The 65,130-nt window shown below is 50.0% G+C and overlaps 1 protein-coding gene across 1 annotated transcript; it reads right to left on the bottom strand.

Moving 5' to 3' along the window:
* Positions 1 to 21,723: 21,723 nt before the first annotated feature.
* MAP2K3 (mitogen-activated protein kinase kinase 3) lies at positions 21,724 to 58,678 on the bottom strand. Its single transcript, XM_010600218.3, has 12 exons — positions 58,552 to 58,678; positions 44,380 to 44,446; positions 43,932 to 43,980; positions 38,692 to 38,805; positions 38,277 to 38,396; positions 37,239 to 37,355; positions 36,175 to 36,226; positions 35,422 to 35,549; positions 34,967 to 35,044; positions 24,763 to 24,902; positions 23,353 to 23,398; positions 21,724 to 22,778 (listed from the first exon to the last, which is right to left on the bottom strand). Exons 1-12 carry the CDS (start codon positions 58,598 to 58,600, stop codon positions 22,695 to 22,697), a joined length of 1,044 nt encoding a protein of 347 aa, XP_010598520.1. The 5' UTR covers positions 58,601 to 58,678; the 3' UTR covers positions 21,724 to 22,694.
* Positions 58,679 to 65,130: the final 6,452 nt, after the last annotated feature.

A 65,130-nucleotide genomic window follows, 5' to 3' on the forward strand; every position in this document is an offset into this window, starting at 1 on the left:
TCCACTTCTTGTTGTTAGGTTCCATCGATTCAGTTCACTAATAGTGACCCTATGTAAAACAGAACAAAACACTGCCTGGACCTACAGCATCCTCACAATCGTTGTTATGTTTGAGCCCATTGTTGCAGCCACTGTGTCAATCCATCTCGTTGAAGGTTCTCCTCTTTTGTGCTGATCCTCAACCTTACAAAGCATGATGTCTTTCTCCAGGGACTTGTCCCTCCTAATAACATGTCCAAAGTACGTGAGATGAAGTCTCACCATCCTTGCTTCCAAGGAACACTCTGGCTGTACCTCTTCCAAGACAGATTTGTTTGTTCTTCTGGCAGTCCATGGTATATTCAATCTTTTTCACCAACACCATAATTCAAAGGCATCAATTCTTCTTTGGGCTTCCTTAGTCATCGTTTAGCTTTTGTATGCCTATGAGGTGATTGAAAATACCATGGCTTTAGTCAGGTGCACCTTAGTCCTCAAAGTGACATCTTTGCTTTTCAACACTTTAAAGAGGTCTTTTGTGGCAGATAATGCCCAATGCAATGCGCCATTTGACGTTTTGACTGCTGCTTCCATGGGCATTGGTTGTGGATCGAAGTAAAATGAAATCCTAGACAACTTCAATATTTTCTCCGTTCATCATGATGTTGCTTATTTGCCCAGTTGTGAGGATTTTTGTTTTCTTTATGTTGAAGTGTAATCCATGCTTAAGGCAGTGGTTTTTGATCTTCATCAGTAAGTGCTTCAAGTCCTCTTCACTTTCAACAAGCAAGGTTGTGTCATCTGCCTAACACAGGTTGTTAATGAATCTTCCTCCAACCCTGATGCCCAGTTCTTCTTCATATAGTCCCACTTCTCAGATTATTTGCTCAACATGCAGAATGAACAAGTACAGTGAAAAGATACAACCCTGTCGCACACCTTTCCTGATTTTAAAACATGCAGTATCCCCTTGTTTTGTTTGAATGACTGCCTCTTGGTCTATGTACGGGTTCCTCATGAGCACGATTAAGTGCTCTGGAATTCCCATTCTTCACAATTTTATACATAATTTGTTACGATCCACATAGTAGAGTGCTTTTACATAGTCAATAAAACACAGGTGAACATTTTTCTGTATTCTCTGCTTTCAGCCAGAATCCATCTGACATCAACAATGATATCCCTGGTTCCACATCCTCTTCTGAATCCAGCTTGAATTTCTGGCAGTTCCCTGCTGATGTAATACTGCAACCATTTTTTAATTATCTTCAGCAAAATTTTACCAGTGCCATTTATAGCCACTAATAACAAAATAATAACAAATGAATTAATTCAGGCACCAGCAGCTGCTAACACCACAAAAAGAGAGACAACAGGACACTAGGCCTCCTGATAGAAGAACATAGAACTCACTACCAAGTGTTCTTGCAAAAAAAAAAAAAAAAACCTAATCCACTCAAGTCTGTAGATACAGCTACCAATGTACAGTAAAGACAAAGACTATGAGAAATTCTACAGGTCAGACAGCCCAGTTTCTTCAACAAATATAGAGGGGCAACCGGTTAATTAAAGAAACTTAAAAGACATACCAGCCAGTCGTGATGTAGGGACCCTATTTTGATCCTGATTCAAACAATTTTTTGTTGAAGTTGACCTTTATGAAACAGTTGGAAATTTTAACAGAGACTGAGTATTTGATGATAGTAGGGATTATTTTTACGTGTGTGAGTGTTAAATAATGATATTGTTGTTGAATTTTTTAAGTGTCAATCTTTCAGGAATACACTGTAAAATATATGTGAATTCAATTATAGGATGTCTGGGTGCAGTGTGAAAGATTGCTTTTGTGTAGCCTTTCTGGCCATGATCTTGTAACTTCCACCCACTTGACTGGGTGGTACTGTGCAAATAAACTAATCGTGGCTCACCAAGGGGATTGGTCAATTCTGGCATCCTACTAGGCTTAAAATTAGCCATCCTAGAGGTTGGAGGATAAGATCTCCCTACCACCAAGGAACAAGAGCTAAGAGTGGAGCATATCCTTTGGACCTGGGATCCCTGCACTGAGAAGCTCCTGGAACCAGGAGACAGATAGAGACAGAGATGAGAGAGAGCTGTAACACTGAAGACGACAAGAAGTGGTGGTAGAGAAATGGTGGCAGGAGAGACCAACGCAAGATGGCACAATAGGTTTCCTGGCCCACAGAGTACCTTCAGGCAGAAGGCTTGTTGATGGAGTAGGGTGCTTCTGGGCATTTGATGGAGCTAGGTTTTCTGACCCACGGAGCTAGAGCTGAGCATCTTCGGGCCAAGGTTTGCTGGCGGAGTGGGGTGCCTCTGGGTACTTACTGACAGAACTAAGAGAGCTTTGTCACACTTGCCTGAGCAGGGAAGAGGCTGAGGGGCCAGAGAGAGGTGTGCCTGTGAGCACAGCTGTGAAGAGTCTGTCCTGTTGGAAGAACTGTATCCTGACTGTTCCTGAATCTGAATTGTAACCTGTTACTTCTCTAAAGAAACTCTATAATCATGAGTATTGTCTGTGAGTTCTCTGAGGCCATTGCCATGAATTATTGAACCCAGCAGAGAAGTAGAGAGTGCCATGGGAGGGACAGTTGGTGTCAGAACTAGTAAAGATGGTGGAGAGAGGAGGCTCGTCTGACCTCTGCCTTATAGGAATAACCCTTGCGCTGTTGGTCTTGATTCTTCCCCCTTGTGAAGTTAGAGGAGATCAGGCACCTTCCCCATGCCATTTTTACACTGGGATTTTCTTCTAAATACTTTGGGAGGGGAAAATAGGCTACAATACAGAGGAAATAAGACTGGCTATGAGCTGATGATTATTAAAGCAGGTGATAGGGCATGAAGGTTCATTATACTCCTCTCTCCACTTTTGTCCAAAGTTTTCATAATAAAAGATTTTGTGTGTAAATTTTCTCATAATAAATAATTTACATATAATTACATGCATAGAAAAAAGTATGGAATGATATAAATTGAAATGCTAGCCATAAAATAATTCCAGCAGATGGGATTATAGGTAAGTTTTCTTTTAAAAATATTTAATATCTTCTAAAGTTCCTACAATGGACATACAGTACTTTAAAAATCAGGGGAAGGAAGATTAAACCAAACTGGCCTACCCTTCCTGCAGGGAAAAGTTCCTCTTGGGCTCGGCAGGTAGACAGGTAAATTGGCACAACCAGGCCAGGAAGCCATTTGACTGTACAAACCGGGGCTTTTGCAATGTGCTGCCCTTTGCCCCACTTCTCTTCTGGGAATCTTGTCCAAGAAAATGACCTAAAATCTAAAACGCCAACAAAACTGACTTCACAAGAATGTGCACCTTGGGATCGTTTACTGGAGTGAAAAGCTGGGAGTCAGATGCCTCATCCAACAACAGGGATTTGTCCATGTGAAGTATGACACATTATTACGATGGACTACTAAGCAGCTAACAAAAGTGGTAATTATAAGGAAGAAGACTGTCTGTCTATCTGCATCACACACACAGACAGACTGCCTCCAACTTCTAAGAAGCAATAAAACTGCTAGGAATGAGGAATTCAACCACTCCATGGGTGCTATGTTCATTCGGTATGATTGAGCTGAACACATGAGACACATACACAGTGTTGGCAAAGTGAAACCACTTTTTTATTATTTATAGAAAGCAAATGGTAAATAATAGAAACAGACACTTATAGTGAACTGGTCCCGCCCCCCTACACATAGCTCACTTTGTAGGAGAGGAACCTGCTTACGTCTCAAAGAGGGAACCCCAGTTTACCTTTCCCCCAAATTACCCATGTCCACACCCACGTCACTCAGCAGGTGTGCCATGTTTCAGGTCAGATGCTGTGTTCATGTCACTGCTGCCTCTGGCTCCCACTGCACTGCAGGGGGCAGGGGGATACCCCTGCACAGGTATCCTCAAGGCCTCTGGCCTGCTTGGGCAAGTGTTAGAGCTCTCGGTAGCTGTGCCATGTGCTCTGTTGCAGTAAGCCACCTGCATGGGCCCAGGCTTTGGTTGCTTCCCCCTTTTCAGGGTGTCCAACTCCATTGATGACCTCCTGCCTGAGAGCACCCAGCTTTGTCTCCATGGGCCAACAAACCTGCCCTCTTTCTATCTCCATGGGCCAAAAAGACCACCGTCTCTCCATTCTCAGTGTTATAGCACTCGACCTAGTGAGAGCTCTTTTTTTCTGGGTCTAGGAGTTTCTCCTAAAAAGCAAAGATGTCACTTTGATGACTGAGGTGTGCCTGATCTAAGCCATGGTATTTTCAATCACCTCGTGTGCATGCAAAAATTGGACAATGAAAAAGGAAGACAGAAGAATAATTGACGCATTTGAATTATGGTGTTGGTGAAGAACATCGAATGTATCATGGACTTCCAGAAGAATGAACAAATCTATCTTGGAGGAAGTACAGTCAGAATGTTCCTTAGATGTAAAGATGGTGAGACTCACTTACTTTGGGCATGTAATCAGGAGGGGCCAATCCCTGGAGACAGATATCATGCTTGGTAAAACAGAGGGTCGGTAAAAAAGAGGAAGGCTCTCAACTAGATGGACTGACACAATGGCTGCAACAATGGGCCCAAACATAGCAACAATCATGCCAATGGCACAGGACTGGGCAGCATTTCTTCCGTTGTACATAGGATCGCTAGGAGTCAGATTGACTTGACCGCACCTAACAACAATAAGGTGATCCCGCCAAATATGGAATTTATCAAACAATATCATTAATATCATATGCAAGTAAAATTTTGCTGAAGATCATTCAAGAGTGGCTGCAGCAGTATATTGACAGGGGACTGCCAGAATTTACACCAGATTCAGAAGAGGACGTGGAACCAGGGATCTCGTTGCTGATGTCAGATGGATCCTGGCTGAAAGCAGAGAATACCAGAAAGATGTTTACCTATGTCTTATTGACTATGCTATGGCATTCGATTGTGTGCACCATAACAAAATGTGGATAACATTATGAAGAACGGGAATTCCAGAACACTTAATTGTGCTCATGAGGAACCTTTACATAGATCAAGCAGCAGTCAGTCGTTCAAACAGAACAAGGGGATACTGCATGGTTTAAAGTCAGGAAAGATGTGCGTCAGGGTTGTACCCTTTCACCATACTTATTCAGTCTGTATGCTGAGCAAATAATCTGAGAAACTGGACTATAAGAAGAAAAACAGGGCATCAGGATTGGAGGAAGACTCATTAAGAACCTGTGTTATGCAGATGACACAACCTTGCTTGCTGAAAGTGAAGAGGACTTGAATCACTTACTGATGAAGATCAAAGACCGCAGCCTTCAGTATGGATTACACCTCAACAGAAAGAAAACAAAAATCCTCACAACTGGACCAATAAGCAACATCATGGTAAATGGAGAAAAGATTGAAGTTGTCAAGGATTTCATTTTCCTTGGATCCACAATCAACACCCATGGAAGCAGCAGTCAAAAAATCAAATGACACACTGCATTGGCAAACCTGCTGCAAAAGATCTCTTTAAAGTGTTGAAAAGCAAAGATACCACCTTGAAGACTAAGGTGCACCTAACCGAGGCCATGGTGTTTTCAGTAGCCTCCTATGCATATGAAAGCTGGATGATGAAAAAGAAGACTGAAGAAAAATTGACACCTTTGGACTGTGATGTTGGAGAAGAATATTGAATAAGCCATGGACTGCCAAAAGAACGAACAAATCTGTCTTAGAAGAAGTACAACCAGATTGCTCCTTTGAAGCAAGGATGCCAAGACTATGTCTTACACACTGTGGACATGTAGTCAGAAAGGTTCATTTCCTTGAAAAGGACATCATGCTTGGTAAAGTAGAGGGTCATCAAAAAAGAGGAAGACCCTCAATGAGATGGATTGACACAGTGGCTGCCACAATGGGCTTAAGCATAACAATGATTGTGAGGATGGCACAGGACCAGGCACTGTTTCCTTCTATTGTACACAGGGTCGCTGTGAGTCAGAACTGACTCGATGACACCTAACAACAACAGCAATAACAACAAGGAGGTTCTTAGCACAGGGACCTTGGGTCCAAAGGACATCCTCCTCTCCAGACTCTTGACAGTCATGAGGTTCCTCGAAGTCTCTTCAAAATTGCCACTTCTGTAGGCAATCTCAAGGTGTAGACCTCCCAGCAGGACCACAAACTGACCAGTCACCTAAGTGGGCCAAAGCCACTCAATCCAATTAGGTGGATTATAAGCCCCTTTTGCTGCTAGTAAGTCAAACAAACCCTGCAAGCCACTTATACTGATATTATATAAACCAATGACTTGAAAGATTGTGGCCTAAGCAATAATTTTGGAAGAATTACAAACCCTGGAAAGGCCATATGTAAGAGAAACCCATTGTACCGCAAACACACATGACATGCTGTTGTGTGAGCCAAGGGTGCACATTTGTACATCTGAAATGGCTCCAGTTTTGCAAATCTATGTGGCAAATGAATGGAGCCCAGTCATCCACCTCGTGAGACACTCCGTTGATATTTAAAATTAAAACGACCATAAACCCTTAATGGGGGAGACTTGGCTTCCACTGGGAATTCTCGGGGGCTCACGTATCACTTGAACCCCACTTACCCCAATGTCATATTGTGTGTGTTGACACATTGAATTATGGTGTTGGCAAAGAATATTGAACATACAGTGGACCACCAGAAGAATGAACAAATTTGTCTTGAAGGAAGTATAGCCAGAATATTCCTTAGATACAAGGATGGCAAGACTTCCTCACTTGCTCCAATATTCTACGCCCCAATTCTGCTTTGCGTTTTGCAACTCTTCCCTTCTGCCTGCATGGTGACACACTCACAGACACCAGCTCCTTTATCTTGATCTCCACCAAATCCCTCCTCCCAGGCTGCTGAGTGTATGAGACTTTCACTGAAAGTTGGGGAGGTGGGTTTCATAGCGAGAGCTGGTGGGAAGCTCCTGTCTGGTTACTTCTTGTCCCATCTTCCCTCAACTCCTTGCTCCAGGTGTCCTAGACCACCAGGCACCCCAGAACAGTTCACAGGTTCTGGTTTCTCCCCTGTGCCATCCAGGCCTCCCTGAGAAAAGCCCCCTTCACACACCCGCACAAGGCTCTCAGGGTATTTTATTAACGAGGACAGTTTTCTTTAAAAGGAGAATTCTGTTCTAGCTTTAAAGTAAATTTTGCCTTTCCTGTTTGTGGAGGGAATTGATAGATCTCTCCCATTTCTATTCCCCATCATCCTGTAGTCATAGCAACCAAACCAAAACCGACTCATAGTGACAGAGTAGAACTGCTCCATGGAGTTTCCAAGGCTGTGAATTTTTACAGAAGCAGATTGCCACATCTTTCTTCCTCAGAGTAGCTGGTGGGTTTGAACCACCAACCTTTGGGTTAGCTGCTGAATGCTTAACAACTGGCTCCTATAGCCAAAGAACTGTTGGTTTTTAGGTGGGTGCCTGGCTGCCTGTATAAAGACTACATTTCCCAGCCTCCCTTGCAGCTATGGATGACCATGTGACTGAAATTTGACAAATGGGAGGTGAACAGAGTGATGTGACTCTTTTCCCATCCTGCTGCCCAGAATGTGGGCTTGATGGCAGGGAGTCATCTTGGATCACATGGGTGAAGGCATCAAACACCCTGGGAATGGCAGCGCAACAAGAAGTAGGGCACCTAGGCCATGATGCCATGAAGCCACATTGCAGCTATGGACCACTGGCCTCAGACTGATACAAAAGGGAGAAATAAATGTCCATCTTGCTGAAACCCTCATTAAGTTAGATTTTTATTTCAGGGAGCCAAACTAGATCCTAACCAGTAACTAGATCCTAACCACACATGGTACCCAGGGCCAGCAGACCATCGCCTGTCAGAAGCAAACCCTGAGACGAAGGTTCCTGTGCAAGTGCCTTATAGATAAAGTGCTCCCAGCAGAAAGCAGTGACGGAGCGAAGGGTACAGGAAAGAAAAGGGAAAGAAGCCAAGCAGAGGTTCAGTGTCAGTCCCATCCAGCCTGACCTGGAGGAGCTCTGGGGTGTAAATTACGCCTGTGAGTTGATCCTGCCTTTCACCGACAGTGTCCTGAGGGAACACTGAAGGAACCCAAACTCCTCCCAACAGCCTTGTTGGCCTCACTAACCTGAACTCAGCCTGCCCTCCCCATGCCCTCGCTCCAAACAAGGTGAAAGACTGACAGCTTAGACACACCCCAGGGGCCCCTCATACCTGCATCAGCCTTCATCTCTGCTGCCCATAGATTGCTGGAAGACATCATGGGATCTGAGGTTCAGTTGCCCAGTGTTGTGAATTGAATTGTGTCCCCCAAAAATATGTTTTGTAAGTCCTAACCTCTATCCCAGGTCCTTCTTCCTAGCCTATCTTAGTCTGGAAGCTCAGCTGAAACCTGTTCACCATGGGTGACCCTGCTGGTATCTGAATACCAGTGGCAAAGCTTCCAGCATCACAGCAACACGCTATGAAAACCGTATGAATAGCAGAGGAACCTTGCCTGATATAGTGCTGGAAGATGAGCCCTCTGGTTGGAAGGCACTCAATAAACGACTAGTGAAGAGCTGCCTCCTCAAAGTAGAGTGGACCTTAATGATGTGGATGGACTCGAGCATTTGGAACCTTCATTTGCTGACGTGGCATGACTCAAAACGAGAGGAAACAGCTGCAAACATCCATTAATAATCAGAACATGCAATGTACGCAGTATGCATCTAGGAAAATTGGAAATCATCAAAAATGAAATGGAACACATAAACATCAATATCCTAGGCATTAGTGAGCTGAAATGGACTGGTATTGGCCATTTTGAATTGGACAATCATATGGTCTACCATGCCGGCAATGGCAACTTGAAGAGGAATGGCATTGCATTCATCATCAAAAAGAACATTTCAAAATCTGTCTTGAAGTACAACACTGTCCGTGATAGCATATTATCCATATGCCTACAAGAAAGATCAGGAAATTATTCAAATTTACCTACCAACCACTAAGCCCAAAGATGAAGAAATTGAAGATTTTTACCAGCTTCTGCAGTCTGAAATTGATCAAACATGCAATCAGGATGCACTGATAATTACCGGAGGTTGGAATGCAAAAGTTGGGAACAAAGACGAAGGACGAGTAGTTGGAAAATATGGCCTTTCTGATAGAAATGATGCCAGAGATCACATGATAAAATTTTGCAAGACCAATGACTTCTTCGTTACAAATACCTTTTTTCACCAACATAAACTGTGACTATACACATGGACCTCACCAGATGGAATACACAGGAATCAAATCGACTACATCCTTGGAAAGAGACAATGGAAAAGCTCAATATCATCAGTCAGAACAAGGCCAGGGGCTGACTGTGGAACAGACCATCAGTTGCTCATTTGCAAGTTCAAGCTGAAACTGAAGAAAATCAGAACAAATACACAAGAGCCAAAGTATGACCTTGAGTATGTCCCACATGAATTTAGAGGCCATCTGAAGAACAGATTTGACGAGCTGAACACTTATGACCAAAGACCACACAAGTTGTGGAATGACATCAAGGATATCATACATGAAGAAAGCAAGAGGTGATTAAAAAGACGGGAAAGAAAGAAAAGACCAAGATGGATGTCAGAGGAGACTCTGAAACTTGCTCTTGAAAGTCGAGCAGCTAAAGCAAAAGGAAGAATTGATGAAGTAAAAGAACTGAACAGAAGATTTCAAAGGGCCTCTCGAGAAGACAAAGTAAAGTATTATAATGACATGTGCAAAGAGCTGGAGATGGAAAACCAAAAGGGAAGAACACGCTCGGCATTTCTCAAGCTGAAAGAACAGAAGAAAAAATTCAAGCCTCGAGTTACAACAGTAAAGGATTCTATAGGGAAAATATTAAGCGACGCAGGAAGCATTAAAAGAAGATGCAAGGAATACACAGTCACTATACCAAAAAGAATTGATCGATGTTCAACCATTTCAAGAGGTAGCATCTGACCAGGAACCGACGGTACTGAAGGATGAAGCCCAAGCTGCACTGAAGAAGCAAGGATCTAGGAATTGACAGAATATCAATTGAGGTGTTTTATCACACAACGCAGCACTGGAAGTGCACCCTCATCTATGCCAAGAGATTTGGAAGACAGTACCTGGCCAACTGACTAGAAGAGATCCATATTTATGCCTATTCCCAAGACAAGTGATCCAACCAAATGTGGAAATTATCAAACAATATCATTAATATCATATGCAAGCAAAATTTTGCTGACAATCATTCAGTATATCGACAGGGAACTGCCAGAAATTCAAGACAGATTCAGAAGAGGACGTGGAACCATGGATAACATTGCTGATGTCAGATAGATCCTGGCTGAAAGCAGAGAATACCAGAAGGATGTTTACCTGTGTTTTATTGACTATGCAAAGGCATTTGACTACACGGGTCATAACAAATTATGGATAACATTGCAAAGAATGGGAATTCCAGAACACTTAATTGTGCTCATGAGGAACCTGTTCATAGTTCAAGAGGCAGTTATTTGGACAGAACAAGGGGGTACTGTGTCGTTTAAAGTCAGGAAAGGTGTGCATCAGGGTTGTATCCTTTCACCATACTTACTCAATCTGTATACTGAGCCAATAATCCGAGAAGCTGGACTATATGAAGAGGAACACAGCATCAGGTTTGGAGGAAGGCTCATTAACAACCTGCATTATACGGATGACACAACTTTGCTTGCTAAAAGTGAAGAGGACTTGAAGTACTTACTGATGAAAATCAAAGACCACAGCCTTCAGTATGGATTGCACCTCAACATAAAGAAAACAAAAATCCTCACAACTGGACCAACAAGCAACATCACAATAAACAGAGAAAAGATTGAAGTTGTCAAGGATTTCATTTTATTTGGATCCACAATCAACGCCCATGGAAGCAGTAGTCAAGAAATCAAAAGACACATTGCACTGGGCAAATCTGCTGCAGAGATCTTCTTTAAAGTGTTGAAAAGCAAAGGTGTCACCTTGAACCCTAATGTGCACCTGACCGAAGCCATGGTATTTTCAATCGCATCACATACACGCAAAAGCTGGACAGTGAATAAGGAAGACGGAAGAAGAATTGACACCTTTGAATTGTGGTGTTGGAGAAGAATACCGTGGATTGCCAAAAGAAGCAACAAATCTGTCTGGGAAGAAGTACGAATCAAATACTCCTTAGAAGCAAGGATGGCAACACTGCATCTTGCATACTTTGGACATGTTATCAGGAGGGATCAGTCCCTGGAGAAGGACATCATGCTTGGTAAAGCAGAAAAAGGCCAGTGAAAAAGAGGAAGGCCCTGAACAAGACGGATTGACACGATGGCTGCAACAATGGGCTCAAGCGTAACAAGGATTGTGAACGTGGTGCAGGACTGGGCGGTGTTTCATTCTGTGGTAAATAGGGTCGCTATGAGTCGGAACTGACTCGATGGCAGCTAACAACAACAGCAACAACTTCTATGCCTGTGGTTATAATCCCATTTGGAAATGAGTTGTCCTTGTTATGCTAAAGAGACAGGATTAGTGTAGGGTGTGTCTTAAATCATATCTTTTGAGATACAAAAGAGATTAAACAAGCAAGCGAGAGAAGCAAAGATGGGAGAAGAGAGATGCTAAGCCACAAGAAGATCGCCTAAGAGCTGAAGCTCAAAGAGATGAAGACTTTCCTGCAGAGCAGACAGAGACAGGGAGCCTTTCGCTAGAGCTGGCACCCTGAATTCAGACTACTACCTTCCTAAACAGTGAGAAAATGAATTTCTGTTTGTTAAAGCTACTCACTTGTAGTAGTTCTGTTATAGCAGCACTAGATAATTAAGACACTCAGTAAGCCACACTGGTGTCGGCCCAGAGAAGGCAGCAAGCCCCACACATGGGCCTGGGAATTTGGAGGATCAGAGACGTACAGCAACACGCCCAAAGCCACACAGCTAATGTAGAGGCGGGTGGGAGGGGGAGGAGCAATGTTACAGAAAAGCCTAATGTCATGAGTGGACCTGGGACGTGAAAGAAGTAGGGCCCAGACTGCAAGGGGAGCCAGGAGAGCGTGGTCCCGTGGGCAGGGACATCAGATGTCACTGACTGGGCATTAATATTCACAAAAAAACAATTAGTAGCTCTTGCATTCCCCGTCATAATTCTTGGAGGTACTGCTTTGTTTTGTTTTGTTTTTTACTGCTTTGTTAGATTCTCCCAGGAGTAGACCCTGAGACAAGGATTTAGGTGCAAATGGTTTATTTTGGGGGATAATCCCAGAAAACACAAATGACTAAGCGGAGTAGTGAGGCAGAGAGCGAAGGAGGCAATACGGATGGGTCACCGCCATAGTTACCGTTGTGGGCAACTGGAGTCCAGTCCCGCTGGGGAGCCTCGGGAGGTGGCATGGAACACAGCCCTCAACATCTTGTTGAATTCCCCAGCATTTCTGGCCTATTTCTCACTCATGTAAATGGCTTTGGCCCCAGAACAAGCTCTTGGGAGGAGTGGGGATGTGAAGCCACCACGCCCTGACGAGGTGGTGGCAGAGAGGGCAGGGGCAGGGGACCATCATCCGCTGCAGGCAGGTGCTTTCATTCTCTCTTCAAATGAAGGAACGGAGGCTCCTGGAGGAGAGGGACTTGCCCCGGGCCACGTGGTCACAAGCTCTTTCCGCTGCCTGAGCTTCTCCCTCTGAGTTTCGAGGACAGCAATCTGCACAATTGAGACTGGTATGGTTTCTTCCTTTTAACAATCTAGAGATTTGAATGATGCAGAGCTTTTCAGTTAGACGGTGGTATCCTGTTTACTCGGCTCGCGGAACCCATTCTGCGGGGAGGAGGGTCACTGTCTTCAAATGCCTGAAAGGGCAACAGGGGCTAAGCAGCCAGTCCCCACCCTGAAGGGGAACGCCCTGGGTGCTTGTGAGAGTCTGTAAACTGGGGGGTTGGAGAGGCCATGGGCTGGACACCTTCCACTCACCATCAGCCCCTAGAGCCAGGCTGCCTGTGTTTGCATCCAAGATCTGCCCTTTACCAGCTGTGTGATCTTGGACAAATTGCCTAACTTCTCTGTACCTCGGTTTCATCATCTGTAAATTGGGAAAGGCAATAGAGCCCACTTCCTAGAGCTGTTGTGAAAATTCAGTGTGGTAATCCATGTGGTGGGCTTGAGCAGGGCCTGGCACAGATGCTGGGCCACCTCTGCCCTGCAGGGGGCAGAGCCATGCAGGAGGCCAGCCTGGGCACAGGCAATGGCCACCCAGTGAGACTGGAGTGAGGGGACTGTAGGCACCCTGAAGAGGAGGCAGGGAAGACCTCACAAAGGCAGAGCCAGTGAAAGTGAGTTTTGTTTTTTTTATTGTGGTGAAACTCACATAACATAAAATTGACCATTTTAAAGAGGACAATCCAGTGGCACTTAGTGCATTCACAATGCCGTGCGACCATGCTCTATCTATTTCCAGAACATTTTTATCACCTCAGACTGAAAACCCATATTCATTAAGCACTCACTTCCCATCACCACTCCCCTCTTCCCCTGGCAACTACCAATCTGCTTTTTGTCCCTATGGATTTGCCTATTCTATTCTGAACATTTCTTATAAATGGAATCATACTATATGTTGACCTTTTGTGTCTGTCTTCTTTTATCGGCATAATGTTTCTGAGGTTCATCCATGTCGCTGCTCATAGCACTGGTTCATTTCTTTTTACGGCTGAATAACATCCCATTGTAAGAGTGGACCACAATTTGTTTATCCATCTGTCATGCATTGAATTATGTCCCCCCAAAAATATGTGTATCAGTTTGGCTAGGCCATGATTCCTGGTACTGTGTGATTTTCCTATATGTTGTAAATCCTCCCTCTATGATGTTAATGAGAGAGGATGGGCGGCAGTTGTGTTAGTGAGGGAGGACTCAGTCTACAGGATTGGATTGTGTTTTGAGGCACTCCCTTGATACATAAAAGAAAGAATCGAGCAGAGAGATGGGGGGCCTCATGCCACGAAGAAAGCAGTGCCAGGAGCAGAGCACATCCTTTGGACCTGAGGTTCCTGCGTGGAGAAGCTGCTAGTCCAGGGGAAGATTGATGGGAAGGCCAACAGGCAGAGAAAGCCTTCCCCTGGAGCTGACGCCCTGAACTTGGACTTTTAGCTTACTTTACTGAAAGAAGTAAATTTCTCTTTGTTAAAGCCACCTACTTGTGGTATTTCTATGACATCAGCACTAGATGACCAAGACACCATCCATCTGATGGACATTTGGCTTGTTTCAAAAGTGAGTTTTGAGGGATGAGTATTTCACTGGCAGAAAAGGAGGAGTATAGTGATTATGTGTATTGGGGTGAAGTGGCTGCCCTGCATCCAGATTCCTTCTTACTAGGGAGGGAGCTCACAGGGTACAGTGCTGGGCAATCAGCACCCCACCTCCTACCACAGAAGCTGAAACAGACTTTGGTTTGGCCAACAGGATGTTCCTGTCTGGGACTCTGGAGCCCAATATTTGGGGTCAGGGCTGTAGCGGGATCCTGGCCAAATTATGCTTGATGTCCAGACCCTACAGCTGCTTTGGATCTGGGAAGTTCTCTCATCTACTCTGTAAACCCTGAGATTGAGCCCCCAAAATCCTCCCTTTACTTATGGTGAAGAGAGTTACTCTCTGTTGCTTGCAACCAAGAATCCTGAGGAGAATTCCTGGCAGAAGGACCAGAACGAGCAAGTGATAGGAAGGAGTGATTGCCTGAGAGGCCCTAGTCCTCACCCCTCCTGGGAGGCCCTGCGCCCAATGTCCTCTCCCCGCTTTCCTTGCCTTTTTTTAGACAGCTACTCACTGAGGCACCCAGAGGAGGTGAGCTGGGCTGGGGCTTCTCTACCCCATTTCACAACCAACAAAACTGAGCCCTGTGTGATTGCTGGAGGTCACTTATGGACAGAGGGACAAAGTGGAATCAGATGGAGTGTCTGGGCATCTGGCCAGGCTCTACCCTTGCTCCAGTCAGGGGCCCAGAGACCCCAAGAAGGGCAGGTCTATCCCTGTCTGCCACAGCAGTCCCTGGAATTTTTTTGTTTTTTTTCAGGACAGCTTCTCCAGTCATTAAGACCAAGGTTTCAAAGGCAAGCCTATTTCGGCTGTGGACACGTGCCCTCAGGGGACCTACAGGAGTATGGGTTTGGTTTAAAGGCAACTGTGGGAAGAAGAATGGAATTGAGGCACAGAAAACATTGTGCCTGAGGCTCACCATTCACTCTCTGGGACAAGCTCAATAATTGAGCACCTGTGGTGTGTCAGGTCTTTGAGGGGTCTTTGCACTCTCCAGGGTTTCATTGAATTCACCCAAAACCCTGTGATCAGTGTTGTTACCCCAATTTGCAGTGAGGAAGCTCAGTCTCAGAGAGGTACTGTGATATCTTCAAGTTCATAGAACCTGGGAGTGACTGTGTCAGAATCAGGGTTTTCTGACCCAAGAGCCAGGGCTGGGGCTGGGTAGAGAATATAGCTTCATATGGTAAGAGTGTGGGGGACTGTCTTAGGCTGGGTTCTCTAGAGAAGCAAAACCTGTGAAGCGTCTAGAGAGAGAGATTTATATCAAGGAAATGGCTCACACAGTTGCAGGGGCTAGAAAGTCCCAAGTCCGTGGGTCAGGCTGGAGGCTTCTCCCAACTCATGTAGCGGCAGGAGCTGGTCAACCCAAGATCCAGATCACAGAGGCTGATGAATCCCTAGATCAATAGGCAAACTGCTAGCTCAAGTCCCAAGAACCGGAGGTCAGATGAATATGAGCCAGCTGCAGGATCCGGTGTCAGCAAAAGCCAGCGAGCCTTGCCAGAAAGTCCACCTATATTGGATACAGGCCACACCCCCAAGGAAACCCCCTTTCCACTGATTGGCTACTCACAGCAGATCCCATCATGGAGGTTATCACATTATATCAGATCTCATCACAGAGGCGATCGTATCATTATATAGCTGCCAAACTACACTATAACTGCCAAACCACTGACAAGCATGTCCCAGCCAAGTTGACACACAACCTTAACAATCACAGGGACTTTGAAGCAGGGCTTTGACTGCCATTTGCCCTGAAGATAAAGCCTAGACTCTCTACAGTGGCCTTCAGGGCCCTGTGGGGCCTGCCCTCCAAACCGTGATTCTCTCTACCTGCCCCAAGGCCCCTCCCACCTCAGAGCTTTTGCACAGACCATCCTGCCACCTCCTCACCTACTTGCTCCTGCTCTTCCTTCTGCCCCACGCCTGCCCCACATGGAGACTTCGGCGACTGCCACTGTCTCCCCCATCACCACCCACCCTGGCCACCAGCCACCATGGGCTCCCATCACGTGTCCCCCTCTTCACAGCACTGAGCAGAGTTATAATTCTCTAAGCTCTGCGTTCTCAAGGGGGCAGAATTGTTTCTTGGGGAGAAAAAATTCTTAGACATTACAGTTGTCTGTGGCTCTCCAGAGCTCAACCCTACCTCACAAAATCTTACTCCTTAGTATTAATATGTCTCATTAGAGGGAAATTAAATTTAATTTAAATAATTCAATTACTTAATTTAAATTAATTACTTGATTTTATTTAAATGTAATTAATTTGAATAATGTAATTAATTAACTATATTTTCATCTAGCTTTTTTTCTTAAGGACTGATCAAGAGGAAAGGCTGGGAAGCCTGCTTTAAGCACTTGTGAATTTGCACATGCTGAGCACTGTGCGTGCTGAGACCAGGTGGGCCTGAGTCCGGGTCTCTCTCCAGTTCCAGAAGGCTGCCTCGTGCACAGAAGGTGCTCAGGCAACCAGTGCCCAGACATGGCCCTGCTGTAGAGTGTTCACACCAGGCCTCCTTTCCCCTGGGTCTATGGGTAGTAGGGAGCCATGGAGAATTAGGAGCTGGGGGAAGGGGAGAATTTCCTGGGCCTGTGCACAGATCAACTCCCCCATTCTCAAGCAGAGATTCTGGCTGCCTCCCCAGGCCTTCCCCCTCCCTCTGAGCCCAAGGACCGCCTAGGGCAGGAGTAAAGCCTCCTGTGGCTTTTCCAAGGCCCCCTGAGGGGTGGGCGCTGCTAAACCGGTCTTGGTAGGTAGCTTCTGAGGGTGGGGCAGAGCCTCAGCCTGGGGGTGGGGGTAGGGGCAGGACACCTGGGTCTCTGTGCCTATCACTGTCTGGAAACCCTGGTGGCACAGCAGTTAAGAGCTATAGCTGCTAACCAGCCACTCCTTAGAAACCCTATGGGGCAGTTCTACTCTGTCCTACAGGGTCACTATGAGTTGGAATCGACTTGACACCAGCAGGGTTTTAAGGCTGCCCCCTATGGGTGTGGCAGGGGAGGGGTCTGTGCTTCAGGAAGAGGACTGATGCTTGTGAGTCCCAGTGAGTCCCTGCTGGCTCCAAGAACCTGGGTGAGGAGATAATATGGGGCTGCCTGCTCAGCTGGGGGAATAACCTGAGGCAAAGCTGGAGGTAAGGTCACTTGTCTGGTCTCCATCTCCCACCCTGGGCCCGAGTGACCCAGACAGGTTTATAAACTGGGATGGGGTAGAGGGACCTCAATGACAGTTGCTGGGACTGCTGTCCTAAAATAAACAGCTGCCAGCTCAGCAGCCCAGGCCTTTCCTGGAGTCCTGCCCCGAATTTGCCAACAGAATGGCAAGCTAGGCCACCATCAGTGCAATGAGGGTTTGGCTTGCTCCTGGAGAGCCCTTCCAGAACCAACACCCCAGAATAAGTAGGGTGCAGCTGCCCAAGCCCTGGCACAGCCACCAGAGGGCCTGATTCTTGGAGCCTGCTCCCTGGTTTCTGCACTCAGCAGTGGGCTGGAGGATAACTTTCCCACACCTGCTGTCCCCTGTGTGACTCTGAGCAAGACAGAACCATCACCCAGAGGGCTCACAATCAGGTGGGGGAGGCAGGCATGGATGAGGACTTCAACAGCAGGCTAGGTGACCACGAGCTCAATGTAGAAAAGGGTGGTCAGGGCCCTCTTTGAGGAGGTAGCATCTAAGCAGAGGAAGGCAGCCAGGATGTGGGGCCACGTGCTTGAGGCACAGCATGGCTGAAGTTAAGGGAGTGTGTGTGTGTGTGTGTGTGTGTGTGTGTGTGAAGCTGAGGCTAGGTGGTATAGATTAAGAGGCTAAGGGAGTATGCGTGTGTGTGTGTGCGTGTGTGTGTGTGTGCGTAGTTTAGAGCTGTGAAGGCCAGGTGTTATAGATCATCGGGAAGCTAAGGGAGTGTGTGTGTGTGAAGCTGAGGCTAGGTGGTATAGATCAAGAGGCTAAGGGAGTATGCGTGTGTGTGTATGTGTGGTGTGTGTGTGTGTGTAGTTTAGAGTTGTGAAGGCCAGGTGTTATAGACCATCGGGAAGCTAAGGGAGTGTGTGTGTGTGTGTGTGTGTGTGTGCGTGTGTGTGTATGTGTGTTAAGTTGGGAGTCATGGAGGGCCGGTGGTGTATGTAGATCATCGAGAGGCTTTGACTAAGGCAGGTGGGAGCCACAAGAGGGTTTTGAGGAGAGGCCTGAGCTGATACACCCTGACCTGTAGAAGGGAAGTCACCAAATCCTCAGAGCCTGCCTCCCTGCTCTGACCAGGCCTGCCTGCTGCATTTTTAATGCTGCCTGGTGAGGAGGTGCATGGCTGGCACGGAAGCCAACTGGCCAGGAGTCCCCACCCTCTGTCAATCCAGAGATTCATTAATCCCAGTCTGGAATGGGTGCCTCCCTGGCCCTGCTGCCTGGTGGGAAATGGAAACATTCTACCTCAACAAAGGGGCCCTGGATGGTCCCTGTCCTCTGCACCCTGACCCCAGGGCCTGGGAATGGGGAGAAAAGGCCCTGCCACCTGGGGTAAAGATCATGAGGGGTGCAGCTTCACTGTGATCATGGGCTTTATAAACTGTCAGGGGCCTTGTAAATACAAAAGTGGTCTGCACACTGTGGCTTCCTCCTTGGATGCAGGAACACCCCCTGTAAACCCTGAAGGCGCCATGCATGGCAACTGGCCCTTAAACACTGGCATCTGCAGTGACACATAAACTGTAGACAAATTTGCAAACCGTAAAGTACTTCCTAATCTGCCGAGTGATTGGCAAACTATAAAGTACCTTGTAATAGTGTAGAGTTCCCTGCAAACTGTTAATTACTTTGTAAACTGTATTTTGTAAACTATAAAGTGCTTTGTAAACTGAAGTGCCTTGTAAACTGTAGAGTGACTTGCAAACTATAAAGTATCTGAAACTGTAGTAGTTTGCAAATTGTAGAGTACTTTTGCAAGTGATACAGCACTCTGTAAACTGTAGAGAGATTTGCCAGACCCAGAGCCTGGTGCCCCAGTGAGAATCTGTGGACGAATCTGGCCTCACGTCCTGTGACCCTAGGACTGCTGCAGGCACAGAGCAGCCTCTGCGTCTCCATAGAACAAGCAGGCCAGTGGGCTCGGATGCTGGGGCAGAGCGGAGCTCCAGCGCAGGCCCCTACCCGCTTCCGAAAATCCCCGTCCCTTCCCCCTACATCCCACCCCTGCCCAGTTTGTGGCTGGCTGTGGCCATCCCCTACCCTGTGGTGCCCCGGTCCGGTCTGCAGAGCTCTCTCGGGCGGGGCTCGGGCGGGGCTCCGGGGGCCGCTGTTAAGGTCGGGGTTCTGCCGCCCCCTGGCGGCCGCAGGGGGAGACGACTGAGGCCGCGCTCTCGGACTGGGGGAAGACAGGGCGCGCGCACACACGGCGGCCCGTTCACTGCCGCACTCATTCATTCGCGTACACACTCTAGAAAGACTGAGTGCCCTTCAGGAGTCGGGCCTATTCTAGGCTTGATTCACCCTGATTCTTATGAGGCACAGCGGTAGATCAAACTCTGCCTACACAAAGCAGAGTAATTAGCTAGACGTGTTGGGTCGGGTGGGGAGGAGACTATCTGAGCCAGGGTGGTCAGGAAAGCCTTCCCAGGGAAGGAACACTGGAGACGGGAATTGTGAAGGGGAGCCAGCTTCAGGGATATCTGGGGGGTAGGGGGAAAGAGAGCGCTCCAGGCAGAGGGCACAGCCAATGCAAAGGCCCTGTGGTGAGAGCAAGCCTACCTGAGGGAGAAAAACTAACCTGAGGGAGAGAGGGGGACAAATGCCCCTGCATGCTCTGACCCACAAAAGGGTTGTTCACAGGCACAGAGGCCTGTCCCAGCTGAGGGCTGTCTGGAGGCAAGAGCCTAACTTGCTTCTGGCTGAGCTGAGGGTGGGAGGAGTGGTGGATAGACCTAGAGAGCCACCCCTCATGAGGACCCAAAACCTCCTTCTGGGATGAGGGTCATGGGGGCCTAGCTCAGATCTTGAGGCAAGGCTGGGCAACTCCCCTCAACGCACACTCCACCTCTGGTCTGTGATTGGGTTTGGGGTGAGCACGTGAACCCTTCCTAGCCAATGAGAGCAGCCCTAGGACGTGGGCTGGAACACTGAGCCCATGGGCCCAGGGGTCCTGACCTGTTCCCATGAGGGGAGTGTGAGAAAAACAGCTATAGAGGAGACAAATTCTTCAGGACATTAACTGAGCCCCTGAATCCAGCTGTGCCTGAAGCCAAACACAGTTCTTGTTGAGCAAATAAACTGCCCTTCTGCATCAGTCTGATGAAGGAGGGTTTCTGCCCCAGCCCAGGCCTCAAGGATTTTGGAACCAGACTGAACCCTGACAAGGTGGCCTTCACAGGGTGCACTTCCTGTCCCCAAGCCCCTTTCTCTATCTGTGACAAGGAACTGGATACCATTTCCAAGGGCACCAAGAGTCTTTGTGGTTTTCAGATGAGGGAATGAGCTCAGATTTGCCCACAGAATAGGCTCAATGGTGGAGCTGGGCTGTCTGATGTCAAAGCCTTCCATGGCTTTATCTCGCTCCACAGCCCTCATGCTCTCAGACTAACCCCACAGGGCTTCCTTCGGCACCTCTGGGCCTTTGCACATACTGCTCCCTCTGCCTGGAGCCCTTCTCTCCGTTCTCATCTTTTAAATTTCAGTTCAACATCACTTCCTCCTGCCAGGTTTTCTCCATATGTGCTCCCACAAACCTCCATGATCATTTGAAGCCAGATGGTGTAACCAAACAAACCAAACCCAGTGCCGCCGAGTCAATTCCAACTCATAGCGACCCTACAGGACAGAGTAGAACTGCCCCATAGAGTTTCCAAGGAGCGCCTGGTGGATGTGAACTGCCGACCCTTTGGTTAGCAGCCATAGCACTTAACCACTATACCACCAGGATTTCCCCAGATGGTCTGGGTGTGAATTAGGACATTGTCACATTGTCAGCTGTGTGGCTCTGGTGAAGTTACTTCGCTCTCTGGGCCTGGGTCCCACATGTACTCTGGGGATGAGAACATAACCACCCCAGAGCAGCCGGTGTAGCATTAGAGGCAGTGAGAGCACTGGGCACCATGTGTGGTGTGGTGGCCACTCTCTGTGCCTGGTACCACCACTCTCCTTGTGGCTGGGGACTGGCACTGTCCTAACAGCAGAGTGTGCTGGCCTGTTCTGGTGCCCAGATGGCCCTGAATGCTGTGCTCCGTCACAGCCTACTGGGAATCCACGTTTTCTCCTTGAGAAAAGGCCTGCTGAGGGCAGGGCCCTGGTGGGTCAGCAGCCCCCACTCCTGCTCACACTGCCCAGGCCCTGCCCGGGGTGAGGAGACCTTCTGGGGCAGCATACATTCCCAAGGAGCAGGGCTGGTCGCTGTCTCACACAGTTTCACACAACCTCTTCCCACTTTTTTTTTTTTTTTTTTAAATTAAAACAGCAACTAGGAAACGCCAACCAGTCAGGAAGAAGGCCCCAGAGTGGGCAGTCCTTTCTGCAAAAAATAGATTTTCCTTTTTTAAAAAAAAAACAACACTAAAGTCCACAGCCCTTGTCGAGCCAGTCCCAGGAGACAGGGCTGGATGGCGCCCTGGAGCAGAGGGAGCTGCCTGGCCTGCAGGTCCCCTAGGGGGCGAGAGAAACGATGGGCTCCAAACCATGCAAGAAAAAACAGCCAAACCCACAAAGCAAAAGAAACAACCCACAGAGGATAAATTAAAAAAAAAAAAAAAAAAAAGATGAAACGATGCTCCCTAGAGGTGGGGGAGTGGGGTTGGCAACTGAGTGCCCTGTGAGGTCCCGTCTGCCAGTGCTGGGTGAAGGCCTCGGGCAGCTCCTGGCATCTCGGTGACCCACATGGCTCATCCCCGTCATGTCCCCTCACCGATGGTGGGCCAGCAGGTATGGCCACGCTGGACCAAAGTGCGCAAAGTCCATTTAGTCAAGAGATAAAAAAATATACAACTTGGTGGCATCTGGGGCCTGGCCAGTGCAGCGGCTGTCCACACAGGCTGTGAGGGGCAGCAGGGTCCAGTGGGGTGCCCAGAGCCCCAGAAGGGAGCTTCAGCTGAACCTCCAGGCCCCTCCAAGTCTAGGATTTGGAGGGCTGGAGGCTTGGGGTCCTTGAAGCAGCAAGGGCAGAGGCACTGGTGGGGCTGGGGGCTCCTGGGCCTGGCTCGGTGCCCCCGATGGACCGGTTCTTTGGCACCTGGGAAGACGGCCTGCTGCAGAGCCAGGTGGGAACAGCCCCCCAGCTCCTCCAGGCGCCCCAAGGCCAAGTGGCAGTAGCTTATAGACGTGGGTCAGCACTGCCCCAGCAGACAGGAACTGAGGTGCTCTGAGGGCTGGGGGTGGGGGGGTCCAAGGCCCCACCCCTACGAGTCCTCCCCCAGGATCTCCTTCACGAAGGCAGCAATGTCTGTCTTCTTGGTTTTGTGCAAGGTGAAGAAAGGGTGCTCCTGGGGGTCAGAGGAGGAGGCACAGTCACCATGGGTGCAGGTGGGGGAGCTGGGCCACCTCCCGCTTGCTCCCCTGGCCCAGGACCCACTTCCCCTGCTGGCAAATGCCTACTCATCCTTCTAAGATCTCTGCCCTGCAAGCCTGCCCTGACTGTTGGAAACAGGTTCAGGGCTCTCCCTCAGCCTGCTTACGGTCACCCTCCAGCCAAACTAAGCTTCACACTTTTCTCCACACACGCCAGGCCTCTGCCCATGCTAGGCCTTCCACCCTTCCTATCATCAGTAGGTAACCCTTCTTTATCCTTCCAGGTGCAGTTCAAATGGTACCTCCTCTGTGAAGCCTTCCCTGATACCTCTGGGTAAAATAGCTCGCCATTCCTCTAGCCCCACCATACCACCTGCCCTGGCACTGCCCTCTGCAGGGCCTGGCATGGAGCAGGGAGCCCCAGAGAGCATGAACGAATGAGTGACTTGTGCATAAATGAATTAATGAAGGTGCCCACCTCTGGGCATGGGGACAGGCCTCCTCAGAGAGCCCAAAAGACAGCAGGCAGGTCATCCACCCCACACTCACCATCAGCTCCAGGTAGCTCATGCGCTCCGCGGGGTTCTTCCTCAGGCTAGGAGAGAACAGGGCAGGCTAAGGCTGGGGGAGACAGAAAGGGAGGCCAGCAGCCCCAGGCAGGCCAGCCCCAGGCCCTGACTGGGCAGCCAGGGAGCACACAAGTGCACCTGGGCTTAGAGAGGGAGAGGGGGACAATTCTCGGGGCTCCCAAGGACAGAGTGGAATCCACGGGTGCAAACTAGAGACCTGGGTCAAGTTTCCTCACCTGTCTGGGCCTTAGTTTCCTTGTCTCTACAATTTCCAAAGTCCCTTCTGATAGTGAACTACTACTGAGAATCACATATATACTCAGACTCAAGGCCTTTAATCTGGAGAGGAAATTCCTTATCATCCTGAGAGAGGAGAGGCCTCAGTTAAAGGGGGTCAAGGTGGCCAATGACTGCCCAGCTCATTTATCTTCAGTCTTATTTTCTAATAAGAGAAATAAAGGCTATGGATTTTCCTCTAAGTGTCTCTTTCCTATAACACATAAATGTTGATATTTTGTGTTCTCATTGCTTTTCACTTCCAGTTGTAATTTTATGTTTTGAAATCTCTTAACCCAAGAGTTATTTAGAAAAATTTCTTTTTAGTTTCCAGGTAGCTTTTCTTCACCTAGTTTTATTGCACTACGGTCAGAGAACATGGCCTATGTGATCCGCCTTTGGGGAATAATTTACTGATACTTCCTTTGGAAGCTCGAATATGATTAATGCTCATAAGAGTCCTGCAGGCATTCTTTACTTTGGCACAAAGTCCTAAACGTCAACCAGTGCAAACTTGTCCGGTATGTTATTCAAATTATTCATATACTTTTATTTTGATCCACCTAGTCTGTCCACTGGTGGAAGGATTGGATTAAAGTCTCTTACTAGGACCAGGGAAACCCTGGTGGCATAGCGGTTAAGTCCTACAGCTGCTAACCAAGAGGTCTGCAGTTCGAACCCGCCAGGCGCTCCTTGGAAACTCTATGATGCAGTTCTACTCTGTCCTATAGGGTTGCTATGAGTCAGAATCGACTCGATGGCACTGGGTTTGGTTTGGTTTTGGTACTAGGACCAGAGAAGCCCTCGTGGCGCAGTGGTTAAGAGCTTGGCTGCTAACCAAAAGGTCAGCAGTTCGAAGCCACCAGCTACTCCTTGGAAACCCTATGTGACAGTTCTGTTGTGTCCTATAAGGTTGCTGTGAGTGGGAATCGACTCAATGGCAACTGGTTTACCAGAACCAGAGTTTTATCAAATTTCCCTTATACTCTTTAGCAATTTCTGCCTTACATATTTCAATACTATGTTGTTTGGGGGTGTGTTGTTAAGGGTCCAGGGCGGGGAGGGGGTGTAGGAAGGGGTACAGACTGGGCCCTGGGGAGGACAGGAAACTCACCACTGTGCAGTGAAGTCCACAAACTCAGGAGAGAACCGGTCAGCTGGGAGCTGGGGGGACGGCTCCTCTACCACCTGCTTCAGCTGTTGGAACGGGGTCCCCCAGGACTCATAAGGAAACCGCAGGATGGCCATCTCAATCTGCAGAGGGACAGTGTTACCGAGGTCAGCATGGCCCTGGTCACCAGATGAACCCACCCTGCACCTGAAAACAGGGTGCAGGGCATCATGGGGGCCTGCCCACCGTGGACTGGCTCCCAGGAGCTGGGCCACCATGTGGGCCAAGGGCTGCTCTGGCTGACCTTTCCAACACAACTGCAGCATCAGACCAAAGGTGAAAGCAAAGCCGCCACCCGTAGCTCTTCTGACCCTGCCTTAAGACACCGTGTATGGAGCAAGCCTTGCCCTATGTGGGACCACTTTCTCCATCATGTGCTTTAAATCACTCTGAAGCAGGGAGGTTTTATGTAAAACCCCAGGTTCTAATCGATCTGGGAAAAGGACAGGAAAAGGCACCCCTGGGCCACTCCTGGCAGGCAGCAATCACCAGAGCCCTCAGACAGTGTCCACTTCTGTCAGCCACAAGCCACCCCTCCCCAATGTCTCCCCAATACAGACACAGCATCCCGTCATTTTTAATGACAGAGGATGTGGACGGGAAGTCAAACAACTCTCACACACATCTGCCCCCACGTTCATGGAAGGGCTGCTGGATGGAAGACACATGTGATTGGTGCTGCCTGCCTGGCCCCAGCAGGTGTTTAAGTTTGCAACCCCTCCTCCGCCCTAAAGCCTCCCATCCCCGCCTACTGACATCCTATAAGGCCCATCTACGATGCCTCCTCCTCCAGGAAGCCTTCCCCTTCCTGCCCTCATCACTGTTTTTCTCTGACCTCCTGGCCACATTGGGTCTCATCTCTCCTGCATGGTTGTGACTCCCACGGGCACCCTCCAGGCACCCAGCCCCGAACGCTGCCAGGAGTTGGTGTGAAGTCAGATTCTGGATTCCAATCGTGACAGCTGGGATGAAAACAAGGACCCAGGCAAGCCTGGCCTCTGTCTGGAGGAGCACAGGGATGCTGTGACTCTAGCACAGTGCCCTTGCTGGCAGCCCACAGGCACACAGAGCCAAGAAGCCATGGCCCAAACAGACAGCGTGGGTGTGCTGGCAACTGGTGCGCAAACCAATCGCCGATGATGATGCTAAAAAAGTACCTTCCCATTAGCCCAGAGGCACAAATGCAGCACATACCAGGGCATGCACAATGCAGCGACGTGGGTGTGAGTGTGCATGACTGTGTGTGTATCGGTGTTTGTGTGTGCAATGTGTGTGTATATTTGTGATTCTGTGTGTGTGCCTGTGTGGGGCATTGTGTCTGTGCCTGCATATCTATGCATCTGTGTGTGTCTGTTTTCATACCACAAACCTCCTGAGTCGGGTGATTTTCTTAGAATGTTGGCTGATTCCAACATGCAGGAGGGAGGGTTCTGTAAGGGCCACCAGAGAAGGAGTCAGCACCTGCCAGTGTTTATAAGTAGGGAAGCAAATTGTCCAAACCTTTGACCAAGTTACCCCCCTCTTGATAATTTTTCTAAAAAGCTCAAAAAACGGAAAACAAAGTTGCTGCCACACCTGGGCATGGAGAGGTGCCTCACAGTGTCACCTAGACACTCACAAGACAACACTTTACTATGCTTAGGAAGCTTCTAAACAGTGCAATCACCAACAAAAGCTCCCAATATTGTTACAAACATGGCACTAAAGAGACCACAGAAAGGATGCTGTTTACAGGACGAGAGCTGAAGCAAGGAGCAGAGCGTCACCTGGTGGGACCTCAGCTGCGAGCGCACGCGGCAGTCACTCAGATTTTCCACTGCTCTGCGCACACCCATGAAGGACGGTGAAAGGACCACAAGCACTGACTTGGGGGCTACAGGTAAATTTTAGCGAGTGGGCAGATTTGCAAGCGTGGAATCCACAAACAACGAGGGCCCACTACACCCCTGTAAAACCTCAAACGTTCACAATAATACGAACATCAACACTTGGTCAGTGTTGATTATGGGCCAAGAGCCTTCCCAAATGTTCCAGGCCCGGCTGCCATCGAGTCGACTTTGACTCATGGCGACCCCATGTGTCAGAGTAGAACTGCGCTCCATAGGGTTTTCAAACTGCTGAGTTTTCAGAAGTAGATGGCCGGGTCTTTCTTCCAAAGAGCCTCCGGGTAGAGGTGCGTTAACTGTTTGCACTACCCAGGGCCTCCAGAAAGATGCATATGAGGAGTTTACAACAATCAGAGATACATGAATGCTGTAATGTTAAGTGGAGAAGTCTGAATGGGTGTGTGCGAAAAAGGCAACGAAAAAATTCCAGAAGGAAATGTATACTGTTGGGAGTTAGCAATGGGGGAAAGATGTGTTTTGTTGAATGGTACTATGATTTTTTTCTTCCTTTTATTTTCCCTCTGTATTTTTACATTTAATTAATTCTATGACCTGGGGGAAAACTCTAATCTGTACAATGGTTGCTACTCTCCAAAGGTGGTTCCCCCCACCTCCCCTGCTCTGTGTGCCCGCCACTCCACCCACCATGAGGTGGGGTCCCTTCCCCTGCCCTCAAGTCCAGGCCGGCCTCTGACTAGCACTGGCCAATAAAATGAAAAGGAAGTGGTGCTGGGCCAGCTCCAGGCCAGGCCCTGAGGAGGACTTCCTTTTTGGAAGCCTTCCACCAGAAAAGGGTTCCAACTCTCCTGACTGCTCTATGCTGAAAGGAGGCCTAAACCGGCCACATTTCTGAGCCATACAAAGGGTCACCGTGACTGTGAAGACTGCCAGCTGCATATAGCCCATGAGTGCCCCAGCCACTGCCAGGTGGAGCAGAAGAGTCACCCGGAACAGCCCAGCCCATACTGCAGACACTTGAGAAATAACGACCCTTGTTGCTCCAAGTCAGTGGGTTTTGGAGTGGCCTGACACACAGCATGCTGACACCTGAGGCACACACTTAGCACACACTTGGCCAAGTTCCAGTGTGGACATTAGGAGGCCACTGGGACAGGGTGGGTCCCCAAAAATGATGATGGACAAATAAAACAAAGGGGGGGGGAGAAGGTGGGGAATGAAGAGGGAGGGGAACCAGGTGTGTATAGGTATGTGTGTGTGATGTGACCATGAGTTAGATTCCATGCATCCAGCCAGTTTAGTGTGGTCTCTCTGGATAAAAAGAACCTCTTCTTTTTATTTTTTAATTTTTTCATTACCATTGGCATAAATGGTATGCCAGCCACTGTGATGCCTGTGGACCTCAGAGGTAAGGTGTTATTCCGGTTCTAAGGCATTTACAGTTAAGGTGGGTTCCTTTTGAAATGTGTGACACTCAGACCAGAGTCAGAGCCTCGTTACTGTACAGGCTGAGCATTCTATTAGGTGATGCTTCCTGGATGTGGTCGTTTTGGAAACATTTGCCTTTTTTTCCCTTTTATTTCTGTAACATAAAGCTTGCAGGCATAATTATTGCTTTCCTGTATGAATCGACTCGACGGCACTGGGTTTTTTTTTTTTTTTTTTTTTTATGATAGTTAGGGAGACCTGATGGGTTTGTTTTGCTTTTCTGTGTCATCTTTGGAAAACCAGAGGTATCCCAAGTAACCTAATAGAAAGGCGCCCAAGATAAAGTAATCAAAGCTCTCAATGGTATACTGTAACACCCCAGATCAGTGGCACCACAGTGCCACTCACCTCATTGGTGACTTGTTATTACCAGATCACATTTCTCAAAATGTATATTACCAACCAAAAATTTAAACACAAATAGCATGCATTTCAATACTGAAAACACATGTCATCCAAAAAAAAGAAATTAAGGAGAAAAAATGTAGTAATAAAATTAACTCAGGAATTAGAAAACTCTTACCTATGAATATACTATTACCCCTTCAGGTTTAGAATATTCACCTCTACTTCAAAATGAAAGAGTTTAACTGAAAAAATGATGTCTCAACAATATTAAGCAAAACAAAGACACCACCCCAATTCCACCTGCCTGACAAGAAAATTTTTTTTATTGTGCTTTAATTTTTTTTTTAAGTGGAAGTTTACAAATCAAGTCAGTCTCTCATACAAAAACTTATACACACCTTGCTATGTACTCCTAGCTGCTCTCCCCTAATGAGACAGCACACTCCTCCTCTCCACCCTGTATTCCCCATGACCATTCAAAGCTCCTGTCCCTGCTCTGCCTTCTCATCTTGTCTCCAGACAGAAGCTGCCCACATAGTCTCATGCATCCACTTGAGCCAAGAAGCTCACTCTTCACCAGTATCATTTTCTGTCTTACACTTCAGTCCAATCCCTGTCTGAAGAGTTAGCTTTGGGAATGGTTCCAGTCTTGGGCTAACAGAAGGTCCCAGGATCATGACCTCCCAGATCCCTCCAGTCTCAGTCAGACCCTTAAGTCTGGTCTTTTTACAAGAATGTGAGGTCTGCATCCCACTGTTCTCCTGCTCCATCAGGGATTCTCTGTTGTGTTCTCTGTCAGGGCAGTCATCGGATGTAGCCAGGCACCATCTACTTCTGGTCTCAGGCTGATGTAGTCTCTGGTTTAAGTGGCCCTTTCTGTCTCTTGGGCTCATATTTACCTTGTGTCTTTGGTGTTCTTCATTCTCCTTTGCTCCCTCAGGTGGATTGAGATCAACTGATGCATCTTAGATGGCCACTTGCTAGCATTTAAAACCCCAGATGCCACTCACCAAAGTGGAATGCAGAATGTTTTCTTAATACATTTTGTTATGCCAATTGACCTAGATGTCCCCTGAAACCATGGTCCCCAGACCCCCGTCCCTGCTACTCTGACCTTCGAAGTGTTTGGTTGTATTCATGAAACTTCTTTGCTTTTGGTTTAGTCCAGTTGTGCTAACCTCTCTTGTATTGTGTGTTGTCTTTCCCTTCACCTAAAATAGTTCTTATCTACATCTAATTAGTGAATACCCCTCTCCCTTCTCACCCTAGTAACCATCAAAAAATATTTTATTCTGTGTTTAAACTATTTCTTGAGTTCTCATAATAGTGGTTTCATACAATATTTGTCCTTTTGCAACTAATTTCACTCAGCATAATGCCTTCCAGATTCCTCCATGTTATGAGATGTTTCATGGATTCATCATTGCTCTTAATTGTTGCATAGTAACCCATTATGTGAATACACCATAATTTATTTATCCATTTATCCGTCAACAGGCACCTTGGTCGCTTCTATTTTTTTTTGTTATTGTAAACAGTGCTGCAATGAACATGGGTGTGCGTATGTCTGTTTGTGTAAAGGCTCTTATTTCTCCAGGATATATTCCAAGGAGTGGGATTGCTGGATCGTATAGTAGTTCTATTTCTAGCTTTCTAAGGAAGCACCAAATCAATTTCCAAAGTGGTTGTATCATTTGACATTCCCACCAGCAGTGTATAAGTGTTCCAGTCTCTCCACAACCTCTCCACCATTTATTATTTTGTGTTTTCTGGATTAATGCCAGCCTTGTTGGGGTGAGATGGTATCTCATTTAGTTTTGATTTGCATTTCTCTAATGGCTAATGATCATGAACATTTCCTCATGTATCTGTTAGCCACCTGAATGTCTTCTTTGGTGAAGTGCCTGTTCATGTCCTTTACCCAATTTTTAATTGGGTTATTTGTCTTATTGTTGTTGAGTTTTCACAGTATCACATAGATTTTAGAGATCAGACGCTGATCAGATTTGTCATAGCCAAAAAATTTTTCCCAGTCCATAGGTAATCTTTTTACTCTTCTGGTGAAGACCGTGGATGAGCATAGGTGCTTGATTTTTAGGAGCTCCCAGTTGTCTAGTTTCTCTTCTGGTGTTTGTGCATTGTTAGTAATGTTTTGTAAACTGTTTATGCCATGTATTAGGTCTCCTAGCATTGTCCCTATTTCTTCTTCCATGATTTTTATTGTTTTAGATTTTATGTTTAAGTCTTTGATCCATTTTGAGTTAGTTTCTGTGCACGCTGTGAGGTATAGGTCTTGTTTCATTTTTTTACAGATGGATATCTAGTTATGCCAGCACTCTTTGTTAAACAGACTGTCTTTTCCCCAATTAACAGACTTTGGGCCTTTGTCAAATATTAGCTGTTCTTATGTGGATGGATTTGTCTGGATTCTCAATTCTGTTCCATTGGTCTATGTATCTGTTGTTGTACCAGTACCAGGCTGTTTTGACTATTGTGGTGGTACAATATGTTCTAAAATCAGGTAGTATGAGGCTCCCACTTTGTTTTTTTTAGTAATGCTTTGCTTATCCGGGGCCTCTTTCCCTTCCATATGAAGTTGATTTGTTTCTCCATCTCATTAAAAAATGTCATTGGAATCCCGATCAGTATTACATTGTATCTATAGATCATTTTGGGTAGAACAGACATTTTTACGATGTTGAGTCTTCTTATCCATGTACAAGGTATATTTTTCCACTTATACAGGTCTCTTTTGGTTTCTTGCAGTAGCGTCTTGTAGTTTTCTTTGTATAAGTCTTTTACGTCTCTGGTAAGATTTATTCCTAAGTATTTTATCTTCTTGGGGGCCACTGTAAATGGTATTGATTTGGTGATTTGCTCCTGGACATTCTCTTTGTTGTTATAGAGGAATCCAACTGATTTTTGTATGTTTATCTTGTATCCTGATTCTCTGCTGAACTCTTCTATTAGTTTCAGTAGTTTTGTTGAGGATTCTTTAGGGTTTTCTGTGTATAAGATCATGTCATCTGCAAATAGAGATACTTTTACTTCTTTCTTACCAATCTGGATGCCCTTTATTTTTTTTAATTTTTATTGTGCTTTAAGTTTACACATCAACTCAGTCTCTCATACAAAACCTTATACACACCTTGCTATATACTCCTAGTTACCCTCCCCCTAATAAGACAGCACATCCCTTCCCTCCACCCTGTATATCCGTGTCCATTCAGCCAGCTTCTGTCCCCCTTGGCCTTCGCATCTCCCCTCCAGACAGGAGCTGCCCAGATAGTCTCATGTGTCTACTTGATCCAAGAAGCCCACTCCTCACCAGTATCATTTTCTGTCTCGTAGTCCAGTCCAATCCTTGTCTGGAAAATTGGCTTCGAGTATGGTTCCTGTTTTGGGCTAACAGAAGGTCTGGGGACCATGACCTCTGAGATCCCTCTGGTCTCAGTCAGACCATTAAGTCTGGTCTTTTTACTAGAATTTGGGGTCTGCAACCCACTGCTCTCCTGCTTCTTCAGGGATGCCCTTTATTTCTTTATCTAGCCTAATTGCTCTGGCTAGGACTTCCAGCACAATGTTGAATAAGAGTGGTGATAAAGAACCATCCTTGTCTGGTTCTCATTCTCAAGGGGAATGCTTTCGGACTCTTTCCACTTAGGATGATGTTGGCTGTTGGCTATGTAAAAATGCCCTTTATTATGCTAAGGAATTTTCCATCTATTTCTATTTTGCTGAGACTTTTTATCATAAATGGGTGTTGGACTTGGTCAAATGCCTTTTCTGCATCAATTGATAAGATTATGTGGTTCTTGCCTTTTGTTTTATTTATATGATGGATGACATTAATTGTTTTTCTAATGTTGAACCAACCCTGAATACCTGGTATAAATCCCATTTAAAAAAATGGTATATGATGGATGACATTAATTGTTTTTCTAATGTTGAACCAACTCTGAATACCTGGTATAAATCCCATTTGGACATGATGAATTTTTTTTTTTTTTATATTGTTGAACTCTATTGGCTAGAATTTTGTTGACGGTTTTTGCATCTATGTTCATGAGGGATATAGGTCTGCAGTTTTCTTTATTTGTGGTGTCTTTACCTGGTTTTGGTATCAGGGATATGCTGGCTTCATAGAATGAGTCTGGGAGTATTCCATCCTTGTCTATGCTCTGAAATACCTTTAGTAGTTGTGGTGTTAACTCTTCTCTGAAAGTTTGGTAGAATTCTCCAGTGAAGCCGTCAGGGCCAGGGTTTTTTGTTGTTGTTTTTGGGAGTTTTTAAATTACCTTTTCAATCTCTTCTTTTGTTATGGGTTTATTTTGTTGTTCTACCTCTGTTTCTGTTAGTTTAGGTAGGTAGTGTGTTCCTAGAAATTCATCCACTTCTTCTAGGTTTTCAAATTTGTTAGAGTACAATTTTTCAAAGTAACCTGATACAATTATTTCCAATTGGGTCTGTTGTGACATCACCCATCTCATTTCTTATTTGGGTTATTTGCTTCCTCTCCTGCTTTTCTTTTGTCAGTTTGGCCAATGGTTTATCAATTTTATTAATTTTTTCAAAGAACCAGCTTTTGGTCTTGTTAACTCAAATGTTTTTCTGCTCTCTCTTTCATTTAATTCTGTTCTAATTTTTATTATTTGCTTTCTTCTGGTGCCTGAAGTTTTCTTTTGTTGCTCTCTTTCAATTTGTTCAAGTTGTAGGGATAATTCTTTGATTTTGGCCCTTTCTTCTTTTTGGATGTGCGCATTTATTGCTATAAACTGACTTCTGAGCACTGCTTTAGCTGTGTCCCAAAGGTTCTGATAGGAAGTGTTTTCATTCTCATTGGATTCTATGAATATCTTTATTTTGTCCTTAATGTCTTCTATAACTCAGTAGTTTTTGAGCAAGGTGTTGTTCCGTTTCCAAGCATTTGATTTCTTTTTCCTGCTTTTTCTGTTATTGATTTCTACTTTTATTGCTTTATGGTCAGAGAAGTGGAAAAATTATTTTGATGTTCATTCTTTCCCAGTCACTGTCTACAGAAACACTGAGTACAGAAAATAAAGTTACAGTCATATAATAACAATAATAATGACAATATCAGTAAAATCTAAAACTCCTCCATTGGTCCTACACCAACCCCTGACATTGTTCCCACCTGCCCTCTCTTCCATCTCCCCTCAGATCCAGCTACCCAGGCACATCAGGTATGTGGCTACCTCAGGGCCTTTTGCGCCTGCTGCTCTGTCTCTGGGACCCCTCTGCCCCCTCGCTCAGTCACCAGATGCCTGCCCTGGTTCCTCACCTGCAGTAGGGGCCCTCCCCCCCACCGGTCACTTCCCACTCCTCCCTACCTCACAGGTCCCCATGCCCTGGGTCATCCTCCATCTGACTGGTTTATTTACTGGGTGAGTCCACTCTCCAACCGCAGAGGGGTAAGGGCAGGTGGGAAATTCCCCTGGGGCCAGGATCTCTGGGGCAGGGAAGGTAGTGACACTATCAAAACTCTAAGGACAAGTCCATACCCAGAACACACATCATCAGCTCCACCAGCTGAAATGGGGGACGATCACTCCAGCTGGTCAGCGCCCTCCTTTATGATGCTAGCTGTGGCTGTGTGCAGCTTCTCCACAGGCCTACTGTTACGCACAACTGCCTAGATGCAGGTGGGGAAGCACCCAGCCTATCTTTCCTGACCCTCCAGTCCACTCTCCCCTCCTGCCAGAGCAAGTGTTCTAAAACGCAAATGTGAACAAAAAAATAAATAATGACCCTGACCCTCACCTTTGCCCTGAGCCCTGACTCAGGGAGCAGTAGGGAACTTCTGAGCAGAACAAGAGACACACACAGGCCTGGAACTATCCCTGTGCCTCGATGACCTAGAGGCAAATCATGGGTACAGAGAGGAGCCCTGCACCACTCCCTCCACGCAGCTCAGTGGTAACAGGTGGGCACCACTTCCCACCTGCCCAATGGTGACATTGTAGGCTATGCAGGCTCGGAGTCAAGAAGCTCACCCACCCCATCCCCCAAGCCCAGTGAAAGACACCTGGATCCCGCATACAACACGCTCTTCACTATGAGAAAGATCTGAAAGGATTTTCATTGTTTTCCTTTTGACATTTTGTACATATGAAGAGCTCATTTAATTTACTGTGATAGGATATGACTTCTCAACAATCACCATGAGCTCTCCAGAATTCTTCCAGAGTGAGAAATGTTTAATGGGTGAGTTATCTCAAGATGTCAAGATCCTCTTGTAGAGATTGGATTTAACCATCAGGGAAGGGGTATAATGGCACCTGCACAATGCTCTGAGGTACATGGTTATTTTGATGGCACCTTTTCTTCTCAGAGTTTGAGGTCAACATTTCTCTCCGGGACCTAAACTATGTTATCCCAATGGCTCGCAGATGCAGGCAGGCCCCCTCCTAGCCCTCCCTGACCAGCAAGGATAAGACCCCCATTACCATTGTGATGCCGAGGCTCCAGACATCGGACTTGACATTGTAGCCCTTCTGGTTCAGCTCCGGGTTGATTCTCTCAGGCTGTTGGGGGGACAGTGAGTCGTGATAACATACCCAAGGGTGAGAATACCCAGATGGGGGCACCTAAGGCCCCAAGAACTAAGTCTTCCTCCCCCTCCCCCACATTGAGGGATCCCGCTGCCTCACATGACAGCCACAGACACTGTGGCCAACAAGGGCTAGGGTCACAAGGTACAACCTGGTGTCCTACCCTGCCTTGGGCAGGGGCTGCAGGGCCCACTTCCCTGGCATTAGAAGAGAGGCAGAGTCTCCCTGCATAGGGGTCTGTGTTGTTTACATTCAAACAGGGGTAGTTTGGGCCCAGTAATGACATTGGATAAGCAGGGACTGCTTGGCCAAGGCGGCGCACCCAGGGCCCGGTGGGCGGCGGCACTCACGGCCATGTAGGGCTTGCAGCCGGCGTCCATAGTCTTAGCCACGGAGTCCACCAAGTAGCCACTAATCCCAAAGTCGCACATCTTCACATGGCCCTCCTTGTTGATGAGCACATTGGAGGGCTTCACGTCTACAGGGACATAATGGGTTGTCTTAGCTCCTGTCCATGGAGTTCTGGTGCAGGCATGGCACCCAGCTGTGTCAGGCCATACCATGCCCTACCACCAAGAGCCTGTCCTCAGATGAGGATTCTAAGGGTGTGGGAGGTGGTGCCACTCGCCCATGTCATGCAGTGGGTGGTGGCACAGCTGAGACATAAGCCAGGTCCTTCTGACTCCACTGTTGCTGGACTCCGAAAGTCAGGACTCCTCCTAGCAGTACCCACAGGTCCCAGAAGGCCCCAAGAGGCACAGGGATGTCCAGGCAGTGCTGAGCATCACAGGTGGCCACAGGGAGATGAGCCCTAGACTGGCAGTCAGGCTCAGCTCCCGATCCCCCAGGCACATCATCCATGAGCCTCTCTGAGCCAGTTTGCTCATCCTGACAATGGGGAGAAGTCCACCCGCCTAGGGGGCCTGGACGAAATGATATACACTAACAAGTCACGCCTGCTCCCACAACCTCCCCACCATGAGTCCCTGTGAGGCCCCTTCCCCTGTCCCCCTATAAAGTCCCCCATGATGTCCCTCCCTCACGTCCCACCCCGAGAGTCCCCTGTGAGGCCCCCCATGAACCCTCACCCTGCCCACACGCACCTCTGTGGATCACGGAGAGTTTGCTGTGCAGGTGCTCCAGGGCCCTCACAATCTGTATTGCGGGTAGGGGTGGGGAAGGGATGAGGAGGGGCTATTTGCAGTGCATTGACATGCACAGAGCAATTACTCCACCCCTGCCCAGTGTGGCCCTGTCTCCTTTCCCCCCACACACACACCCCAGCCCCTAGCCCCTGGGGCTGTCCACTATCAGGGCAACCCCGCTGCAGACATGCTGCCTGTCTTTCTTTCCCCCGTCCTGCCCCAGGTCTGCCAGGTCTCAAGCCCAAGACTTTCCCAGGAATACCCCAAGCCTAAGACCCCGAAAGTCCCAGATCTGTGACATCCCTGGCCTATCAACACTCTGATCAGGCTCTCCTCAGGTAACCTCAGCCTCTCTGCAGCCTTCTGCTCCTCTCTCCACCCCTGCAGAGCCAAGTCCACTTGCTCGGAGCACTTGTCCATGGGCATGGGCACATCAGGATGGAGAAACACCACTTATACACCTACAGTTCCCTTTCGCCCTGGCCGCTGGGATGCTCACTCTCCTCAGGGAAAGTCTACAACCTCAGCAGGAATGTGTTTTGGATGCTAACCTCTCCCCAATTCAGCTCATCTCTACCATCCTTTTCCCTCATCCTGCTTGTACCCCTGTGGGTTGCCTCATGGCATTTTGAGAATGAGGAAGTTGTAAATACTCAGGTCCTTTTTGAAAAACTTCCTGAGACTGGGAAGTTAGGAGAGGAGCCCTGGTGGCACAGTGGTTAAGTGCTCAGCTGCCAAATGAAAAGGTTGGTGGTTCAAAGCCACCAGCCACTTCACAGCAGAAAGCTGTGGGGAAGCTAGGGAGAAAAACATGAAGGCCTAGAGACGGACCTGTCAAGCCTGTGTGGCCCCCGGATGCCCTCAGCAAGAAGCTCTGGTCCTGGCTGGGACCCAGAAGCAGTAGTCTCGGTTCAGCGGCTGCAGGGGCCCAGCTCTGCCCTGGATACCACAGGGCAGCCAGGCTCTGCCCACTGGAGCAGGGCCAAGGCCTCCAGCCCCAGCCCAGGCCCAAAGCCACTCACCGACACAGCAATCTCCCCCAAAATATCCTCTGGAATTGTCATGTTTTTGTCCAGCACCTTCCGGTAGAATTTATCCAGAGAGGTGTCCATAAGCTCCATACAGATCCACACATCACCCTAGAGTGGAGATAAGGGGTCAGCTCATGCAGATCTCGCCTGTATCCTGACCCCCACCAGCCCCAGGCCCACCCTCGGACATAGCCCCCGCCTACTCAGCCCTCACCTTTACTGAGCTCCACACCTGTGTTCTTCCATCTTGCTCTCGAACTTTCTCAATCCATCTGATTTTTGCCACCCCCCAATTGTCTACACTGGTGGGCCCACATACCAGCCTCCCCCCTGTTCTGTTGCCTCTTGCCCCCCTCCCCCCCATCTGATCTCTAATTCCAAGACATTTTCCAAGGAAAAGAGATAAAAATACGAACCAATCGTGTGCCTCCAACAGGGGCTTTCAGGGCCAGCTAAGCCAGCTCAACTCCAGTGCCCTGTCCTGCAGCCCCTCCTACTGCGGCCCCTGCACCCACCATGTCCCTTGCCCCAGCTTACCTCCAGGACTCTGTCCTGTAGTCCCTCCTACTGCAGCCCCTGCACCCACCACGTCCCTCGCTCCAGTTCAGACCCAGGACCCAGCCCTGCAGCCCCTCCCACTGTGGCCCCTGCACCCACCACATCCCTCACTCCAGCTCAGACCCTGCTGATGATGAGAATGGTCCTTACGAGCCCCCCATGCAGAGCACTTGCTGTGGGCCAGGCCCATGCTACGTCTTCTAATGCAGAGGACAACTTCAGGAGGGATGGACAATTACTCGCTTCATTGTACAGATGGGGAAACTGAAGCACAGAGCAGTAGCTAGTGGGGAAGCCAGGTGTCTGGGTCCTAAGGACCAAGCGGCGCTGCCTCTGCGAGGACAGGGACTCTGCCACCCATGTTGTCCCAGCACCCACATGCAGTAGGTTTGCCAATTGAGCAAAATGATGATGGCGGGTTGCCAGCTCGACAGATGGTGGGCACTGGCCCAGCCCCCGACCAGGCCATACCTCTCTGAAGAGGGCCCCGTAGAAGGTGACAGTGTAGAAGCAGTCAACTGTCCGCATGTTGATGTCCAAGTCCATGAGCAGCCTCTTCTGCTCCTGTGAGTTCACGGTGGCTCGAATCCGCTGTTTGGGGGAAGGTGTGACATGGCTCAGGGGAACAGCCACAAAGGGGGCCAAGAGCCAGGGGCTCTGAGAGCCATCGCCCAGCCTACCCTGGAAAGCTCTGCCCCGTCACTGGTTTGGCAGCAGGGTAGCCGCAGAGCTGGGAGCCGACCAAAGCTCATCAGCTGAACAAAAAACCAATGGCCTGTGAGCCTGTGTCAGGCTCAGCTCCCACTCCTCCTCCAGGCAGCTCTCCGAGGCAACTCCCGGCTGTAGTGCTCCCCTGGAGGGCTGGGGCGGAGTGTGGTCTGCTCACCTTCACAGCCATGATGGTACCACTCTGGGCATGTCGCACCTTCTCCACTACCCCATAGGCTCCACGGCCCAGCTCCGAGATGGTCACCAGGTCATCGGCTTCCACCTCGAAGTTCTTGAGGGGACAGAAAAGACAGAGAGTTGATGGCAGTACTATAGAGACAACTGGGGCAAGTCAAAGAGCTGACCAGTCAGTCAGGTCTGGGTTCAAACCCTGAACCAGTCACAACTCGCTATGTGGCCCTAAGAGAGTACTTTAACCTCTCTGAGATGCTCACTGCCCTCAGTACAGTAGCACCAAAATCAAAGGGCCTCTACAAGCGTTAAGCAAGATAGACCATGAAATACACCCGCTGGCCCACGGAGCTAGAAAAATGCCCCTCCCCCTTCCCTCCAACCCTACTCAAGCCTTTAAATTGAATCGTTCCTTCAACCAGTATTTACTGAGCACCTGCTACGAGCAAATTCTTACTTCAGCACTGGGACACACACAGAGAAGAAAACAAAGGTCTTGGTCTCATAGAAGTTGCCCTTTATGGGGAGAGGCGGACAAAGAAAGAACAAGCAAACCACTAAAGAGTGGCAGCCATGGCAAAGGCTAGGGGTGAAGGAGATGGGGGGACAGATACAGGGCAGAGGCTTCCCTCAGCACTAGCCACAGTCCTCAGTCACTGGCGTCCTCCCACATCATCTGCAGGCACACGGAGGACAATGAAGGGAAAGACGCCAGTCCAAAAAGGCTACACACTGTGCAATTCCACCTCTGTGACTTTCTGGAAAGTCAGTAGAGGCAGTAAGGAGGCCCTGGGTGGTGTAAACAGTTCACACGCTCGGCTGCTAACCGAAAGGTTGGAGGTTAGAGTTCATCTGGAAGCACCTCGGAAGGAAGTCCAGGGAATCTACTTCCCCAAAATCAGCCACTGAAAACGGAGGGGATGCTATGAACAGTTTGCGCCGAAAAATTATATAACTTAAGGGGAAATGGACAAATTCCTTGAAACACATAAGCTCCCTACACTGACTCAAGAAGAAATAGTGGCTCTCAACAGACCCACAACAAATGGAAGAGCAATCAAAATCCTCCCAGCAAAGGAAAGTCCTGGACTATATAGCTCCACTGGGGAATTCTATCAAACATTTATAGAGAAAATGACTCCAATCCCACTTAAACTTTTCCAAAAACGGAAGAGGAGGATAGGGAACACTACCTAACTCATTCTAAGAGGCGAGATTTACCCTGATACCAGAGCCAGACAAAGATATCATAAGAAAACTATAGACCAATATCCTTTATGAATATAGATGCAAAAATCTTCAACAAAAAACTAGCAAACTGAATCCAAAAACATGTTAAAAAGATTATATGCCACGATCAAGGGGGATTTATCCCAGGAATACCCCCAGGGTAGTTCAACAATAGAAAATCAATCGATATAATGCACCACATTAACAGAATAAGGGAAAAGAACCACAGATCATCTCAATCAATGCACAAAAGGCATTTGACAAAATTCAACACTCTTCCACGATAAATACATTCAACACGACAGAAACAGTAAGAAACTGACCTGATTTGTAAACTTTCACTGAAAGCACAATAAAAATTTTTTAAAAAGATAGAAACAGAAGAGAAATCCCTCAATGAAATAAAGAGCATTTCTAAAAAACCTACAGCTAACATCAAAATCAACGGAGAAAGACTGAGCTTTTCCATTAGGTTCACAAACAAGACAGGGATGCCCACTCTCACCACTGCCTTTCAACATTGTTCTCAAGTCCTAACCAGAGCAATTAGCCTAGAAAAAATAAAAGGTATTTAGGGAATTTAGAGACCAAACCCACCGCCGTCGAGTCGATTCCGACTCATAGCAACCCTACAGGACAGAGTAGAGCTGCCCCATAGCATTTCCAAGGAGCCCCTGGCGGATTCGAACTGCTGACCTCTTGGTTAGCAGCTGTAGCACTTAACCACGATGCCACCAGGGTTTCCGGAATTTAGGGAAGGAGGTAGTAAAACTATTTTCACAGATGATATAATTCTATACACAGAAAACCTCAAAGAATCCACAAGAAAGGTTCACTAATAAATGAACTCAGCATGGTGGCAGGGTACAAGCTCAACACACAAAAATCAGTTGGCTTTTTATACATAGGCAACAGCAGGTGGAAAAGAAATTAAGGGAACATTACCATTTACAATAGCATCTAAAAGAATAAAGTAGCTGGTAAGAAAATTAACCAGGAAGGTGAAGACTTGTACACAGTAAACTATAAAACATGACTTAAAGATATCAAAGACAACCTAAATAAACGGAAGCACATTCCATTTTCATGGACTGAAAGGCTTAATACAGTTAAGATGTGAATACTACCCAAAGCAATCTATATATTCAATGCAATCCCCATCAATGTTCCAACAACCTTCTTTGTAGAAATGGAAAAGCCAACCTTCAAATTTATATGGAAGGGCAAGGGACCTCGAATAGCTAATGTAATCTTAAAGGAGAATAAAGTAGGAATGCTCACATGTCCAGATTTCAAAACATATTACAAAGCCACAATAATTAAAACAGTCTGGTACTGGTATAATAAATGACATGTGGAGCAAGGTATTCAAAGCTCATAAACAAATCCATGTATCTATGGTCAACTGATTTTCAACAGGAGTGCTAAGTCTATTCAGTGGGGAAGGAAGAGTCTCTTCAATAAATTGTTATGTGCCGTTGAGTCAGTTCCAACTCATAGAGATCCCATGTTTAACAGAACGAAAATACTGCCCAATCCTCTGCCATCCTCACATTGTTGCAGCCACTGTGTCAGTCCATCTTCTCAGCAGTCTTCCTCTTTTTCACTGACCCTCTACCTTACCAAGCATGATGTCCTTCTATAGGGACTGGTCCCTCCTGATAACATGTCCAAAGTATGTGAGATAAAGTCTCACCATCCTTGTTTCTAAGGAGCATTCTGGCTGTACTTCTTCCAAGAGACTTGTTCGTTCTTCTGGCAGTCCATGGAATATTCAATACTCTTTGCCAGCACCGTAATTCAAAGGCATCAATTCTTCCCCAGTCTTCCTTATTCAATGTCCAGCTTTTGCATGCATATGAGGCAATTGAAAACACCATGGCTTGGGTTAGGCGCACCTTACTCCTCAAAGTGACATCTTTGCTTTTTAATGCTTTAAAGAGGTCTTTTGCAGAAGATTTGCCAAGTGCAAGGCATCATTTGACTTCTTGACTGCTGCTTCCATGGGCATTGATTGTGGATCAAAGTAAAATGAAATCCTTTACAACTTCACCATTTTCTCCATTTATCAGGATGTTGCTTACTGGTCTAGTTGTGAGGATTTTTGTTTTCTTTATGTTGAAGAATAATTCACACTGAAGGCTGTAAACTTTGATCTTCATTAGTGAGTGCTTCAAGTCATCTTCACTTTCAGCAAAGAAAGTTGTGTTACCTGCATAACACAGGTTGTTAACGACTCTTCCTGCAATCCTGAACCCATGTTCTTCCTCATATACTCCAGCTTCTTGGATTCCCTGCTCAGCATACAGATTGAATAAGTATGATGAAAGGATAAAACCCTGATGCAAATCTTTCCTGACTTTAAACCACACGGTACCCCTTTGTTCTGTGCAAAGGGCTGCCTCTTGGTCTATGTACGGGTGGCCTCACGAGCACAATTAAGTGTTCTGGAATTCCCATTCTTCGTAATGTTATCCATAATTTGTTATGATTCACTCAGTCAGATGCCTTCACACAGTCAATAAAACACAAGTATACATCTTTATGGTATTCTCTGCTTTCAGCCAAGATCCATCTGACTCTGACATCAGCAATGATATCCCTGGTTCTATGTCCTCTTCTGAATCTGGATTGAATTTCTGGCAGTTCCCTGTCCATGTACTACTGCTGCAACCGCTTTTGAATAATCTTCAGCAAAATTTTGCTTGCGTGTGATATTAATGATATTGCTTGATAATTTCTGCATTCTGTTGGATCGCCTTTCTTTGGAATGGGCACAAATATGTATCTCTTCCAGTTAGCTGGCCAGGAAGCTGTTTTCCAAAGTTCTTGGCATAGATGAGTGAGCACTTCCAGTGCTGCATCCACTTGTTGAAACATTTCAATCTATTCCTGGAGCCTTGTTTTTCACCAATGCTTTCAGGGTGTCTTGCACATCTTCCTTCAGTACCATCAGCTCTTGATCATATGCTACCTCCTGAAATGGTTGAACATCAACCAGTTCTTTTTCGTACAGTGACTGTGTATTCCTTCCATCTTCTTTTGATGCTTTCTGTGTCATTCAATACTTTCCCTGTAGAATCCTTCAATACTGCAACTAGAGGCTTAAATTTTTCTTCAGTTCTTTCAGCCTGAGAAATGCCAAGCTTCTTTTCCTCTTTTGGTTTTCTAACTGTGGCTCAATATCATCAGTGAGAACACGGCCAGGGGCCAACTGCGGAACAGACCATCAATTGCTCATATGCAAGTTCAAGTTGAAGCTGAAGAAAATTAGAACGAGCCCACGGGAGCCAAAATACGGACTTGAGTATATCCCTTGAGATGACAGGATCTCTGTGAATCTTTACAGAAGCAGACTGCCACATCTTTCTCCTGTGGAGTGGCTGGTGGGTTTGAACAACCAACCTTTCAGTTAGCAGCTGAGCTCTTAACCACTAAGCCACCAGGGCTCTTAAACTATGGACTTTAGTTAATGATAGTGTAACAACATTGGTTTGTCAATTGATGTAAGATGCAAGAACACAAGATGTTAATAATAAAGGAAACTGTGTCCAGGCAGAAGAGGGGGTATATGGGAACTCTGTACTTCCGCAAAATTTTTCTGTAAACCTAAAACTGCTCTAAAAAAAAAAGACTATTTAATACAAAAGTAAATAGATAGACAGATGGATCAAATTTATAATGCAGGTTTCTGGGCCTGCGGGTCTGGGTGGGGCCCAGGAATCTGCCTGTTTTACACGCTTTCTCCACAGAAGATACAGGCACAGGCAGGTGGCCTCATAGCCCAACCTCTTAGAAAGCCCAGCACAGACCCTGAGCTCACAACAGCCCCAAGAGGCAGGCAGTCTGCTCCCATTCCAAGGGAAGGTCACAGAGGTCAAGCCCAGCACTACCTACCACCCACAGCACCCACCCAGTCGCCCCACAGACTTGTCAGATGAAGACACTGAGGCTCAGGGAAGCGAGGCGCCTGCCAGAGGGGCTGCCAGTACCTACCCGGTCTCCTATGGTGATGAAGGTCCTGGAATCAAGGTTCCGGGGGGGCCTGTGGGGATGAAGCAGACCCTTTGAGCTCAGAAAGTCACCCACCCCTACCAAGAGAAGGAGCGAACTGGCCTGGAAGGGATCAGAGCTTTTCCAGAGGCCTGAGGGAGGTCCCACTCCTAAAATCCCCTCACTTCATCAGTGCTGAGCATCGACCACCCATGCTGGGCATGAGGCCCGAGTGATTCACACATGCCTAAGGCCCTACCCAGTCACCCCACAATGTCTCATTTCCCCCTTCTATAGGATGGGACTGAGAAGTGAGTGGACACCGCTCACGAGCCCCCTGTCAGGGTTGCCTTTGTTGGTGCTGCACAGGACAGGTACCTGAGGCTGAGGCATGGCCCCCTTGGAAAGACTTTCCAGGCTAAGCCCAGGGGAGAAACTAAGGCAGACTCACGTGGGGTTGGGTGGTGGAGGCTTGGACACACAGGTTATCCGTAAGTCCTTCTTCTTCCTGGATTTTCCTAAAGGGGGGAGGGGCATCTGGTTAGTCACTCAGCCAGTCAACATCCCCCAGTCCCTTTCGATCTGGGCAACGCTAGGACAGGGAGAGCGCAGGCCCCGCACTCAACCTGATGCCAAGGTCAGTGTGGTCAGTGCTGGGACGGGCACCCCAGGGTATATATATATATATATTTATATGTAAACATATATATACACATATACACACATACATGTATTTTATTTTATTTTGTTGTTGTTGAGAATATACACATCAGAACATACACCAACTCAACAATTCAGTGGCATTGATGACTTCAAGTTGTACAATCATTCTTACCCCCTTTTCTGAGTTGTTCCTCTCCATCAACATAAACTCACTACCTCCTAAGTTCCTATCTAATCTTTTGAGTTGCTGTTATAGATTTGATCCCACATAGATAGACTTAAAAAAGCACAATGCTTAAGGCAGCCATTCTTTATTAGTTATGCTAAACCACTGTTTGGTTTTAAGAAGACTTCAGGGGCTATTTTTGGTTTAAGCTTTAAGGATTATCTCAGGGCAATAGTTTCAGGGGTTCATCCATCCTCTATGGCTCCACAAAGTCTGGATTCCAGGTGAATTTCAAATTCTGTCCTGCATTTTGCCCCTTTTGATCAGGATTCTTCCGTAGAATCTTTGATCAAAATGTTCAGTAACGGTAGCCAGGCACCATCCAGTTCTTCTGGTCTCATGGCAAAGGAGGCAATTAGGCAGGCATTCCACTTCCTCCTCCTATTCCTGACTCTCCTTCTTCCTCTGTTGTTCCAGGCAAATAAAGACCAATTGTTGTACAATTGATAGCTGCTTGCAAGCTTTTAAGACCCTAGCACTACACAACAAACTAGAAGGCAGAACAGAAGCACTAAACACAGTATTAAGCCAATTAACTGGGATGTCCCATGAAACCATGACCCTAAACCTCCCAACCAAGGAACCAAGTCCCATGAAGTATTTGGTCACTATTGTAAATACACCTATCACACAACTTTTGTTAATTCAACTTTTCACAGGTGTACAACTTATCGAAAGCAAATACATTAATTGGCTGTGTAACCCTACCCATTACCAGTTGCCATAGAGTTGATTCCAAATCATAGCGACCGTATAGGACAGAGTAGAACTGCCCCATATGGTTTATCGATGTGATTTTTCCATCACCATTTTCATGGATTAAACTGTGTCCCCCAGAAATAAGTGTCATAAATCCTAACCTCTATGCCTGTGGTTATAATTCCATTTGGGAATGGGCTGTCTTTGCTCTATTAATGAGACAGGATTAGCGCAGGGTGTGTCTTGAGTCAATCTCTTTTGAGATATAAAAGAGATTAAACAAGAAAAGGAATAAGCAGAGATGAGGCAAAGAGAGATGCCAAGCCTCATGAAGATCTCACAGGAGCAGAAGCTCAAAGAGAAAAGGTCCTTCCTCCGAGCCGACAGAAGAAAGCCTTCCCGTGAGTCCACACAGAGAGAAATCTTTTCCCTAATGCTAGCACCCTGAATTAGAACTTCTAGCCTCCTAAACTGTGAGAAAATTAATTTCTGGTTGTTAAAGCCACCCATTCGTGGTATTTCTGTTATAGCAGCACTAGACAGCTAAGACAGCCATAAACTGAAACTCAGTGCTCCATTTTCCCTCCCTCCTGCCCCTGGTAACCGCTAAGAACTTTGTCTCTATATATTTGTCTGTTCTTGTCTTTTTATTTAAGTGAGGTCATATAATATTTGTCCTTGTGTGATTGTGAGCTGAGTCCTAAAATGTGAAGTAAGCACGGGGAGCAGGTGAATAAGAGCCGGGAGGGTAGGATGCCCGAGGGACTGGGTGTGGGCCAGGGCTCAACCTCCCGGAACCAGCCCCAAACACTGCTTCTAATGCGTAAACTGAGAAGGCTCCAGCCCCGTGGCCCTCCACGGCTCCTGGATAGGATCCCCAGCCATACCTCCCACCATGACCCCCAGACCACACAGCCAGGCCACTATTACACACCCTTTGTAGCCCAGAGCCTGCCCAGATCACACGGCCTCCAGAAGCAGAGCCCGTCAGAGTAGCCTGGTTTGGGGCCAGGTCCCTGCCCTCCCGCTGCACAGCACTCACCTCCACTAGTCACACTGACCACAGGAAGGGGGCCTGAAGCAAGCCCCCATTCAGGTCCTGGCTCTGCCACCCCACCAGCCTCTGTATTCCTATGCATCTCATGGATGGCTGAAGGCCTTGAACAGACACAGGCTGCAGGGCCCTGGCTGGGGTGGGCAGTAGCAGGCGCTAGGTCATGTCCTGGTCCTTCCAAAGTGCCAGCAGGTGGGCAGCACGCACATCAGAGCCCGAGGGTCTCCACAGATGAGTCCATGGGTGGAGGCACCCTGGCACTGACCGTTGCATGGGTGTGGGCCAGCCCCTGCCCTTCGCTAAGCCTCAGCTTCCCCATCTGCAGACTGACAGCACGAGAGGCCAGAGTGGCTTAATCCCCATTTTACAGATGGGACAACTGAGGCACTCAAACCTGCTTCTGACACTGGATGTTGTGAGCTCCCTCTGAGCCAGGCTAGGAGAGCAGGGGGCTTTGGGGCACGAGCAGGGGCAGGATAAGCCCCCCAGGCCTGGAGGCTGGACACTTATCTTGCCCCTGCCCACAGCCCTGGGCACATCTCAGTGCCTCCCTAAGCCTCAGTTCCCTCACCTCTGAGGACCACCCCCAGCTGCCTGCTGAGCCAACACAAGTGTGAGGTGAGAGGGGGCCCAGCAGGGTCCACTCAGCCCCAGAATACGCACTGTCCTGGGGAGGGGGGAATACCCACTAAGGACTAGGAGACCGAAGCTCCCTGAGAGTGAACGTAGGGCCAGGAGCTGGACCTCAGACCCACTCACCCCAGAGGCCAGAGCCATGCCCACCTCCCCTCCCACCCCACTAAATTCTCCCCTTTGCCAACCTCTCCAAGGCCATCAGGGATGCCTCACTCCCCTCCCCAGGGTGCGGACAGGCTGAACCCTGAGCTGGCACCCTTACTCACTAGGCACTGTGTTAGGGGCTGGGCATGTCCGCACCCTGGTGTCCATGCCCTGCAGCATTAGCTGAGGGGACTAAGCACCATCTTGTAAGCAGGGTGCCATCGGTCAAGGAGCTGAGGAGTGTGCTGACAAGGAGTGGGCCTGGGAGTAATGCAGAGTCCCAGCTCCAGGTGCCCCTGTAGGCAGCTCCACCCCCAGGAGGAGTGAGGTGCCCAAGGCCACTGAGCACAGGTGGCAGAGCAGGGACTCAAGCAGGCTCCCCAAAACCACCAAGAGCAGAAACAGTCCCATCAGCTGTGCTCTCAGAGGAGCTTCCCCTCACCCCCACCATCCTGAGTCTCCACCCTATCCCATGCCAGCCACCAGGGACCTGTGGTTGACCTGCAAGCCACCCGCAGGAGCTGTGCAGAGCTCCTCTGAACTAGGCTCAGGTGTGGCCTCTGCCACTCCCAGCTCAGTGCTAGGGCCTCATTTCTGCACTGGGTACGTGGTGTCCACAACCCTCAGGCCCAGCAGGTGGGTGGGGCCCGCCACAAGCAGGTAGCTGGAAGCACCATCCTCTCCTGTCCTCAGTACTATGAAGGGACATGTCACTTGCTACTTCAGAGAAGGCCTGGGCCCAGCTGTCCCCAAATCACCAGGAAACAAGACAGCCCCAGAGGGATGGGATCTAGCCTCTCCAAGAGGCACCTCAGAAGTGCCCAGATGCCAGGCCCCAACACTGTGTGCAGAGCCATGACACTGCCAGGCCCCACCCCGATGGCCAGTCAGGGCCTCATCAAAGCATGCCAGCTGGGTGGGCAGAGAGCTGTGCATGCTGGCCTCCTCGCCCACTGCCCAACAGGACAGATGATCCACTCACCCGTTGGGGTCATGGAGCCTGCATCAGGAGTGACCCAGGCCCCACAGGGCACCCTGCCAGCTGTCAGAAGGAGTGGGTGAGGCCGCCACAGAGACAGCCCAGAAAGAGGCCATGGCTGCTGCCACTGTTTTGCCACAGATGTCAGGGCTGGGCCAGCTGGCCAGGCCACCCGAGGCTGCCCAGGTGCACCCACAGTGGTGACGGTCACCACAACAAACAGAGGTTTGGCGGGCCACCACAAGCAAACCACAGCAAGACATGGCCTCAGCTCACAGGGCACCAGGGGCGGGGGGGCAGTGCCAGGCGTCTGCGTGTCCTCAAGCTCACACCAGCCCCACAGCGGCCCCGCAAAGAGGGAGCAAGGACACTGAGACTGAGAGGAACGCGGCAGCTGACCTGGGGCTATACAGCTGTCGCTGTGTGAGGAGAGGAGGCTGGACTCCTACCAACCCACCACCCCGTCCCTCTCTCCCACTCAGGACTGAATGCCCTTGACTGAGACACCTTCCTTCCCACTTCAGGGACTTTGCACATGCTGTTCCCGCTGCCAAGAATGCTCTTCCCTTAAACTCTGCAGTGGCTAGTACATTATTCTTAACTCACCCACTCAGAGAGGCTTTTCCTGACACCCCGGCTCAGGCAGCACCTTGGCTACTGGCTCTCCCTCACCCCACTGGTCTCCACATCATGTGCACCAGCTACAGTTCTACAGTGATGGTCTTAAAGAGGCGACCCACAGACGGCCTGGGTTTACATGCCACCTCTGCCATGTCCTAGCTGTGCCCTCGGCTGACTGCTTCAGCCCTCTGGGCGTCAGTGGTCCCCACTGTAAAAGAGGATGACAGAACCGATCCCTGGGTCGTGAGGTGCGGCCAGTGACAGTATTGACTGAGAGACTTAGCGGAGTCCGACCTGCAGAAGATGTGGCTAGCCATGTGCAAACTCGAGGTTCCAGAGATAGACCCAGGCCCTCAGCCCCAGGCGCCCCTTCTTTTATCCTCTTGGTAGCTCCATAAAGGAAGCGCTTTCTTGGTCCTGCTGTGCTGAGGAGGTTGGGGGCAGGGGGGATGACCAAGGTCACACAGTGAGTATCTGGTAGAGAATGGACTTGACGACAGATCCATGGGGCTCAAATGTCTGAGCATCAACAGAGACAGCCAGAGAGACGCCTCCCTACCCAGCTCTCCCCGCCTGCGCCCCAAGGGTACAGAGAGGGTCTAAGTTCACGTGATCATGCTGCTGTCCCAGGACCTGCTCATCAGGGGCTGGGATCTGGCCTGACACAGGGAGCTCACACCTCATCACGTTCAGCCACATCACAGTTCCACTACAAGTGTACACCTGCTCCTAACTGATTGTCCCAGCTCCTACTTTGGGGTATTTCAATTGTTTCTCATGATTCCCAATTCCCCCCAGAAAAATTCTGGGCCCTGAGTGCCCATCAGTAAGGAACTGCCTGCCCTGGGTCAGAGGATGCCTCTGGGACCAGGCTCTCTGTTTGCAGGTCATGGAGACTGCCCCATCCTCCCTGACCCTGTTCACATTCCTCCCCTCCCCTGCACACTCAGTCAGTTGGCTCTATCCTGCAGGTAGTTACAAAGAGCAACTAGGTCACCTGCTCTCCTTGTACCAGTGGGCAAACTGATGCTCCAAGAAGGGGAGGGGCAGCCTTGTACAAAGGCAGTAGATGTGCCTCAACAGCTAATGTTTGTAGGGCTGTGCTGAGTCCCAGCCTGGGCTGAACAGTCCGCATTCACCACCCAGGCTCTAGAAGAACCACACAGCAGCTCCATCATCCAAGCTTGCCAGGCAGATCCGCATGGTGTGCCCAAAGCAGAGCCTCACGCATGTCCCTCAGCGAGGTCGCTCCACCAGAGCCCCAAGAGCTGGGTCTCCTTGTCCCACTTCACAAGCGAGACCACTGAGGCTCTGAGGCTAAGCAGCTTCTCAAGGGCAAGGTTCAGGCCCACGTCTGCCTGATGCCAGGATCACACCCCACCACATCCCTCCTGGGACCCTGGTGCCCCCTGAGCATTGTCAGGGCAGGAGGAGGCTGAGCCCCTCACTACTAGGCTCCCAGGGTCCTGGGCTGCCCTTGCACTGCGCCCCCAACCCAAGGTCCTGGGGGCCTTGCCTTAGGGCTTGGAGAGGAGACCTAGGTGGCAGAAGAGGGGGACTCTCACTGACTGAGCACCTATTGTATGCCAGGCCCAGTGCCTTGAGCTGGACCCTGACCTACATGTGCCCTCCTCTCTCTCTCCCCAGCTGCTTGCTGCCCACCTGGCCAGCCAAGGCGCCCACCTGGCCAGCCAATGCACCTCCCTGGCCCGCTTTCCCTGCGCAGCCTAGGCAGGAGGACCGTCCTTTGGTGCGTCACGGCATCTAGCCTTCCCACCTGTCCAGGGTCCAGGCCTCCCAGCAGTTAGGCTCTAATGCAGCAGTGGTCCTCATCGGGACAAGTCCACCTCCTGGGGACACAAGCAATGTCTGGAGACAACTTGGGGGCACTCCTGGCACTAAGGGGGTCCCAGCTAGGGGTGCCGCTAAACATCCCACAATGCACAGGACAGCCCCCCACCGCAAAGAACGATCCAGCCCCAGATGCCAGCAGTGGAACCTGGTCTAATGGAACAGACAGGAGTGAGCAGCACACAAGCCCACAAAACAAACCCACACAACACAGAAAATTCCCAGGGGGCTAAAAGCACTAAAGAAAATGATGACAGGGACGGGGACGGAGAGGGGTGGGTGGGCCCTCTCTGAGGTGAGACCTTCGTGGAGGCCACCTGGTGAGGAGGAGGCAGCCCCGGAGAAGTCCAGAGAGGGGCGCACAGGCGATGACAGTTCATGCAAAGGCCCCAGATGGCACCTGGGCTGGGAGGTGGGAGAAGGGGAAGCAGCACAGTGGTCTTGGAAGCCAGCACGTCAGTCAGGGGAGCAGTCAGCAGCCTCCCCTCAGCAGACAGGCACACAGGCTGCCCCAATGAGCAGCTTCAGCAGGAGTAAGAGACACCCTTTGTCTCCCTGATCAGACCTCAATGGACTGAACCCCCTGTCACCCCAGGTGCTGAACCCAAAGTCCAGTCCATTGTGAGCTGCTCTGGATGCCGGAGGGAGTGTGAAGTCCCCACACCGCCTCTTTGGAGGACGTTTGGGACCCCCAAACTGCCCCACTGCCCCGACCCAGAAATCCCACCTCAGGGAATTCATCCCTAAACTACGACTCCCATGAGAAGCAAAACAAATAACCACTACTGAGCACCTACTATGTGCCAGGCCTACGCTAATCACTTCAATTACATCTCACATAACTATTAACTACTTTGCAACCCTATGAGTTACGTCCTAGTATGATCTCCATTTTACGGATAAGAAAACTTAGGCCCAACTGGGGTTATAAAATCAAAAGATCAGGATAGGTAGAGAATTGGCTAGGGTGTGGCTCAGTCCCTTGGTGGAATGCCAGGGTACGCGCTCCCTAGCAGGGATGGGGTCATTTCCGAGGCACAATAAGAGAAAACAGCAAGGAGAAGAGCAAATTGTGCAAAAGAAAATGCTCATCTCTGCATAGAACATTCTGGCAGCAAGAAACTGCTTCTTTGTACCTTTAAGATTTCTAACCACGTGCAGTGTCTGCCACTTAAATATCTTGTTGTTCTTAGTTGCTGTTGAGTCGATTCCAACTCACGGTGATCCCACAGGTCTTCCAAAGTGCCTCGGGGTTGGTTCAAATCGCCAACCATTCAGCTAGTAGTCAAGCGTTTAACCAACAGCACCACTCAGAGATTCTTAATTATAAACCAAAAACCAAACCCATTGCTGCTGAGTCGATTCCGACTCCTAGAGATCCTATGCTATAGGACGGAGCAGAACTACCCCGTAGGGTTTCCAAAGAGCAGCTGGTGGATTTGAGCCACCAACCTTTTGGTTGGCAGCCAAGCTCTTGACCTCTGTGCCACGAGGGCTTCTACTTAAATATAAATAATTTAAACAAAATAAGTAAGTGAGAAATAGGCCCTGTTCAAGCCCCACATCCCGGTGCTGCAGGGGGTCTGGGCCTCAGCGTCCTCCTCCACTGAGATGGGCAGCCAGACTCGCCCTTCCCTGGAGTCAAAGGCAGCTGGGGCCAGGGAGCTATAGGCCTCTGTGAAGCCAGGTGGCCCATCGGGGATAGTCCAGGACAGACTCGGAGGCCAGAGAGGCCAAGGGCTCACCCAAGTTCATACCTCAGGGCAAGAGTCGAGCTAAGACTTGAACCCAGGCCCTGAAATCTGGGCCAGTGCCTCCTCCCCAAAAAACCAAGCAGGGGCCAGCTAGAAGGGAGTGGGAGGCTTGGGTACAGCTGTCGGAGACCTGAGCTGCTGCGTGTCTTGGGCAAGCTACTCCCGCTCTCTGAGCCTCCAACCTTCCCAGAGGTTCTGGGGAGAAGAGAGAATGCACCAGTGCCGGGGCCTTGGAGACCCTGACTCTGGCCTCGGTTTACTCTCTGGTGACCATGAGGGTTCAGTGGCACACAACAGGGGTCTGATCAGGGGCCACCCAGGAACAGGACTCACGTGAGGGATCGCTGGGGGCCCAAGTGAGGCCACCCAGGTCACCACAGGCCGCTGGGAGCACAGCCAGCCTCCTGGCAGGCCCTTGGCATGTGCAAAACAGCGGAAGCACCTTTCCTTGACAAATGCTGTTCTTGCTTCTGTTACCATTAGCACTGAAACATGGGGCCTACGGGGAGAAATCACAAAGGACTCCTAGTGGCAGAGACATGACCACAGCACAGGCTCCAAGTGGGTACTGGGTGCCTGCGGTAGCTCGGCACCTGACAAGTCCCTCCCCTTCCCACCCTCAGCATCAGCTGGGAGGGAGGTGGGCACTACTCATTGCCTTCATTCAGAGGAGAAACTGAAGCTCGGGAGATAGGCTAGGACTTGCCAAGGTCGGAAAGACAGTGGGGCAGGGGTGGGCCTAGAGCCAGTCTCTCCTGCTAGAAGTCCTGAAGCCACCCAGTGAACCTGCCCACCCAGGACAGGACAGCCCCCAGCCCAACCCCAGACTAGCCACCTGCTTAATGGGTGCACAGCACATTCCTCAACTTCCTGATACCGTGGCTGACCCCAACACCCCGCCTGACACCCAAGGCCTTCCGCAGCTTGGCCCAGGGGCCTGGCATGTTGCACTGCATCCATGGGCTCAGGTGACCCTCAGCTGTCACCACACGGAGTGCAGATGGCGAGAGCTGGAAGTGTGGGTAAAGCACGGGGGCCAGGCACTGCACACCTCCTGGGGCGCCATTCACGCAAACACATACTGGCACGCGCTCTGAGCCAGCCCTGCCACCAGCACTTCCTTTTATCACCTCACGGATGCGTTGTGACAATCCTGCAGTTTAGGTCCCCATCTGTTGGATGCGAAGTTGAGGCAGGGAGAGGTTAAAAGGCTCAGGGGCAGAGAAAACTCTGGATGCCTGTCCCAACTCACTCCGGCCCCACAACGGTAATGCCCGCGTGGACCACTGTGTGCGTGGCCAGGCCTGCAGGATGTGGGTGTAAGCCTGCCACGTGTACACGAGCGCTCCACTACACTAACAAGGCACTAGCCTTGATGCCCTCTACAAGAAGCCTGCTGAGGGTACGGCAAGGCATGGCCGGGCCCTGGGGGGCTGCAGGTCCCAGGTCAGGCAGGCCTGCCTACCTCTCACATCTGCTGGGAGGGGGCTCCTGTCAGGGCATCCTCCTGCTCTGCCAGACTGACATCTTCTGACAAGAACTGGCACCCACAGCTACTGCACCACGACCCGCTTCTGCTCCCGGGCAGGGCCCCATGGGGTCAGGGGTCACCACCACGTCCCGCAGCCAGCACCAAGCCTGGCACTAACTGACGGCCTAGAAAGCTTTCCCTGGGCTCATCCTCTCAGTGCTGCCCAGATGCTGGAGTCAGACCACCAGCAAGGAAGGGCGGAGCTGACTGCAGACACAGCCAGGTACCCCAGCTCTCTGGGTCCCCACAGGCCTCCAGGAAGGCCCAGAGGCAATGAAAAGCCCCAAGCCTGAGTGCGGACCCATGGGGAAGAGGCCCTAGAGCCTGGGAAATTCTGGCTGGCATTAAAGAATCCTACCGCCAGGGACACCTCACGTCTACAAGTGCTGTTTATCCATCCCCAAGAGAACAGCAGCAGTACGCCCGCGACAGTAAGAAGAGAATAACAGATGCCATCCACTTGACAAACACTCTCTCCAGTCTTCACCACCACCCAGCCAGGGAGGGGCGTTTAGTCCCACTTTACAGAAAAAGAGACTGAGGATCAGAGAGAGGATACAACTCCCCCTAGCCAGAAAGCCGTGCAGCGTGGCAGGATTCGAAGCTGGGCCCACCCACTCCAGAGCCTAGGCTTTCACCTGACCTTGCACCAACCATGGTGCTCTTTAGGCCAGGGCCAGCCTTGCTGTGCCCAGCACCTGGTTAAGAGCTTCAGCACCAATCCCTGTGGCTGCCAGCAAGGCAGGCAGGTAAGCCCCCTGCCCATCCTGCAGGTGAGGAAACTGCTGCTTTTCATCTGCAAGCTGGGCCATGCCTGGAGGACCTAAGTCGTTTGCAGTCTGCAGAGACTGCCCTGGACTTAACATGTCCAATTTTACACAGCTGGGATTTGGACGAGGCCTGAGCTCCTAACCTCTCCCCATCACTCCTGGAGCCCAGCCCACCTCGACTCATGGCCCCCCAAACTACCTCTGCTTCTTGCCTCCCTGACCTCCCAGCAGCTGTCTGACCCCTACGGAGTCCCCTGGGCCAAGGGCAGTCAATAGCCGCCTCCACCTGCTTGGTGAGCAAGAGGAAGCAGAGCCCCTTGCCTAATAAAGGAAGCCCTTGGGTGGGGCAGGCGGGGCTGGGAGGGCCAGCCCAGGGGTCCCAGTCCAGCCCAGGCCAGGAAGGGACCACCTCCAGCCACCAGCTCTGAGCCATGTGCCAGCCTACGAGGCCAGGCATGAAGCCCCTCTCCCACTGGGCCCTTCAGCAACAGTCGGCTGGCTGGCACGCCCGGAGGGTGAGTCAGCGCCCAGTGCCTGATGACTCACCCACCGGAAGCTTCCCACTGCCCTAGCCTCTCCCCACACAGGCAGCTGGGAACTTTGCTCCCTTCAGCCCCAAGCTCAGGCTGGCTGATAGAGTTTCCTGTGCGTCATGCCAGGGGTGGGGGAAGTCCCCAAAGTGCCACCCTCCCATCTGTAGGGACAGTGGCCAGCAGCCACAGCAGGCAGGGTGCTTCTCAAAGCTTGGCATCCCCACTGGGAAGCTGAGGTAGTCCAGCCCCACCAGGCCCTTTGTGGGGGTTAAAATGGAAGGGCCCACCCAGGGCAGCACTCAGGGGGCAGGGCTCAGAGGCCTGTGCCGTGAACGGGACAGGACACGTGGGTGCCTGAACATGACATGGAGACAGCAAACCAGGCCGTGCTATGAAATGTGCCCCTGCACACTGTCCCGAGAGCCACCAGCCAGAAAGACAGCAATATGTGGGCAAGGAGGTCGGGGGACCTTCTGCATTCATGGAAAACCCTCCACCAGCAGGGTGCCGAGAGAATCTCAGTACAGGGAGGGTGAAACGGAAGCTCAAAGGTAAAGCTCTTTCAAGGTCAAATGCCAACCCCTCCCTGTTCTGTTCCAGCTCTTCTGAGAAAACTGAGAAGAGCTCAGTGCTAGGGGCCCTGTGCCCAGGATGTGAAGGGTACTGGGTCAGGACCCCAACCTTGTGGATTCAGTCCAGCATCTCCTACGTCTGGCCTCAGTTGTGTCATCTGTCAAATGAGTCAGACTGCAGTGAGTGTGCCATGTGCCAACTGTAAAGGGCTGTGCATGCATGCAAAGGCAAGGCCTCTGCCTCACTCTGTGCTCCACGTCTGGGACTGGCCAGGAGGAGATGCCCCCTGACACAGGGCTCAAGCATCTAGCATGAGAATGGGGTGTGGGGGCAAATGGGGGAGACCACACAGCAGACACACAGTCCTGGCTAGAATCCTGGCTCCAACCATCCTGGCTTGGGGACCTCAGGCAAGGCACTTAATGCCTCCAAACCTCAGTGTCCTTATCTGTAAAATGAGGTCGCAGGCTGAGAAGCATAAATGAGAGGGTGCATGGCACATGGAAAAGAGAAGGGGCACAACATCCTGTGCCAACCCCAAAAAGGCTGAGGGGGGAGGCCCCTGACCTTCTGCCCAACCCTCCCACATCGCCTGTTCCCTGTATCCACAGATAGACCAACACCCTAGCCTCCCTGCAGAGGCCCAGAGAGGGCAGCGTCAGCCTCAAGTTACCCAGCAGGGTCCCTCCCCACCGGCCTTTGCCCATCACCCATGCCCCCTCTCCCTTCACAGCCCTGTAATTCTAACTTCTATTTGGATGAGGCACCCCTGCCTTGAATAGCTGAAAGTGCCTCCAAACACACATTGCTTCCGATAAGTTCCTCCAACCCAGGAGCGCACAGGCTAGCAAAACTCAGTGTGCCATGACAAAGCCAGCCCAGACCACGCTCCTGAGTGGGGAGTGTCCTGCTGACCGGCTCCCAAGCTCCATGAGGTCTGTGCAGAGCGTGCCCCTCCCCTGCCACCTCCCCCAGTGAGTGCCTCCCAAGTTACTCACCGCAGTTGGGCAATGGTCAGGGATCCAGCCTCCCACTTATGTAAGACATAATTACTCTGCCCACCCAGCTGGCCTCTGGCCCACAGCCATGGAAGCCACCAGCAGCAGGGCCAGGCAGGGCCACACCCGCCCCCGGACCCCACACAGCCTCCCACAGCCCGGGCCCCTCCAGCACTGATTAGGATCCCACTAACTGCTCCTGTGACCTGCTTCACCCCACAGTTGCAATTCAAACAGAGGTACGTCCTTGACCCTGCATGGCTGAGGCCTTTCCAAAAATAAAAACTGCAACAATAGAAATACGCACAGCCCTGTCCCTTCCTGAGCACCTACTATGTGCTGGGCACTGCACTGAGCTCTTCACAACATTTTCCACCTCTTTACACGCACTGTCATATGTATATATCACCTCTCATCACAGCACCCGTGCCCCCTGCCACGTCTGTGGAAGGAAGGTGTGATTACCCTGGTTTTGACTGAGGCCCAGAGGCACTAAAAGGCCTGCTGGGGGAGGTGGCCCATTCATCACAACTATGTCCGGTTTGGAAATCTCTCACACGGCCCAGTCTGCTGAGATTCTGACACACCAAAACATCCTTTCCTCTTCCTGCAAAAAAATCCCCTTTTTGCCCTCCAGGCCCGTCCTCCCCCCTCTGCATGACAAATCCCGCCTGGCCGCCACCTCACAAAAATTTCCAGGAAGGCCTGCGACTTGGAAAAGACAGAGCAAGCCCCTTTCGAGGTAAGCACCCTGGTCTGGCAGCTGGCCCAGGACCCACGGGCCGCCAGGCGAAACAGGCCTGGCAGCAACCAGCCTGGTGCCTGGCAGTGAAGCCATGGGTCCAGTGTGGAGCCGGGCACATGAGGGTACAAGAGGAGCAAGGAGAGGAAGGGCCGAACGTCAGAGGGGGTGGGGGCCTCAGAGTGGCCACAGATTAACGAGGAACCTAGAGTGGTTCCGGAACCAGCGTTGCAGGGTGGGGGGTGTAGGGCAGGGTGCAGAAGCATCTGGGGAGAAGCCCGGTGCAGCCAGCGAGGATGGGGCAATGTGGGGGCCCACAGGGACAGAGCCAGCCAGTGAAGGGGCCGTTCTGAGCTGAGGTGTAGCCAGCGTACCCGCCTGGGGTGGGGATGCAGCAAGGTCCCAGCAGGGGAACTCACTGAGGTCCAGATGGAGGGATCAAAGTTAAATACCAACCTGGACACAGCCAAGGGATCAGGTGGGAGCAGAGTGCGGCCCACCTGGGTCCCGCTAAGGACCCCGGCCTGGGAGTCCCCTGGTCAGGATGCAGCCCTAAGGCCCACTCTGCGGGTCAGAGAGAGTTCCCGATTCCCGACAGGAGAGGGGGTCAGAGTGCGGTCCCAGCCTCTGTCAGCCCCGGGAGCTCCCAGGCCTGCGTGCAGCCCCAAGGTCCACACTGGGGGTCAGAAGAGGTCCAGCCCAGCGTCGGATCCGGGACTGGACAGACTTGAGAACCTGGGGCGCTGTCGAGTTCCGGATGGGTGGGCCCCCAAGGAGGCCAGGGTTGCAGGCAGGCCCGGGCCCGGCCTGGGGGCGGGAATCCGACCGCGGGTCCCGGCTGGCTCCTACCTTTGGACTGGGGCGCGCTGGGGGGCTGGCTCGAGGCGGGCGACTCCATGGTGCAGGCGGGCCGGCGGCGCGGCGATGAGGCCTACTCGAGGGGGTGGCGGGCTCGGTCGGGGCCGCACGGACTCATGGCTGCGGGCGGGCGGGCAGGCGGCCCGGGCGCGACGGGGCAAACGGGCGGCGGTGGGAGGACGCGACCGCGGCGGGCGGCGCCGTAGCCAGACTGGGCAGAGCCTCAGGGGCCGAGCTAGACGGCGCCGAGACGCAGGCCCCGCCCCACGCGCCGTTTGGCCCTCCGTCTCCAGGACGCGCTCCGCAGCCTATCAGACTCCAGGTTCGCCCCTGCCCGTCAAGCACAAGACCTCGCCCCCCAATTTGTTCAGCTGCAGACCCCGCCCACTGCCTGTCAAGCCCGCCCACCACCCGGGAAACGGGGCCGAGCCAGGCTCCGCCCCCTTCTTTCTAAAGCCGGGCCCCTGCCGTTGCTTGTCAAGAACCAAGCACCGCTCACTTCCCGCCGGGAACCTCCGAGCCCCGGCCTCAGGCTGTTCGGCATTAGGCCCTGCCTCGCGCGCTGATTGGCCACCAGTTTCCAAGGCGCGTCTCGGGACCCGTCAGACGCCAGGCCCCACCCCGTCTATCAAGCAAGAGGCCTAGACCTCCGTTCACCCGGAATCAGGCCCCGCCCACTGCCTTTCAAGCCCGCCCTCCGCCCGGGAAACTAGGCCCCAGCCAGGCTCTGCTTTACTGGGTCCAGAGCCGGAACCCTCCCGCTCCCTGTCAAGAGCCAAGCCCCGCCCACCTCCCGGGAACCTGTCAGCCCGCGTGCAGCGCCCCCTCCCCAGCCTACCCAAGCGCGCCAGGTGCAGGGGCGCGACCTGGGGTGTGTTGTCTGGGAAAACCCTGAGATCTCGGAGCGCGGCCGGCCAACCCGGCCGGGGCCCAGCGCGGCGGCAGACAGGGTGTTGTGGAGAGGCTAAAGCGCGTCCCCGATGAAACCTGTTTTACGTCCTGACTGCACCTTTCCAGCGGGGATTACCTGGGGTGACTCAGGCGATAACCCTGAGCCTCCGTTTCTCTCTCTGTAAAACAATGCAACAGCAGCCCGTGCCACGGAGCTTTGCTCGCGAGGACGGAACAGGCGTCCGCAGGCGCTCAGGACGCGTTTGTTTAGTGAATAGGAAGGGCTGCACGCGTCCACACACATGCACTCTCCTCCAGCCGGTATCAACATGGGGTGTAGGGGTGCGGGGGGAGCGACACCGCGCTGGCTAAGAGGCAAGGAAAGTAGCTTTAATGGTTGCTGTCGTTACTACCCGACCCCTCTCCCGTTCTACACATGGGGAAACTGAGTATAAGGGAGTCGAGTGGCACCTCTCAATTCATTTTACTCAGTTCAGGGGCCCTGGTGGTCCAGTGGTCAAAGTTCTTAGCTGCTAACTGAAAGGTCATTGGTTCAAAGCCACCAACCCCTCCACAGGAGAAAGATGTGGCAGTCTGCTTCCGTAAAGATTTACAGCCTTGGAAACCTAATGGGGCAGTTCTACTCCGTTCTGTAGGGTCGGTATGAGCAGGAATCTACTCGAAAGCAATGGGTTTGGTTTTTTGGTTTGGGTTACTCAGTTCAGTAGGCCGTGACCAAGCTCTTATCCAGGCTTGCACTTTGGCCTGGTCCTCTCCCCTCCCCTCTTGGGGCCCTATCTGCTCATCTATAATGGCTGGTTGGATCTTCTCCCTTCTGCTCGCACTTGGAGCCTCAGGGGATTTCAGGCCCCACCAACCAAGCTGGCACTGGCATCCAGTGACCAGAATGAAAAGCCACAGGCTAGAGAGGCAGGAAGGCCCTGCAGAAGTTAAAGGAGTCAGTCATTGCCCTGGGCAGGCATGGTTGTGGGCTTGCCTGATGGGGGTCTCCTGTGACTCCAGCAGACAGGTCTGCTGAAAACACTTGGAGCAGGGGGCTGACCTCTGCTTGCCCTTCTGTAAAACAGAGGCGACCCCACAGGGCCCCACCCACACCAGTGGGGAGGGCCAGATGAGATAAGGAAGGATGTGAAGCAGCCTTATAATTATCATTATTCTCTTCCTGCATCTCTGGCTCACTGTCTTAGTTATCTACTGATGCTATAACAAAAATACCTCAAATGGACGGTTTTAACAAACAGAATTTTGTTCTCTCAAAGTCTAGGGGGATAGAAGCCTGAATTCAAGGCCCAGGCTCCCGGGGAAGACTTTCTCTCTCCGCAGGTTCTGGGGGAAGGTCCTTGTCATCACTCTTCCCTGGTCTAGGAGATTCTCAGCCCAAGGACCCCAGGTCCAAAGGACATGTTCTGCTCCATCGCTTCTTTCTTGGTGGCAGGAGGTCCCTCTCTTCTTTGCTCACTTTTCTTTTATATCTCAAAAGAGATCAACTCAAGATACAACCTTCAATTGAGGCCTGCCTCATTAACATAACTGCCTCTAATCCTGCCTCATTAATATCACAGAGGTAGGATTTACAACACATTACATCAGATCACAAAATGGTGGACAGCCACACAATACTAGGAATCATGGCTAGCAAATCGACAGACATTCTGGGGGGACACGATTTAACCCATAACATACGCTTTCCATGCAATGGGATGGAAAATTTTGATCTTTGGACTCAGGCACAGGTTCAATTCCCAACTCCAGATGTTGGACAAGTCACTGAACAGCTCCACACCTCAGCTTACTTACCTGTCCCACAGGGACAGTAAGATCTCCCTGAAGTCATGCTTGAAAGTGTCTGGCACAGGGCCTGGCACACACTAGCTGCCCAGGAAAGGTAAGCTCAAGGACACACTGTGAGCCACCTCCTACAGGAAGCCATCCAGGCTGTTCCACTCTGGGTGCTCAGGGAAGAAAGAGGCCTGGAGCATTCTATTTCAAATGGGCCACTTGAGCTAGTCATTTCACCTCAAGAACATACCAATACAGATTCTGGCTCAGGGCCTTTGCTTGCTGTCCCCTCTGCCTGGTGCATCTTTCCCCCATGATTCCCTCAGTTCTCCCCAGCAGCCTCCCCAGTCATGGCCCGACATCATTGTTTGTTCTCTGCCCAGCACTCACCCTGCCAGTGCCAGTCTCCTTCACTGTTTTTTAATCTGGCTCACTCCCTTACAGCATCCGCCTCTCCTGAGCAAAAATGTTGCCCACCCCACTCCCTGCTGCATTCCTGAGCCATAGCCCAGGGTGGCACATAGTGGGTGCCTCATAAGTATTTGAGAAATGAGCAAAGCAAGAAAGGAAAGAATACCACAGCCATCCATGGAGTGACTCCAGTCCAATGCAGGCCTCCCGGGCACCCAAGGAGTTTATAGATTAGTCAGGGAGCCTGACAAACAGCCTAAGAATCACAAAACCTGACGTGGGATGCTATAAATAGACACATGAGCATGAGGCCAAGGAAGGTGCCAGAACTCTATCTGGAGTGAGGTCAGAGAGGGCTTCTCAGAGGAGGTGACTTTAAGACTGAACTCTTAATGGCCAAACAGGAGTTCACCAGGCAGAGAAGCAAGAAAGCAAGGCTGGGAGGAGCAGTAGAGGCAAAGGCTAGGGGTATGACTGGGCTTCACGTGGGGCCAAAACATGGTGAGGGCCAGACTGGCATGCAAATCTGAGTTGGGTGGAGGGGGAGGCACCCCACTGCAGAAACCACAGACCTTCTTATTCTCTTGCTGGCTGGTTGTAGCAATATCTGTGGACCTCCTCTGCCTCTTCATGGTCCAGTCAGGCTGGGGCACCTCATGACCCCTTAGAACCAGAAGGGACATTTGACATGGGCCACCACCACAAGCCTCTTACCCTGACTCCCAAAAGAAAAGTTCTAAGTACTCCTCTCTGGCGAGACAGGGACACTGAAGCTCAGAATGGGATGGGGTGTGAGCTGAGGTAGGCAGGACCTGGGAATCAAGGAAGGAGAAAGAATGGTTCAGACCCACCGTTATGGATTGAATTGTGTCCCTCAAAAATATCTGTCAACTTTGTTAGGCCATGATTCCCAGTATTGTGTGATTGTCCACCATTTTGTCATTTGATGAAATTTTCCTATATGTTGCAAATCCTATCACTATGATGGATTAGCGGCAGTTATATTGATGATATCTACAAGATTAGATAGTGTTTTAAGCCAATCTCTTTTGAGATATAAGAGACAGAGGCAAGCAGAGGGACAGAGGGACCACATACCACCAAGAAAGCAGTGCTAGGAGCAGAGCCTGTCCTTTGGACCTGAGGTTCCCGCGTGGAGAAGCTCCTAGACCAAGGGAAGATTGATGACACGGACTTTTCTCCAGACTCAAAAGAGAGAGAAAACTTTCCCCTGGAGCTGGCACCCTGAATTTGGACTTGTAGCTACTAGGCTGTGAGAGAATAAATATCTCTTTGTTAAAGCCATCCACTTGTGGTATTTCTGTGACAGCAGCACTAGATGACTAAGACACCCAGGATTGGGTAGTTCGTTCACTCATTCAACAACTCGTTATAGAGAATTTACTGTGTACCTGGCAGGGAGGGCACAGTATTGAACAAGACAGACACAGCTCCTTGCTCTTGGGGAGGGGACACAAGGTGGATGTTATGGATTGAATTAAAAAATGTCCCCCAAAAATGTGCATCGACTTGCATAGGCCATGATTCCCAGTATTGTGTGATTATCCACCATTTTGTTATCTGATGTGACTTTCCTATGTGTCGTAAATCCTACCTCTATGATGTTAATGAAGCAGCATTAGAGGCAATTATATTAATGAGGCAGGCCTCAATCTACAGAATTAGGTTGTATCTTGAGTCAATCTTTTTTGAGATATAAAAGAGAGAATTGAGCAGAAAGGAGTGGGACCTCATGCCACCGAGAAAGTAGCATTGGGAGCAGAGTGTCCTTTGGACCCGGGGTTCCTGCACCAAGAATCTCCTAGAACAGAGGAAGATTGGTGACAAGGACCTTCTGCCAGGCCCAACAGAGGAAGAAAGGCCTTCGCCTGGAGCTGGCATCATGAATTTGGACTCTAGCCTCCTAGACTGTGAGAGAATAAATTTCTCCTCGTTAAAGCCATCCACTTGTATTTCTGTTATAGCAGCACTGGGTAACTAAGACAGTGGACAAGACAGACAAGCACAATAGGTGAGTTAAATTATAACATGTCAGAGGGTGATAAGGACTCTGGAAAAAGTCAGAAAGGGGATGAGAAGTTGTGTACGGGGTGGGAGCTGAAATTTTAAAGAGGGAGGTGAGGAAAGGCCTCACTGAGAAGGTGACATTTAAGCACAGGCGACAGGGACATACACGAAGATATCTGGGGGAGGAGCGTTCCAGGCCAAGGTGATAGCACGTGCAGACGCACTGAGGTAGGAGCATAGGTTTCTTGTAGGGGAATAACAAGGAGATAAGATAGCTGAGGTAGTGGGTGACGGGGCCCCCTGTTCTCATCTATATGCACCCTTTGCACCAACTTGCTCATACCCGCTTGAACATTCTGAACCCCACTATCCCTTCTCACATCACACCTGCACAAATCCACACACCTCGAACACACATGCACACACTCACAAATAGGGTACATGTGTAGATGCACATGGGGTGGCCACACAGGTGCACGGAAGTTCACAGACACAACCCTTGTGCACCTGTGTGTGCACCTGTGAGTAAGGCCCTGTCACCAACTTTCTTGGCTACCTGATCCACAGAGCCCTCTGGTGGCCAGGTCCAGCACTGCACCCGAACAAGCAGCATTGGCCACTCTCTAGTTCTGTGGGAGGAGTCGGCAACTCACCCCCACCACTAACCCACACCTTATACTGGAACCCCCTCTGCTTCTCTTCTGTCTGTACTTCCTGCCCTCAGACCCTCACACCTTGGTCAGAGAGAGCTCCAAAACCCAGAGCCCACCACACTCCAAACCCTGGCTCCCAAAGTGGGAAACTCCCAAATCTGCCCACCTCCCCAGACATCCTCCAGTCCCACTATTCCCGTTCTAGCTTTCTCCCACAGAATCTTGTATTTCTCTCATCTGGACATGCCCTTCCCTATCTTCCTCACCTGACATATTCCCACGCCTACTTCAAGGCCTACTTCTAAGATGGGGGGCCATCACCCAGTGCCCCTGTCCTTCCGCCTTCTCATCATGAATCACTCATCAGCCTCTCACTGCTCCAAAGCAGGGGCTGGGGCCAATTTCTGCAGGGGTCCCAGCACTGCCCAGCCATGGGCCAGGCTGGAGGCTGTGCTGTGGGGGAGTCAGGATTTAGCCTTGAGGAGCTCGTAGTCAGAGGGAGCTTCTTACTGTAGAGTCAGGTTCTAAAGTCGCAGTAGGAGGAGGAGAAAGTCACGTGGGGATGAAACACCAGGGAGGGCAGGAGACTCACCTGCTTTATACAATTTGTTGTTGTTGCCATGGAGACAGCTCCACCTCATGGTGACCCCATGTACAACAGAAAGCAATGTTGCTCCTCCTGTTGCCATCTTCATGGTCATTGGTATGCTTGAGTCCATTGTTGCAGCCACTGCATGTATTTTGAGTGCCTTCCAACCTAGGAGCTCATCTTTCAGCACTGTATCAG

Source organism: Loxodonta africana, chromosome 2 (assembly GCF_030014295.1).
Source record: "Loxodonta africana isolate mLoxAfr1 chromosome 2, mLoxAfr1.hap2, whole genome shotgun sequence".
In the NCBI taxonomy this organism is placed as follows: Eukaryota; Metazoa; Chordata; class Mammalia; order Proboscidea; family Elephantidae; genus Loxodonta; species Loxodonta africana.

Excerpts from the sequence above, each read along its gene's own strand:
- MAP2K3 (XM_010600218.3), bottom strand. The coding sequence starts at position 58,600 with ATGGAGTCGCCCGCCTCGAGCCAGCCCCCCAGCGCGCCCCAGTCCAAA. Across the intron at positions 44,447-58,551 it reads CAGCGCGCCCCAGTCCAAAG|GAAAATCCAGGAAGAAGAAG; the intron begins GTAGGAGCCAGC and ends TCCCCCCTTTAG. Across the intron at positions 24,903-34,966 it reads GGAGCCTCGGCATCACAATG|ATTGAGATGGCCATCCTGCG; the intron begins GTAATGGGGGTC and ends GTCCCTCTGCAG.